The 72,089-nt window shown below is 36.1% G+C and overlaps 5 protein-coding genes across 7 annotated transcripts in view; 2 read left to right on the top strand and 3 right to left on the bottom strand.

Annotated features, from left to right (window-relative positions):
* Positions 1-26,172: 26,172 nt before the first annotated feature.
* On the top strand, positions 26,173-29,719 carry LOC104212940 (protein DETOXIFICATION 40-like). Its single transcript, XM_009762317.2, has 7 exons — positions 26,173-26,615; positions 27,027-27,658; positions 27,751-27,807; positions 27,975-28,213; positions 28,642-28,760; positions 28,976-29,062; positions 29,278-29,719. Exons 1-7 carry the CDS (start codon positions 26,292-26,294, stop codon positions 29,347-29,349), a joined length of 1,530 nt encoding a protein of 509 aa, XP_009760619.1. The 5' UTR covers positions 26,173-26,291; the 3' UTR covers positions 29,350-29,719.
* A 7,165-nt stretch (positions 29,720-36,884) lies between these two features.
* Positions 36,885-40,743, top strand: LOC104212939 (protein DETOXIFICATION 40). Its single transcript, XM_070167761.1, is given in 8 exon segments — positions 36,885-37,296; positions 37,384-37,761; positions 37,763-38,019; positions 38,311-38,367; positions 38,512-38,738; positions 39,987-40,116; positions 40,245-40,332; positions 40,417-40,743. Coding segments are annotated over 8 exon segments (1,518 nt in total). The 5' UTR covers positions 36,885-36,981; the 3' UTR covers positions 40,483-40,743.
* Positions 40,744-40,989: 246 nt separating this feature from the next.
* Positions 40,990-55,964, bottom strand: LOC104212938 (heat shock 70 kDa protein 16). Of its 2 annotated transcripts, none has more exons than XR_011405256.1 (10): positions 55,730-55,964; positions 54,239-55,543; positions 52,640-52,852; positions 50,405-50,500; positions 50,221-50,289; positions 44,240-44,440; positions 43,531-43,677; positions 43,307-43,435; positions 42,938-43,224; positions 40,990-41,446 (listed from the first exon to the last, which is right to left on the bottom strand). XR_011405256.1 is itself a non-coding variant. In XM_009762313.2 (10 exons), the coding sequence occupies exons 2-10, from the start codon at positions 55,406-55,408 to the stop codon at positions 41,341-41,343; spliced, it is 2,262 nt and encodes a 753-aa protein (XP_009760615.1). In that variant the 5' UTR covers positions 55,409-55,543; positions 55,730-55,962; the 3' UTR covers positions 40,990-41,340. The 2 variants fall into 2 exon arrangements, 1 of the variants encoding a protein (XP_009760615.1); XM_009762313.2 differs by having other exon boundaries at positions 43,094-43,224; positions 55,730-55,962.
* A 5,570-nt stretch (positions 55,965-61,534) lies between these two features.
* Positions 61,535-63,208, bottom strand: LOC104212937 (uncharacterized). 2 transcript variants are annotated; one of them, XM_009762311.2, is made up of 2 exons: positions 62,772-63,208; positions 61,535-61,958 (listed from the first exon to the last, which is right to left on the bottom strand). In XM_009762311.2, exons 1-2 carry the CDS (start codon positions 63,084-63,086, stop codon positions 61,824-61,826), a joined length of 450 nt encoding a protein of 149 aa, XP_009760613.1. In that variant the 5' UTR covers positions 63,087-63,208; the 3' UTR covers positions 61,535-61,823. The 2 variants fall into 2 exon arrangements, with proteins under 2 accessions (XP_009760613.1, XP_009760614.1); XM_009762312.2 differs by having other exon boundaries at positions 61,535-61,931; positions 62,772-63,202.
* Positions 63,209-70,629: 7,421 nt separating this feature from the next.
* LOC104212935 (iron-sulfur cluster assembly SufBD family protein ABCI8, chloroplastic-like) overlaps positions 70,630-72,089 on the bottom strand; it is a 3,253-nt gene continuing 1,793 nt past the window's right edge. The window contains exon 2 of the mRNA XM_009762310.2: positions 70,630-71,012. Within this exon, the coding sequence (XP_009760612.1) occupies positions 70,794-71,012 (219 nt within the window). The 3' untranslated portion in view covers positions 70,630-70,793. The remainder of the gene's footprint in view (positions 71,013-72,089) is intronic.

Here is a 72,089-nt window from a genome sequence, read left to right on the forward strand (position 1 = left end):
TTTAGATTCATTATGGATTTCGAGATATAAGCTTCCAAAGTAGCCTCCTTGCATCAGACATTTCTGGAAAATTTCAAAACATCTTTACCAACCCTTATTCAATCGATAATAACTTTCTGTACAAATATTCAAATGGTTAATGGTTTAGCTTTCTGGAAACGTGGATGCAATGGCTACAACTTTCATGTTTTGAAAATTTTCAGATTCCTTATGTATTTCGAGATATAAGCTTCCACAGTAGCCTCCTCGCATCAAATATTTCTGGAAAATTTCAAAACAACTTTACCAACCCTTATTCCGTCGATCATAACATTCTGTACAAATATTAAAATAATTAATGGTTTAATTTTTTGGAAACTAGGATGTAAGAGATACAACTTTCATATGTTGCAAATTTATAGATTCCTTATGTATTTTGAGATATAAGCTTCCTAAATAGGCTCCACGATTGCACAGTTGCTGTCCAATACAGCTTCTGCAGCAGAAAATTCCAGCAACCTTTTTTGTCCGATTTCCATTCCGTTAACCTTTCGAAATCCACCCAGGCCCTCGGGACCTTAACCAATTATACCAATATGTCCCAAAATACAATACGAACTTAATCAAGGCTTCAAACCACGTCAAACAACACCGAAATTACGAATCGCGCATTGAATTGAATTATGAGTTTTCGAATCTTCCAACTTCTACATTTTGCGCCGAAACAGATCAAATCAATCTGGAATGACTTTAAATTTTGCACACAAGTCATAAATAAAATAACAAAACTATAAAAAAATTTCAGAACTGGATTCTGACCCCGATATCAAAAGTCCCCCCCCCCCCCCGGTCAAACTTCCAAACTTAAATTTCTTATTTTCGCCATTTCAATCCTATTTTAGCTACGGACCTCGTAATAAATATTCGGATACACTCCTAAGCCCGAAATTACCATACGAAGATATTAAAATCATTAAAAATCCATTTCGGGGTCATTTATACATATTCACCTTCTGGTCAATTTATTCAACTTAAGCTTTCTTCTTGAAGACTAAATGTCTCAATTCATTTCAAAACCTCACCGGACCCGAACCAATTACCCTGGCAAGTTATATAACAGTTGTAAAGTATGAATTTAGCAGTAGTGGGGAAAAATAGACTGTAATATTCAAAACAACTGACCGGATCGTTACACTTATGAAGTCTAAGACCCCCCTGGTTCTTTGGTTTCGTGACAATGTCTCACCTAACTAAGTGACATTTTTGTTTTTTCTTAGTAGTTCCCCATAAGAAATTTATTTGGATAGTATCAATATTATTTAGTGTAGTCTTGGGGAGGTTATATATTTGCATGACGTGATTTGGAATGTCATCTAGGGTTAATTTTATAAGGGTTTCTAGGCTAGTACTACTAAGAAATTTAGTTTTCCATCCTTTAAGCCTGCTATTGATTCTGTCTATTATGAATTGGAAATCCCTTTTGGAAGGTCTAGTGCTGACCATTGAGAATCCTAAGTACTTGTCAAGATTGTTAGTTGCCTTCATTGATAGCTTATTACTATAGAGGTTCCTCAGGTCAAGGGTAATATTATTAGAAAATAAGATTCTAGATTTATTGAAATTTATAGATTGCCATGATATTGTGCAAAATTTATCAAGCATATTAATGAGAGAATTACAACTTTTTTATTGACTTCCATCAAAAGGATAAGGTCGTGTGCAAAGAAAAGATGTGATATAGGTGGTCCTTTAGCACTGATTCTAATAGGGTCTCATCTGCAGCAGTCAATTTTGTGGTCAATGAGTCCGGATAATATTTTCATGCAGATAATAAAGAGGTAGGGATAGAAAGTCGCCTTGTGTAATTCCTCTTATTGATTTAAAAAATTCTATTATGGTTCCATTGACAAGAATAGAGTGATTCGTGGTGTAAATGCAAGCCATGATGAGGTCGATGAAGTCCTTAGGGAAATTTAGGGATATTAAGGAAAACCTAATAAAGGACCATTCAATTTTATCAAAGGCTTTCTCTAAATCTATTTTGATCATCATTTTTGACTTTTTCCCTTTAAGGTTTGTAAGGTGAAGATGGCTTCGTGTACTATAATAGCATCGTCAACCGCCTTTCTACCTTTGATGAAGCTAGTTTGGGTGGGGTGGATAATGTTAGCAAGATAGGGTTTTATCCTATTAACTATAATTTTTGTGACAACTTTGTATGCAATGTTACAAAGGCTAATGGGTCTGTATTGACTTATGGTCTCCACATTTTGGCATTTTGGTATTAAACAGATGTAGGTGTTGTTCATATTTTCAGGCATATATTTAGAGATAAAACAATTTCTACAAAAATTAACCAAATGATTACTAGTCTCCTCCCAGTATCTTTGATAATAAAAAAAGGATGTAGACCATCAGGATACGGGGCTTTAAATGGTTTGAAGGAGAAGAGAGCATTCTTAATTTCTTTTCCAAATGGGATGTCAGTTAGTAATTGGTGCTCAATATCATTGATGATGGAATTATAAGACATGTAGATATTCTTCATGTAGGATAAAACATGCTCTGTAGAGTATAAATTGAGGTAGAAATTATTAATGATAACCTTTATATCTTTTTGGTCATGAATCCAATTCCCACCCTTATCTTTTGGACTGAGGATTCTACTCTTTCTTCCTCTTTGTAACGTAGTTATCTAGAAGAACTTGGTATTCGCATCCTCCTCTTGGATCCATTGAACTCTGGACTTGAGCTTCCAAAATTCTTCCTCTAATTTCATTAAGCTATTATATTCCTCAATAAGGTCATTTTCTAAGCTAATAAGGAAATTGCTAGTGGTATATTTTGATGATTTCTGGATACCTTGTAGTCTAGCAATAATGGCGTTCTTTTTTCTAAATATATTCCCAAAAGTATTATTATTCCAATTCCTTAACCCTAGATGTAAAATTCTCGATTGTGTTAAGGATGCGCAATTGGTTATTCCATGCTTCTTTGACTAAACGTTTGAAGCTAGGGTACGACATCCACATAGGCTCAATTATAAAAATATTATTACTGGTGTTAATTGGTTTGTGAATGTCTGACTTAATTGGGCAGTGGTTGGAATGGGTCCTAATAAAGTGTTTGGCACTCGCTTCTTGGAATAAATTAATCCAATCCGCATTTGCTAAACATCTATCCAATCTCTCCATGATTAGTGTTTTGCAATGCTTTCTTTTATTGATCCAAGTATATTTAGGTCCTTTGTACCCTAAATCTATAATATTACCATAGTTTAGGCAATTATTAAAGTGTGTAAGTCTATTATTATTAACAAAAAGCCTCCCAAAATTTTCTGAAGCACGTGTTACCTCGTTAAAATCTCCTACTATTAACCACGAGCCTTTAGAATTGTTTGCTACTGTTATAAGGTTTTCCCACAGAATAAGTCTTTCCTTTAATAGATTGCTAGCATAAATTACTGAAATAAGCCAAGAGTTGTTCAAGTTATTTACCTTTACCATGGCATGAATCTCCTGGTCCGTGCCTCCAATTTGGTCTACTAGTGTGTCTTTGTTGTTCCACATGAGTGTCATGCCACTTGAGTTTCCATGTAATGGAATCTGGATTAAGTTGGAGAAATCAAAATCGTGTACTAGGTTGTGATGATCTTCGATCTTGGTTTCCAATAAAGCTATGAAATTAGGTCGATGGTAATCCACCATCGAATGGAAAGCTCTTCTAAAATCAATATTATTTGCACCCTACAATTCCAGATGATGATATTCATACTAGTATTCTGGGCTGAGGACATCCTCCTTTTTCCCATTGGAGGACTGCGTTGACTCATGTTGCCTTCTTGGTTCATCCAATAATGCGTGAACATTGTTGGAACCATCACTACTACATATTGGTAGATTCCTAGTGGGTTTAGCTTCCTTATAGTGATTGAACATTTCCTCAAATTCACTGGGCAGCTTAATATGAATCTTTTTTCTCTTCTTGCCTTGAACACCATTGTTTTTTAGTAGCTCAGCGCTCCATGCTCCACTACTCTTTCTGTTGGCACTTCTTCCTCGTCTTCCTCCATTTCCATCCTTTCTTGATTCTGATCCTGCTGGGGAGCTGGTATAAGCATTGGAATAGTCTGTATCTTTGTTGTTGGTTGAACATTGTTGTTGGCATCGTGTGGTAGAGGCGTGTGTATGGATTGTGCATGGTTCAATGGGTGTGCATGGTTTGTTGTATGGATTGTGTGTGTGTTCGTTAGGTGTTATGGGCTGCTTTGATATATTAGGGCTGGGGCTGGTGGGTTCTGAGGATTGGGGAAGAGTGGCAGCTGCCGGTTGAATAGGTTGGAGAGAGCTTGGGTATCTCCATGTCAGTTGACTCCATGGAGACGAGTGAATCCCTAGGGTTGGGTATATGGGGAAGTACTGTGGGTGATGGTGAAGGATCTAGAAATATGGCAGGTTCATGAAGTTGTTCATGCCTAGCTAGAAACCCTCTGAAACTATTTGTGCTAGGTAGCTTGGGTCTTCTATCTGAACCACAACGTTTTGCACATTGAGTTGTAGACTTATGCCCATAGCATGCCTCATTAACACGTGCTTCAGCCATGATAATGGAATATGATTTCGTTGGATGGGCATCGTTGAGTAGATTAGAGGAGGTTGGGTTGCATTCAATGGAGGAACCTCCCCCGTGTTGTTTTGTACATGCCGATTCTCCCTTATCCACACGTTTCTTCTTGCTCTGTGCATTCTCCTGTTCTGCTATATGGTGGAAGTCTTGGCATTTTGTCCTGCTAGTGTAATGTGTTGGTCTTGATTAGTTAGTTCCTTTGCATGGTCTAGCCCAAGTGAGCAGGTGTTTAGGTCATTTTTGTTGAAGGTGCTATGTTTATAGTGTGTCCGTTGATCTAGTGGTCTTTGTTTTGGTGGCTGAATTTCTTGAGAATTTTTTTGATGATGACTATTATTTGAATCCTTGTCTCCATGTTTTATAATAAGGTGACTGGCCAGTGTACTAAAATGATTATTTAGGGAAGGATTGTTCAATTTGTGGGGCGAGGTCTTATCTCCCATAAATGCAATGATGGATTCCTCAAAGTAGGGGTGTTCCTAAAACCCGAAAAATCGAACCAAACCGACAAAAAAACCCGACTCTTTTTAGGTTTGGTTTGCTTTTGTTTTTGAATTTTAAAACCGATCAAATTTGGTTTGGTTTTGGTCAAAAAATAACCGAAAAAACTGACTATAAAAGTAGCTATTTAAATTTATTATTACACCTATATATATGTATATTTTTATATAAATTTTCTAAAATTTTATGGTACATATTAGTCATTTATATTTGTAGTCTAGTTCTTTGCAATTTAATAATATAATTCTTTGCCTTTACATTCTAATTTGATTGGTAGTTTTATTTTGCTATGTACAAAAAGAATTTATTTCATGTTTAAAATAATCGATTTTTAATTGAGTACTTAAATTATTCATCACTATTTGATTCAATTATCATCAATATATCTTGGTAAATGATAGATTTCTCAAAGAGCAATTGATTTGATAGTGTTATGTTGAAAATGTAGTAGCCAGAATATCTGTTTTGTAGTGTATGTCTCATATTTAAGAAAAAAACTGATAAATAACCAAAAAAATTGAAAAACGGACAAAAACCAAAAAAATTGAATCGAGATAAAAAATCGACTTAATTAGTTTTGTTTGATTCCAATATTTGAAAAAATTACTTACTTGATTTGGTTTCTTTTTGGAGAAAAATCGACCCAAACTGAACCATGAACATCCCTACCTCAAAGCTTGAGGTTGTTTCAATGTCCATAGAGGCTATGAGGTCTTATTTTTGATTGCTTTTGAGGCTAGGTTTGATCATAAGAGAGTTTATGCAAGAGAGGACATTAATTGGTCTTATGATTGACTCTTTAAGGCTAGCTTGATTTCTAGGTTATAAGGAATTTACTATATCCAATTGTGTAAAGGTGTTTTTTGGCTTATTGATGAGCAGGATTTGCTTGTCGTCTGGGCAATGGTCAGTTCTTTGGATCTTAGGATTGTTTGGGTCACTTCTTGTTGGGAATATGAAAAGATTTTCTAGGTTGGTAATTATGTTTTGACTAGAATGGTTAGAGCCTAATGTCTGAGGTTTCTTAGTATCCCCTGGATATTTGTGTTGCGCTTGGGTAGTGTGAGGCTTTGGCTTGTATCCTTGCCTTGTGTTGGACGAGCTTATCGAGCCCTTTTCCATTTGGTAGGTCGTGCCCGCCATTGTTGTATTTTGGATCCTCTTACCCCTCATGGTTAGTGTTGTTGTTGCTGAAGGTTGTGCTCCCCAAGTTTGGTTTTAGCTTTCTTTTGTGCAAAACTATTATCCACTGATCTAGTTTATTCGTTAGGTCTTTCATATCGTTAGCGTTATTAGCTGGCTCTTCGTTGCTCGAATACACTACCTGGATTTTTTGAATTGGGCTTGAATTTTAGTTATGTACTAAGCGTCCACAACTTGTACACAAGATGTAGAAACCTTCATATATAACTGCTGGGATAAAAATAATATCCCGTCCAGGAATAATATCCACGGTAAATAATAATAACACAAGGGAGTAACAACAACACCAAATATTTTAACAGGATAAAATACAATATCCCATCGGAGCAATATTACCACTATAATAGTATAACTTAGTAGTGTCAAGAGACTACTACAACTTCGAAAGAAATAACACTTTTTATTTTATTTTAAATACCTCACTACAATATTACTCACACTCACTATTTATCTCATAGACTATAATCTGTGGATTACTCTCTCTACGCTCTATTGCTCTCTCTCTGATTTGGTGTACTAAATGAGAAGCCGAAGGGTGCTATTTATAGGAGTTCTTGCAGCAATTCAAACCAATCACAATGGTTGGTTTTGCAACTAGCAAATTGCAACTTTCAAATCTGCTTGCAAGTCCATCGATTTGCAAATTGAAGGCGCCCACCATTTCCAATTTGCCAATAGTCTTATTTAGTTATTTTTTATTTTAATAAGGACCCCATAAATCTCTCCCTTAATTTTGATTTGTCTTCTTCATTCCAAGTCTTAATCTCAATCTCTGAAAATCTTCAAACTTGAGAGGCTTTGTGAAGATATTTGCAACTTGATCATGAGACTTCACATATTTGAGCTCGACTTCCTTCTTGGCAATGCTTTCTCTGATGAAGTGATACCTTGTATCTATATGCTTGCTTCGATCATGATACACTGGATTCTTTGTGAGTGCCTGTGCGGATTTGTTATCAATACAAATCTTCGTAGCTTCAATTTGTGGCAAATTGAGCTCCTTTAATAGTCTTCTCAACCAAATAGCATGACAGGTACAAGATGTTTCTGCTATATATTCAGCTTCACAAGTTGAGAGAGTAACAATTGGTTATTTCTTTGAACTCCAAAAAATAACAGAATTACCCAGGAAAAATACAAAACTAGTTATACTTTTTCTATCATCAATATCTCCCGCATAATCACTATCACAAAATCCCATAAGGTTGAAATCATTAGAAGAAGAATAAAATAATCCAAAGTCAATAGTGTCTTTTAGGTAATGAAGAATTCTTCTAGTGACTTTCAAATGAGTGTAGGAGCTTCCATGAAGTGGCTTACTACTCCAACTGCAAAGAGTATATCTGGCCTGGTACAAGTCAAGTACCTCAAACTTCCCACAAGACTTTTGAAAAATGTGGGATCCACCTTTTCTCCTTCATCAAACTTGGACAATTTTGTCCCACTCTCCATCGGTGTGTTTACAGGGTTGCAATCGAGCATGTTGAACTTCTTCAATATCTCTTTTGTATAGCTTTCTTGAGAGATAAAAATTCCATCCTCCATTTGCTTCACTTCTAGGCCTAGGTAGTATGACATGATCCCTACGCCTGTCATCTCAAACTCACGGGACATATCTTTCTTAAAAGCTTCAAACAAACTTGAGTTATTACCGGTGAAAATAAGATCATCAACATAAAGATAAACAAGTAAGATATCTCCATTAGTATGAACTTTAAGGTAAAGAGCATATTCATGAAGACAACGAGTAAACCCGTTGTCTTGAAAATATTTGTCGATGCAACTATTCCATGCTCGTGGGGCTTGCTTTAATCCATATAAAGCTTTCTTCAACCGCAACACTTAATCTTCATGGTTTTTTACCACGAATCCCAATGGTTGTTCAACATAGACTTCTTCTTCAAGATAGTCATTCAAGAAGGCTGACTTGACATCTAGTTGATGGATCTTCCACTTCATTTACGCCGCCAAAGAGATCAACAAACGAATCGTCTCCATGTGGGCAACAGGTGTATTGACTTCTTCATAGTCAATGCCTTGCCTTTGCTTGTAACCTTTAGCCACAAGTCTTGCCTTGTATTTCTCCACATCTCCATCAGCATTCTTCTTTATTTTGTATACCCATTTCACTTCAACTGCTCGATGACCCTTGGGAAGAGTTGTTAACTCCCAAGTGTTGTTCTTCTCTATTGACTCAATCTCCTCCTCCATGGCTTGTCTCCACCTTTTGTTTGTAACAGCTTTATCAAAGTTCATTGGTTCACTGTCGGCAAAGAGACAACATAAAAAATCAAAATTAGTAACTTCTTCTATGTCCTCATAGAGCTCTTGAATACTCCTTGTCCTTTCCGACTATTCATTTGAAATTTCTTGAGAAGAGGGAGACGCAACATTGGTTGGAGAAGGAGGTGGAGTTGTATCATGCACAGGTTTAACCATCTCTGGTTCTTCTTCATCACCAAAGTATGGAAGAAAATCATATGAAGTTTCTTCCCAAGCTTCCCAGTTCCATGCCAATTCTTCATCAAATTCAACATACCATCTTGTCGCTGCTTGGGTTGTATAACTTGTAGCCTTTTGAAATCGTATCATAGCCAACAAACACATGCTTGACACTTCGATTGTCAAGCTTTGCTTTCCCTTGATGTGGCACATGAGCATAGGCTATGCTACCAAAGATTCTCAAGTGCTTGACACTTGGTTTTCTTCCACTCCATGCTTCTTGAGGGGTTTGATCTCTAACATTTCTTGTTGAAGACCTGTTGTTCAAATAAACTGCATAAGAAACAGCTTCAGCCCAAAATTCCTTGGGTATACTTTTAGATTTCAACAAACATCTATACATATTAAGAATCGTTCGATTCTTTCTCTCTGCAACTCCATTTTGTTGGGGTGAATAAGGTACCGTTAGAGGGCGACGAATTCCATGAGACTGACAAAAGTCGTTAAATTCTTTTGAAGTGAATTCGTCTCCTCTATCGGACCTTAAAGCTTTTATTTTATAGTCACTTTCTTTTTCCATAAGTATTTTGAAATTTTTAAAAGCAACAAAAACTTCAGATTTTTGGTTCAAGAAATAAACCCAAGTCTTTCTACTAAATTCATCAATGAAGAGCATAAAGTATTTACTTTTACCAAAGGAAGGTGGATTGATTGGTCCACACACATCAGTATGGACAAGCTGAAGCGGTTTGGTTGATCTTGACATGGCCTCCTTTGGAAAACTCCTCTTTGCATGTTTTCCAAGAAGACAAGCTTCACAGAATTGATTGGGATGGCTGATTGATGGCATTCAATGCACCATGTTCTTTTCTCCCATTGTTTTGAGCACTTCAAAATTCAAGTGCCCAAATCATATGTTCCAATACCATGATTCATCTTGCACATTAGCCTTCAAACACTTTGCATCAATTGTTTTAAGATTCAGAGAAGATAATCTATTCTTTGACATATGCACTTTAGCAATTAGAATTCCACTTAAATCTCTAAGCCAAAGATGCATATTATTCATGTGGATGTCATATTCCTTTTCAAGAAGTTGGCCCAAACTCAAAATATTACTTTTTAATTTTGGCACATAATAAGCATCTTGATTTATCTTTTGACTACCATCTTTACAGGAGATCAGAAACGTAGCTATCCCTTCGATTTGAATCTTTGAGGTATCTCCAAAGGACACATTATCTCTCACCATTTTATTGATCTCCACAAACTTTTCTTTGCATCCACACATGTGATTGCTTGCTCCATTGTCCAAATACCACGAGCTGCAATCATCCTTGTCTTTTTTCCTTGAGTGTCATCAATAACGTTGACTCAACTTCTTCTTTCTTATCGTCAACAAGGTTAGCTTTTTATTCAACATTGCTACGATATTTCCAAGAGTAATGGTCAAATTTATGTCAATTACAACACTCAATTTTTGATTTGTCATACTTTTTTCCATTATTTTCTTGATAGTAGCCACGTCCTCTTCCTCCTCTTTGTCCATGACCATGACCTCTGAATGTTTGGTGCATTTTAACTTCATTGTTGAAGTTATTACCATTATTTATTCCTTTTACATGACCACCACGGCCTCGGCCTTGTGTGTTTCCTCAATAGATCTTTTCACCTCCATAATCCTTGAAGGCTGCCTGAGTTTTAAGAGGTTGCTCCAATGGAACTTCTTGTCTCATTTTGATCTTTTCTTCATGGGCATGTAAAGAACCCTCCGATTGCTCCACCGTCATAGAGTCTAAATCTTTAGACTCCTCAATAGCACACACCATAAAATCAAATTTAGGTGTTAAAGTGAGAAGTATTTTTTTCTACCACACGGACATCTTCTATGTCCTCCCCGTATCTTCTTAGTTGATTTACAACAACCTTCACTTTTGAACAATAATCCGAAATGCATTCGGATTATTTCATTTTTAAAACTTCAAAATCAACCCTTAGAATTTGAAGTTTTACCTTCCTCACCTTGTCAACTCCTTGGAGAGAATTTTGTAAAATCTCCCAAGCTTCCTTTGAGGTGGTAGCATCGGCCACCTTCTCAAACATGGCATCATCCAAACATTGGTGGATGAGCGTGAGGGCTTGTTGATCTTTCTTCCTTGTCTTTGCCAAGACATATTTTTCATTTCGAGGCAAAGCTTCCTCATTATCGAGTTTTGCATATCCTCTGTCTACGATTTCCCACACATCCTGGGAGCCAAGAATGGCTTTCATACTTAGACACCATTTTTTATAATTATCTTTTGTGAGACGGGGATACTGAAAAGACAACGGACCATTATTTTTCATGGCTCTAATACCACGTTATTGGTATAAAAATAATATCCCGCCCGGGAATAATATCCACATTAAATAATAATAACACAACAGAGTAACAACGATACCAAATATTTTAACGGGATAAAATACAATACACTAGCGAAGCAATATTACACTATAATATTACAACTTATTAGTGTCAAGAGACTACTACAACTTCGAAAGAAATAACACTCTTTATTTTAAACACCTCACTACAATATTACTCACACTCACTGTTTATCTCACAGACTACAATCTGTGAATTACTCTCTCTACGCTCTATTGCGCTCTCTCTCTGATTTGGTGTACTAAATGAGAAGCCAAAGGGTGCTATTTATAGGAGTTCTTGAAGCAATTCAAACAATCACAATGGTTGGTTTTGCAACTTGCAAATCTGCTTGCAAGTCCATCGATTTGCAAATTGTAGGCGCCCACTATTTCCAATATGCCAATAGTCTTATTTAGTTATTTTTTATTTTAATAACGACCCCATAGTAACCATTTGGATATGTCTACCAATTATTACATGGGTTTTCAAGGGGATCTCTATGGGTACTAACACACAAAGTCTAGCGTATTTACCCTTTAACACTGAAGATGTGCTAGCGTCAATACGAATTAGGCTCCCTAGTTTGTTTCCTATCCGTTGAAGTATATCATAATAGTAAAATTCCGTGAGTAGTTCAGGTAGTCTTGCCCATATAACTGAGTATGTTAGTGAGGCTATGGGTTCAACAAACTTTGGTTCCTATCTTCTTACCGTCAAGAATTGGTTTCCTACGAACTATGGCCCTTCATGAAGTACCTTGTTATAGTTTTCCTCCTTAATGAACTTGACCATATAATAGTCATACCCAAGGTCGATTAAGGAGAGAGGTTCCAAAGATTTCCATATAGGGTGAAGCTTTTGCTGTAAAAACTGGAAACCTACTATTTATCCAAAGATTTTTATGATTAAAGCATTGGACCAATTTTTATAAATTCTTTCCTTATCTGACGAGGATAAGGGAATGAAGACATCCTTAATAAGAGTATTTTTTAGATTCTTCTTCTGGTACGAGGGTTTCGATGTTACCTTGAACCCAAATTTGGTTCTTATCTTGCGATTAATTAACACTAGATTTTAGTTTTTCCTAGAACGATACCCCTACTTCTTTGGTTTGAGTTAGAGTTTCACTTATTAGAGAGGTGGGGGGAATGTTCGAATCATGATTTTGGTTCGCCTTTGGGTTGTTATTTGCTACAGCTTGTTGTTCCTCTAGTTCCATGTCCAGATCCATTGAGGTCGGTAGGGCAAGGGCGTAGAAGGCATGATTTGCGCATACTTGTATTGCTTGCCTGGAGATTTATTGATATTGATATTTGCTCTCCCCAACTTTAGATAATTGTTAATGAATGGGTTATGAATTCAAAGACTTTTAAATAAAAAGGAACTTTTTCCTGTTTCGTGACTTATTTGAATTTACTATTGTTCTTAATAAAACTGTGATTCATCGCATTAATAATATTACTATTGGACCACTAGCAAGTGTCAAAGTCGATCTCTTGTCTCTACTTCTTCGAGATTAGACGGGATACTCATTGGGTACACGTTGTTTTCGTACTCATAATACACTTGCTGTGCATTTTTGTTGCACAGGTTCATATGTGGCTAGTGGCATAGCGGCATGGTTGATATGGAGATTTAGGTGAGCTGTATTTATCAAGACGACCCGCAGCGAGAAGAGTCCCCTTCAGAGTATTGTACTATATTTTTTTTCATTTCTGTCCACTTTGTATTCGGGACAGTTACCGTATTTTATTTCATTCCCTAGTAAATGCTCATGCACTTGTGACACTGGGTTCTGGGATAATTATGGGGTATCTTTTAGAAACTGCTTAATATTCATATTTGATTTGAAACGATTATATTTTACTGGTAAAATTGAAGGAAAATTATAGTTTTCAAAATTATTAAAACGAGAATTTAATTAAGTATTTTGGTTGGCTTGCCTGATAGTGGTGTCCAGTGCCATCACGACCCTTAATAGAATTTGGATCGTGACACTCCCCACCGAGAGAGAGAGAGAGAGAGAGAGAGAGTGAGGAGGTTCATTGAGGGATTATCCAGCCTATTTGACTTCAGGTGGATAAGGAGAGTGGGAGTGAGATTTCTTTTCACGAGGCGGCCAATGTGGTTAAGAGAGTTGAGATGGTTCTATCGCAGGGGGGTGGTCAAGGGTCCGATAAGAGGCCTCGTCATTCAGGCAGATTTAGTGGTGCCTCGTCTGGAGGCAGGGATTCGTATGGTAGAGGTCATCCTCCTAGGCCTTTTCAGTCAGCACTTTAGGTTTCTCATAGAGCTTCAGGTGGTCGTGGTTCTTATATGCAGTATTCTGATCAGCAACCCTACAGTGCACCACTAGCTCCTATCAGTGTACCGCCGCTTCAGAGTTTTCAGGGTGATCATTTAGGTCGCCAGGGTCAGTCTCAGTTTCCTCAGCTACAGCATTCAGGTGGATGCTTTAAGTGTGGTGAGTATGGTCATATTCGGAGGGCTTGTCTGAGATTAGTGGGTATTCAGTCGCACTAGCAGGGTTCCCATGCTATGGTTCAGGCATCAAGTGTTCCACAACCCACTCAGCCGGCTAGAGGTAGAGGTATAGGTGCTAGAGGTGAAGGTAGAGGTGCTGGAGGTGGAGGTAGAGGTATTAGAGGTGGAGGTCAGGTCACTAGAGGTGGAGGCCATCCAGTAGCAGGCCGTCCCAGAGATGTAGTTCAGGGTGGTGGGGCCCAGCCCTGATATTATGCTCTACCAGCCAGGCCTGAGGCTGGGGCTTCCGATACAGTCATCACAGGTATTGTTCTGGTTTGTTGCAGAAATGCTTCAGTTTTATTTGATCCAGGATCTACATACTCCTATGTGTCATCTTATTTTGCACCGTATCTGGTCATGCCTAGTGATTCTTTGAGTGCTCTTGTATTTGTGTCTACACCGATGGGTGATTCTATTATGGTAGATCGAGTCCATCGTTCGTGTATAGTTGTGATTGGGGCTCTTGAGACTCGTGTAGATTTGTTACTTCTGGACATGGTTGATTTTGATGTCTAGACAAGGACTCCTAGTCATTCTACTCGTAGTGTTATCTCTTATATGAAGGCTCGACGTATGGTCGAGAAGGGGTGTTTGGCCTATTTGGCATATGTTCGTGATTCTACTGTCGAGGTTCCTTCTATTGATTATGTGCCCGTTGTTCGTGAGTTTCCTGAGGTATTTCCTTCAGACCTGCCAAGTATGCCACCCGACAGGGATATTGACTTCTGCATTGATTTGGCTCCGAGCACTCAGCCCATTTCTATTCCGCTATATCGTATGGCCCCGCCTGAGTTGAAAGAGTTGAAGCAGCAGTTGCAAAACTTGCTTGAAAAAGGTTTCATTAGACCTAGTGTTTCGCCTTGGGGTGCGTCGATGTTGTTTGTTAAGAAGAAGGACGGATCGATGAGAATGTGTATAGATTACTAGCAGTTGAACAAGGTTACTATTAAGAATAAGTATCCATTGCCGAGGATTGATGATTTGTTTGATCAACTTCAGGGTGCCAAGTTATTTTCGAAGATTGACTTGAGATCTGGCTACCATCAGTTGAGGATTAGGGCATTCGATGTCCCTAAGATAGCTTTTCGCACTCGGTACGAGCAATATGAGTTCCTGGTGATGTCATTCAGGTTGACAAATGCCCTAGTAGCGTTTTGGATTTGATGAACCGAGTGTTTAGGCCCTGCTTATATTCATTCGTGGCAGTTTTCATTGATGATATTTTGATCTATTCTCGCAGTCGGGAGGAGCATGAGCAGCATCTAAGAGTGGTTCCTCAGACTTTGAGGGATAGTCAGTTGTATGCTAAGTTTTCGAAATGTGAGTTCCGGTTGAGTTCAGTTGCATTCCTGGGTCATGTTGTATCAGCAGAGGATATTCAGGTTAATTCGAAGAATATAGAGGCAGTCAAGAAATGTCCTAGACCAGCATCAGCTATAGAAATCTGGAGTTTCTTGGATCTGGCAGGCTACTATCGTCGGTTCGTGGAGGGGTTTTCGTCTATTGCAGCCCCGATGACCAAGTTGACCCAGAAGGGTGCCCAGTTCAGGTGGTCGGACGAGTGTGAGGTGAGCTTTCAGAGGCTCAAGACAGCTCTGACTACAGCACCGATGTTGGTTTTGCCCACAGATTCAGGGCCTTATACGGTTTATTATGATGCATTTCGTATTGGACTTGGTGCGGTGTTGATGCAGTATGGCAAGGTCATTGCCTATGCTTCGCAATAGTTGAAGATTCATGAGAAGAACTATCCGGTTCATGATTTGGAGTTAGCTGCCATTGTTCATGCATTGAAAATTTTGGAGGCATTATCTGTATGGCGTGGCATGTGAGGTGTTCACGGATCACAAGAGTCTTCAGTATTTGTTCAAGCAAAAGGAGCTAAATTTGAGGCAGAGAAGGTGGTTGGAGCTATTAAAGGACTATGATATCACCATCTTATATCATCCAGGAAAGGCCAATGTGGTGGTCGATGCTTTGAGTAGGAAGTCAGCTAGTATGGGCAGTCTTGCATATATTCCGATCGGTGAGAGGACGCTTGCTTTGGATGTTCATTCTTTGGCCAATCAATTCGTGAGGTTGGATGTTTCTGAGCCCAGCCATGTGTTAGCTTGCACAGTCGCTCGTTCTTCATTATTTGAGCGTATCCGAGATTAGCAGTATAATGATCCTCATTTGTGTGTCCTTAGAGACATAGTGCAGCACGGAGGTGCCAAGCAGGTTACCTTAGGAGATGATGGAGTTTTGAGATTGCAGGGTCGAGTTTGTGTGCCTAATGTGGATGGACTCCGAGAGTTGATTTTAGAGGAGGCCCATAGCTCTCGGTACTCTATTCATCCGGGCGTCGCTAAGATGTATCAGGATTTGCGGCATCATTATTGGTGGAGGAGAATGAAGAAGGACATTGTTGCTTATGGGGCTTGGTGTTTGAATTGTTAGCAGGTTAAGTACGAGCATTAGAGGCCTGGTGGTTTGTTTCAGAGGATTGAGCTTCCCGAGTGGAAGTGGGAGCGGATCACTATGGACTTCGTTGTTGGACTCCCATGGACTTAGAGGAAGTTCGATGCAGTGTGGGTTATTGTTGATAGGCTGACCAAGTCAGCACATTTCATTCCAGTGGTAGTCTCCTATTCTTCCGAGAGGTTAGTTGAGATCTATATCCATGCGATTGTTCGTCTTCATGGTGTGCCCGTGTCTCATTTCGGATCGAGGTACGTAGTTTACCTCACATTCCTGGAGAGCAGTTCAGCGACAATTGGGCACACGGGTTGATTTGAGCACAGCGTTTCATCCTCAGACGGATGGGCAATTCGAGCGGACCATTCAGATTTTGGAGGATATACTCCGAGCTTGTGTCATTGACTTTGGAGGCTCGTGGGATCAGTTTTTGCCTTTAGCAGAGTTTTCCTACAACAACAGCTACCAGTCGAGTATCCAGATGGCTCCTTATGAGGCTTTGTAAGGTAGGCAGTGGCGGTCGCCATTGGACGATTTGAGCTGGGGGAGGCTCGGTTTTTAGGTACATATCTAGTACAAGATGCCTTGGACAAGGTCAGGATTATTCAGGATAGGCTTCGTATAGTTCAGTCCAGGCAAAAGAGTTATGCCGACCGTAAGGTTTGTAATTTGGCTTTCATGGTCGGTGAGCGGGTATTGCTTTGGGTGTCGCCTATGAAGGGCGTGATGAGATTTGGGAAGAAGGGCAAGCTTAGCCATAGGTTCATTGGCCCGTTTGAGATTCTTGATCGAGTGGGAGAGGTGTCTTACAGACTTGCGTTGCCACCGAGCTTATCAATCGTGCATCCAGTGTTTCATGTGTCCGTGCTTCGGAAGTATCACGGCAATCCATCCTACGTGTTAGATTTCAGCACTGTCCAGTGGGACAAGGACTTGTCCTATGAGGAGGAGCCGGTAGCTATTCTAGACCGACAGGTTCGTCAGCTGAGATCGAAGAGTTTTTCTTCTATTTGGGTTCAGTGGAGAGGTCAACATGCTGAGGCATCGACCTGGGAGTCCGAGTCCGATATGCGGAGCCGTTATCCCTATCTTTTTCCTGACTCAGGTACTTCCTTCTTATGTCTGTTCGAGAACGAACGGTTATTTTAGAGGTGGAGAATGTGATGACCCAAAAGCTCATCACTTGTTTTAGAATTAAATCCTGTGTTTCGAGGCCTTAAAACCTCTTTCTGTCTCACCTTGATTTGCGTGCGTAGTCCGGGCGTGTAGCCGGAAAACCATTATGTAAAATCTATGAAAAATGATAAAATTTGCCTTTAAAATGAGTTTAAGCTGACTTTGGTCAACATTTAGGGTAAACGGACTCGGACCCGTGATTTGATGGTCTCGGAAGTCCGTAGGAAAATATGGGACTTGGGCGTATGCCCGGAATAAATTTTTAAAGAAAATTATTTTCTGGAATATTTATAAGTTTTTGGAGATGAAATGTGTTTGAAATTTGATGGTATCAGGCCCATATTTTGGTTTCGTAGCCCGGCACATGTCCTATATGTAATTTAAGTTGAGTTTGTGAAGTTTGGTAAGAAAAAGACTTGAAATGACGTGAATCAGACCTTATTTGAGAAAATTGGAAAATTTGATGTTCTTAGGTGATTTCATGATTTTGATGCTAAATTTATAGTTCTTGATGTTATTACGGTGATTTAAATGCACGATCAAGTCTGTATGATATTTTTAGGTTGGTGTGCATGTTTGGTTTGGAGCCCCGAGGACTCGGGTGAGTTTTGGATAGGCCACGGAGCAAAATTTGCTCTTAGGAAATTGCAAGTTTTTCAGCTGGTATGATCAGGTCTGCAAGCTTCGCAAATGCGAAGCCGGGCTCGTAAATGCGAGCCCGCAAATGCGAGGATGACCTATGCTGCCTTGGGTCGCAAATTGACGACATTATCGCAAATGCGAATATGCCCTGAACTCCCCAGTGGTCGCAAATGCGATGAGTTTGTCGTAAAAGCGAGTTCGCAAATGCAAACTTTTGTCGCAAATGCGAGAATAGCAGACTTCTGGGTTCGCAATTGCGAACCCTGGTCGCAATTGCGATACCTGCAAGCTGTAAATTCATAACTTAGATGCATTTCAACCTTTTTCACTCTTTCAAAACCAAAACACTCTTGGGCGATTTTCAAAGACAACTTCTCTTCCTTATCGATTGTAAGTCATTTCTAACTTGTTTTCTTCAATTTTTAATATCTTTTCACATGATTTCAACTCAAAATCAAAGGTTTTCAAAGGGGAAATTGGGTGTTTTGGGTAGAACCTAGGTTTTTTCAAATTTTGGGGATTTGGACCTCGATTTGAGGTCCGATTTCAAAATAAATTATATATTTGGGTTCGCGGGGGAATGGGAAATCGGGTTTTAGTTCGAACCTTAGTTTTTGACCATGTGAGCCCAGGGGCGATTTTTTACTTTTTGGAAAAAACTTTAGAAAACTTACTTTCATGCATTAGAATTGATTCATTTAGCATTTATTGATGTAATTAAGTAACTTGTGGCTAGATACGAGCGAATTGGTGGTGGAATCAAGAGGTAAAGCAATAGTTGAGACTTGAGTTGTGTTCGTGGCATCGAGGTAAGTGTTTGGTCTAACTTTAGCTTGGGGATTAGGAGTTGTGTCCTATTTGATGTGTGTTATTTGTTGAGTACGACGTATAGGCATGGTGACGAGTATTTATATGTTGGTGTCAAGCATGCCCGTGAGTCTTAAATTGAAATCGTTGTGTTCTTAGTAAATACTATGAATGCCTAAGTTGTTGATTTTCTGTGTTGGGCAAGAATCATTATTGTTCTCGTGGAAGTTGCTTATGGTTGAGTATTGGTGCTAGTTGAGGTTCTTATTTGTTGTGAAGTTAAATGTTGGAACAAGATTGGTTATAGTTGACTCCCTTGTCGGGACGTATTTACTTATATTGTCGATTCCCTTGCCGGGATAGTGTTGTTTCCTTATTGTTCCCTTGCCGGGATTCTTTTTGTGATTGGTGTTGATTTGTATATTGGGATCGGATTACACGCCACAATAATATTATATTTGGATCAGGTTGCACGCCGCAACAATATTATATTTGGATCGGGTTGCATGCCGCAACAATATTATATTTGGATCAGGTCGCACGCTGCAATAATATTATACTTGGATCGGGTTGCACGCCGAAACAACATTATAATTGGATCGGGTTACGCGCCGCAACAATAAATGATAAAAGTGGTTATTGATTGGTTATAGTTTCCTTATTCTTTCTGCCGCAAATTTTAGATTGTTCTTTATGTTTTTCTCCTGAGTTACTGTTGGTAAGTGATATTCTCCCGCAGCATGCCCCCATCCCATCCTTAATTATATATTTCTGTTTTATTTTTCGATGTATATGATATAACTGCGCAGGTTTATTTGGTAGTCTGGTCCTAGCCTCGTCACTACTTCGCCAAGTTAGGCTAGGCACTTACCAACACATGGGGTCGGTTGTGTTGATACTACACTCTGCACTGTGTGCAGATCCTGGAGCAGTAGTATTCGGACCTTAGCTTGGGTGGCAGTCTTCAGTCCAGTCGGAGATTCCGAGGTAGTCCTGCAGGCGTCCGCAGGTCTTGGCGTCTCCTTTTATCCTTTAGTCTGCTTCTTTACATATTTCAGAGACATTATTGTAATAAATCTTTCAAATTTCTATTTGTAGTATTCCTAGACAGTCTGTGGAATTGTGACACCATTCTTGGGTAGTTTGTTTATTTGGATTGGTATTGGCATCTTTCTTAACTTATTACATTTTCGTCATCCGCTTATTAGATTTTTCGTTGTTATCAATTGTTGGCTATTAATTGTAAAAGGACTAAAAATGGGGAAAAGGCAAATATTTCAAATGATTGGCTTGCTTAGCTTTCATTAGTATGCACCATCACGACTCCCGAGGGTAGAAAACCGGATCGTGACAATCCCCCTCTTGGATCCATTGAATTCTGGACTTGAGCTTCCAAAATTCTTCCTCTAATTTCATTAAGTTATTATATTCCTCAATAAGGTCATTTTCTAAACTAATAAGGAAATTGCTAGCGGTATATTTTGATGAGTTCCGGATACCTTGTAGTCTAGCAATAATGGCATTCTTTTTTCTAAATATATTCCCAAAAGTATTATTAATACATTCCTTAACCATAGATGTGAAATTCTCGATTATGTTAAGGATGTCCAATTGGTTATCCCATGCTTCTTTGACTAAACTTTTGAAGCTAGGGTACGACATCCACATAGGCTCAATTATAAAAATATTATTATCGGTATTAATTGATTTGTGAATGTCTAACTTAATTGGGCAGTGGTCGGAATGGGTCCTAATAAAGTGTATGGCACTTGCTTCTTGGAATAATTTAATCCAATCCGCATTTGCTAAACAATTATCCAATCTCTCCATGATTAGTGTTTTGCAATGCTTTCTTTTATTGATCCAAGTATATTTAGGTCCTTTGTACCCTAAATCTATAATATTACCATAGTTTAGGCAATTATTAAAGTGCGTAAGTCTGTTATTATTAACAGGAAGCCCCCCAAACTTTTCTGAAGCACGTGTTACCTCGTTAAAATCTCCTACTACTAACCACGGGCCTTTGGAATTGTTTGCTACTATTTTAAGGTTTTTCCCACAAAATAAGTCTTTCCTCTAATAGATTGCCAGCATAAATTACTGAAATAAGCCAAGAGTTGTTCGAGTTATTTACTTTTACCATGGCATGAATCTCCTGGTCCGTGCCTCCAATTTGGTCTACTAGTATGTCTTCGCTATTCCACACGAGTGCCATGCCACTTGAGTTTCCATGTAATGGAATCTGGATTAAGCTGGAGAAATCAAAATCGTGTACTAGGTTGTGATGATCTTCGATCTTGGTTTCCAATAAAGCTACGAAACTAGGTCGATGGTAATCCACCATCGAACGGAAAGCTCTTCTAAAATCAATATTACTTGCACCCTACAATTCTAGATGATGATATTCATACTAGTATTCTGGGTTGAGGACATCCTCCTTTGGCTCGTTGGAGGACTGTGTTGACTCATGTTGCCTTCTTGGTTCATCCAATAATGCGTGAACATTGTTGAAACCATCACTACTACATATTAGTAGATTCCCGGTGGGTTTAGCTTCCTTATAATGATTGAACATTTCCTCAAATTCACTAGGCAGCTTAAGATGAATCTTTTTTCTCTTCTTTCCTTGAACACCATTGTTTTTTAGTAGCTCAGCACTCCATGCTCCACTACTCTTTCTGTTGGCACTTCTTTCTCGTCTTCCTCCTCTTCCATCCTTGCTTGATTCTGATCTTGCTGGGGAGCTGGTATGAGCATTGGAATAGTCTGTATCTCTGTTGCTGGTTGTACATTGTTGTTGGCATCGTGTGGTAGAGGCATGTGTATGGATTGTGCATGGTTCAATGGGTGTGCATGGTTTGTTGTATGGATTGTGTGTTTGTTCGTTAGGTGTTGTGGGCTGCTTTGATACATTAGGGCTGGGGCTGGTGGTTCTGAGGATTGGGGAAGAGTGGCATTTGCCGGTTGGATAGGTTGGAGGGAGCTTGGGCATGTAAGCTTGGGTATCTCCATGTTTGTTGACTCCATGGAGAAGGGTGAATCCCTAGGGTTGGGTATATAGGGAAGGACTGTGGGTGATGGGGAAGCATCTAGAAACATGGCAGGTTCATGATGTTGTTCATGCCTAGCTAGAAACTCTCTGAAACTATTTGTTCTAGGTAGCTTGGGTCCTCTATCTGAACCATAACGTTTTGCACATTGAATTGTAGACTTATGCTCATAGCATGCCTCATTAACACGTGTTTCAGCCATGATTATGGAACATGATTTTGTTGGATGAGCATCGTTGAGTAGATTAGAGGAGGTTGGGTTGCATTCAGGGGAGGAACCTCCCCTGTGTTGTTTTGTGCATGCTGATTCTCCCTTATCCACATGTTTCTTCTTGCTTTGTGCATTCTCCTGTTCTGCTATATGGTGGAAGTCTTGGCATTTTGGCCTACTAGTGTAATGTGTTGGTCTTGATTAGTTAGTTCCTTTGCATGGTCTAGCCCAAGTGAGCAGGTGTTTAGGCCATTTTCGTTGAAGGTGCTATGTTTATAGTGTGTCCATTGATCTAGTGGTCTTTGTTTTGGTGGCTGAATTTCTTGAGAATTTATTTGATGATGACTATTATTTGAATCCTTGTCTCCATGTTTTATAATAAGGTGACTGGCCAGTGTACTAAAATGGTTGTTTAGGGAAGGATTGTTCAATTTGTGGGGGAGGCCTTATCTCCCATAAATGCAATGATGGATTCCTCAAAGTAAGGGTGTTCATAAAATCCGAAAAATCGAACCAAACTGATAAAAAAACCCGATAATTTTTAGGTTTGGTTTGTTATTAGTTTTAAATTTTAAAAACCAATCAAATTTGGTTTATTTTGGTCAACAAATAACCGAAAAAACCGAACCAAACCGACTATAAAAGTAGCTATTTAAATTTATATATATATATATATATATATATATATATATATATATATATATATATATATATATATATATATATATATATATATATATATATATATATATATAAATTTTCTAATATTTTATGGTACATATTAGTCATTTATATATTTAGTCTAGTTCTTTGCTATTTAATAATATAATTCTTTGCCTTTACATTCTAGTTTGATTGGTAGTTTTATTTTGCTATGTACAAAAAGAATTTATTTCATGTTTAAAATAATCGATTTTTAATTGAGTACTTAAATTATTCATCACTATTTGATTCAATTATCATCGCAATATATCTTGGTAAATGATAGATTTCTCAAAGAGCAATTGATTTGATAGTGTTATGTTGAAAATATAGTAGCCGGAATATTTGTTGTGTAGTGTATGTCTCATATTTAAGAAAAAAAACCGATAAATAACCGAAAAATTTGAAAAACGGACAAAAACCGAAAAAAATTGAATCGAGATAAAAAATCAACTTAATTGGTTTTGTTTGGTTCCAATATTTGAAAAATCGACTTACTTGATTTGATTTCTTTGTGGAAAAAAAACAGACCCAAACCGAACCATGAACATCCCTACCGCAAAGCTTGAGGTTGTTTCAATGCCATAGAGGCTGTGAGGTCTTCTTTTTGATTGCTTTCAAGGCGGGGTTTGATCATTAGAGAGTTAATGCAAGAGAGGTCATTAATTTGTCTTATGATTGACTCTTTAAGGCTAGCTTGATTTCTAGGTTATAAGGTATTTACTATATCCAATTGTTTAAAGGTATTTTTTGGCATATTGATGAGCAGGATTTGTTTGTCGTCTGGGCAATGGTCGGTTCTTTGGATCTTAGGATTGTTAGGGTCACTTCTTGTTGGGGCCATGAGAAAATTTTCTAGGTTGGTAATTATGTTTTGACTAGAATGGTTAGAGCCTAATGTTTGAGGTTTCTTAGTATCCCCTGGATATTTGTGTTGCGCTTGGGTAGTGTGAGGCTTTGGCTTGTATCCTTGCGTTGTGTTGGATGAGCTTATCGAGCCCTTTTTTGTTTGGTAGGTCGTGCCCGCCATTGTTGTGTTTTGGATCCTCTTACCCCCCATGGTTAGTGTTGTTGTTGTTGAAGGTTGTGCTCCCCAAGTTTGGTTTTGGCTTTCTTTTGTGCGAAACTATTGTCCGCTGATCTAGTTTGTTCGTTAGGTCTTTCATATCGTTAGCTTATTAGCTGGCTCTTCGTTGCTCGAATACATTGCCTGGATTTTTTGAATTGGGCTTGAATTTTGGTTATGTCCTAAGCGTCCACAGCTTGTACACAAGATGTTGAAACCTTCATATGTTACCATTTGGATATGTCTACCAATTATTACATGGGTTTTCAAGGGGATCTCTATGGGTACTAACACACAAAGTCTAGCGTATTTACCCTTTAACACTGAAAATGTTCTAGCATCAATTCGAATTAGGCTCCCTAGTTTGTTTCCTATCCGTTGAAGTATATCATAATAGTAAAATTTCGTGGGTAGTTTAGGTAGTCTTACCCATATAACTGAGTATGTTAGTGAGGCTATGGGTGCAAAAAACTTTGGTTTCCATCTTCTTACCGTCAAGAATTGGTTTCCTACGAACTATGTCCCTTCATGAAGTACCTTGTTATAGTTTTCCTCCTTAATGAACTTGACCATGTAATAGTCATACCCAAGGTCGATTAAGGAGAGGGGTTCCAAAGATTTCCATATAGGGTGAAGCTTTTGCTGTAGAAACTGGAAACCTACTTTTCTTCCAAATATTTTTATGATTAAAGCATTGGACCAGTTTTATAAATTCTTTCCTCATCTGACGAGGATAAGGAAATGAAGACATCCGTAATAAGAGTATTTTTTAGATTCTTCTTCTGGTACGAGGGTTTCGATGTTACCTTGAACCCGAATTTGGTTCTTATCTTGCGATTCATTAATACTGGATTTTAGTTTTTCCTAGAAGGATACCCCTACTTCTTTGGTTTGAGTTAGAGTTTCACTTATTAGAGAGGTGGGAGGAATGTTCGAATCCTGGTTTTGGTTTGCCTTTGGGTTATTCTTTGCTACAGCTTGTTGTTCCTCTAGTTCCATATCCAGATCCATTGAGGTCAGTAGGGCAAAGGCGTAGAAGGCAGAAAAAACAGTAAGATGGGGTCGATTAGGATTTCCTAAGGTATACTAACTATCCTAGCGAGAAGGAGGAGGTTCTCTCTCTAACCCATGGCTATTCCTTAATGGTATAAATCAATACAAAATTATTTTTACTTTCTAAACCAATGCAAAATTAAAAAAAATTGATTTTCAACACTATTATAATTCATAGTATTGAATTGAATTTCTTTTGTTAGTATTAGTATTGATCTTATTTTGGCTTGAGTTTTATTCGAGTTACTAACTTTATGGGCTATAAAATAGATTTGACCATTCAAAAATTCTAAGTCCAAACTTGAATAATATATTAAAAAGAAAGAACTACAAAAAAATTTAAGAAATATTTATAAATTATATTATAATAAATATTTTTACGTATAATTTTTTTTAAAACTTGTATGCATATAATGTCGGGTTGTTTTGGTTTCGATTTGACTTTTTTTAGTTAAAACCAAATCAAATCAGTTATGATCGAGGTTTTTTTTTTCAATATCAAACCAAATCAAACCAAACTATAGTCTGGATTTTTTTTTCGATTTGACTCGATTTATTAATTTTGTGCGGTTTGCCGGTCCCTTTGTATACCCTACTCATGTGCACCCTCTATTTTAATTGGATATTTTATTAATATCATATATCTCAGACTATATTACGCATCTTTGGGGTTGCTGATTGATTTGTCAATTTGATTCACTATGGTCGCAAATGATATATAAATGATGACAAAAATCGACACGAGTCGGTGGTGGGGTACAACTTACAAGGGAGGAAACGAAGGAGGAGACAATGATTTTGAAATTAAAAGTGTATGGGGGATAATTAATATACGGAAAAGGTCCAAAAATGGGTTTCGGAGCAGGTGCTGTCCGCTTATGAGGCTGTCATGTCATAGCTTCGTGCATGTCGAGTAAGATTAAAATGGCTTGTGTGGAGGACTGTTAGGTTGAAGGACATTAGTGGCACATTATGCTAACTGTGAGAATATTTTTGGCCCAGTTTACTAACGGAGGATAAAAATGAATTATATACCATAGTTTAGGAATATTTTTGGACTTTTTTCGATTAATATATATATATATATATATATTAAAATAGAAAAGGTGGCTTCAAAGTGGGGTAACTTTTGATAAAGCATGATTGTCGTTATTCTTTTGGTACATTTCCTCTTTTCACATTCCCTTAGCAGCCATCTGTTCACGGTGTAGAAAAACCTGCCCACGATCTGTTCGATATAAAACAAAGTATTTGTAATTGTGATTGGTTACGTCAATGATTTTTCTTTTGACTTTAATATAATGCAAAATTATATTACTGTCGGTATGGTTATTATTCAGTAGCTTCTGTTCTTTCAAGATTAAAAGTGATGTCCAGGCAAAAGCTCTAATTTCTGCAAAAACAAATCTGAGGTTGGGGCTAAGAGTCTACTGAAGAGAAACCATGGATGAATATTTTCAAGAAAAAGGGTCAAAGGAACCTTTATTAGAACCCAAAGAACCAGTGGTGGCTGTAGAGCATATAAACTCTGAGCTTGAAGACATATTGTCTGACACAAGCTTGTCCAATTTCCAGATGCTTGGGCGAGCCTCTGTTATAGAATTGAAAAATCTATTCCGGCTAGCAGCCCCATCAGTTATTGTTTATTTGCTCAACAATATCACTTCAATGTCTACCCAACTATTCTGTGGTCATCTCGGTAATCTTGAACTCGCTGCTGCTTCCCTTGGCAATGAAGGTATTCAACTCTTGGCCTATGGCGTCATGGTAATTTTCTATCACCTACCCTATTAGTTAACATATTTGTATCATGGCACTAGTATAACTAATTTGCTACAAACTGAATCAATTACTATTAATATTCTTTTTGGAGCAGTATTATTTAATAACTTGATTGACTAATTAAGGTTATATACAAGTGTTGTAGACTTGCCATTCCTTCTTGTTAATCGTCCTACCATATAAGCAGATCTTCTTTTTCCCCGGCAATGGCACTTTCTTTGTTGCCACGTGACCAGGAGGTAACGGGTTCGAGTTGTGGAAACAGACTCTTGCAGAAACGGCTGCATACAACAGACCCTTGTGGTCCGGCCCTTCCCTAGACCCTGCACATAGCGGAAGCTTAGTGCTCGGGCTACCCTTTTTTGTTTTATTGAAGAAACAATTTTATTGGAGCAGTTAGGGATGGGGAGTGCAGTGGAGACACTATGTGGGCAGGCATATGGAGCTCACAAGTATGGAAGTCTTGGAATATATCTTCAAAGATCAACTATCCTCTTGATGTTATCCGGAATACCGATAATGGTGGCTTACTTATTCTCAAAGCCAATTTTAATTTTTTTAGGAGAATCAGAGAAAGTTGCATCAGCAGCTGCACTATTTGTTTATGGTTTAATTCCTCAAATATTTGCTTATGCTGCCAATTTTCCTATCCAAAAGTTCTTGCAAGCCCAAAGTATTGTAAATCCCAGCGCATATATAGCAGCAGCGACATTAGTCCTCCATCTTTTCCTAACATGGATTGTGCTTTATGTATTTGAGTGGGGATTGTTTGGAGGAGCCTTGGTTCTAAGTATTTCGTGGTGGATAGTAGTCATTGCACAATTTATGTACATATTGTGGAGTGATACATGCAAGAAAACATGGAGTGGATTTAGTCTGCAAGCGTTTTCTGGGCTGTGGGATTTCTTTAAGTTGTCAGCTGCTTCATCTGTGATGTTGTGTTTGGAGGCGTGGTACTTTCAGATTTTGGTTTTAGTTGCTGGTTTGCTACCAAATCCTGAAGTGGCATTGGATTCTCTAGCTGTTTGGTGAGTGGGATATCTTGTTGTAAATTAGTTACCTCTGCATTGTGTTCCATTTGGGTTAATGTGTAGTTGATGATCATAGAATTTGCTTGCAGTAACACAATTCTTGGATGTGTGTTCATGTTATCTGTTGGTTTCAACGCTGCTGCAAGGTTAGCGATGGATTACTGGAATACTAAACTCTCTAGAAACACTTTCAATTTGTAAAATATAGTTGGTAAAGGCCTCCTCTGTTCAGAATGAATACAAAAATGATAGGCTAAACTAGATTTTTGAAAGTCAGACAAGATTACACAGCTCTGATTTTTGAAAATGTCAGTGTAAGGGTGAGCAATGAATTGGGAGCTGGACATCCAAAATCAGCTGCATTTTCAGTTGTGGTGGTAACATTAAGCTCGTTCGTGATTGCTGTAGCCATTGCCATAGTAGTGATGTTGCTTCGCGATGTGATGAGTTATGCATTCACAGGCGGGGAAACCATTGCTAAAGCATCCTCAGAACTTGCACCACTCTTGGCTGCCTCAGTAGTTCTCAATGGTATTCAACCTGTTTTATCTGGTGAGTCTTCTGTCAACTTTGTATCTTAAGATTCTGCTGAAAATCAAGATAATTAATATAATTATATGGTAGAATGTACATATCTAGATTCACTTCATATGTTGAGGTTAATTGAATAGACTATTAATTGGAATATCTTTGACATTAGGAATTAGCCCTCGTGTCTTGAATTTCAGAATTCCAGTTCAATTGTTTGGGACATAAATGCCTTGCATTGTCCTAAAATTAGATTTTTAGTTCAATATTTTATGACAAAATAAGTACTAGCTAATCCGTAAATAGCAGCCCTAAGAATAGTTGTTTGTGCACTTCCTCATGATGTGGTCAACTATGAATTTCACTATCAGGGATAATGCATCTAGAAATCGGCATAAATGCATGAGTTCTCCTTAATTAATGATATGAACATATATTATGTTTGATTGAAGGGGTGGCCGTTGGGTGTGGATGGCAAGGTTTTGTAGCTTACGTTAACGTCGGATGTTACTACGTTGTTGGCATTCCATTGGGTGTTCTTCTTGGTTTCAAATTCAAACTCGGAGCTAAGGTAAGCAGGTTATTATGGCAGTTATTAGTCCTTTCTATCCTTTTATTTTCCTTAATAAGCAGGTTTTGTTTCTTCAATTTTGGTATAATCGCCAGCAAAAAGCTCGTCTAATAGAATCATTTGAAATACTAGAATGGAGAAAGACTAATTGAGTTTTAGCAATTTCTTTTGTGATTAAACCAAGTTTATTTACTTAATTTTGGGTAAATGTGTAGGGATTATGGCTGGGCATGTTTGGAGGAACAGCCATACAAACTCTAATCTTACTATGGGCCACTTTTCGAACCAATTGGGACGACGAGGTACGTTTTCTCCGCCACTAAATGTAGAATACTTTATGTCTATTATATACTCCTACATCATTTTGATTTCTGAAATATATGAAAAAGGTTGATTTTTAAATTTAAAGAATTAAATGAGTCGATCCTCATACTTGAAATATACTACTCCTTTATTGAACTGAGATAGACCGATTAAAAATCGGTTCTAACCACTCTAGCTCGCTTTCTTTTTTCAGGTGGAGAAAACGAAAAATCGATTAAATAAGTGGCGAGATAGCAGTAAAACCCCATTGTTGAACGAATCATGAGAACGACCATTTTTGCATTAGAATGCAAGCATGTCCGATTGGTTAACATCAGTCCATTCTCTAACCTATTGTTGTGTGAGACCCAGAGCTTTTATGATAGCTTAAGATTTCATACTCTCACAAACTCCGATCAGATACTTGAGACTTAGTGTATCTTAGTGTTTCCAAAAGACCATGTACACAGATTCGGTCTAGCGGAGCATATCTAGAAAAGCAGTCAAACTAATATTAAGGGGATCGTGAGAAGAGGAAGATCATTGATGTAATTTCATTTATTTGTGTTCACTGGTGCACTTATGAGTTATGATTGTGAATACAAGAAACAATGATATATGAGATTTTAAGATTATATCAAATGTGATTCATATGATCTAGGATACCGTATACTTTATGATCTATTTGCAGGTTTGCACTTTGACGAGAAGCTATATACTCCTAATAGATGTAGAACACTTAGCTCTCGCAGTACTTAAACTATTGATTTTATTTTACAAGTGTATCTGTAGGTTAAGTAGAATTAAGGATTGACCAAAGTATTCTATTAGCATTCAACAGTGATTTATAACAGATTCCTTATGCTCCAGACGTCGCATAGCACGCACTCCCTCAGCCCATTCTGTTAGCCTGGCCCCACCACAAAATCAATTAATCTTCTACATGGCATTTTCACACGACTACTCTTTCTAGGCTGAGTAGGATTATTCTTATCCAACGTGTCATCCCTGCTGTCCTCTATGTCACTATTATCATTCATAACAGCTACTTTCTCGTTTCTTTCTTCTTTCACTTAATCTTATGAGAAAAAGAAAGAAAGCAATGGAGTGACCCCTGTGAGGGGTGAAGTGCACCGGTAGTCACTTTTAAGCCCAGTATTTAAAATATATTCATAATCTATAATGTATTTAAAAATTAGTCAATTCATCCGAACTTAAGGACTAAATATCCTGAATTTTTGAGTTGCTAATTGAAAATTCAGAACTTAGTGTCCTAAGTTTTTGAGTTGCTAATTTGAAATACAAAACACTTCTGAACTGTTAATTTAAAATTCAGCACATAAAATTTGAGTTCCTGGATACAATTTCAAAGTTTAGTGATGTCCTAAAGTTTGAACTTTGATATTTAAACTGTGTCCTGAAGTTTGAGTGAATTAGTTAATCTTTCAATACATTGTAAACTCTAGATGGAGTATAATTCAAATAGTATACTTAAAAGTGGCTACATGCGGCCATTTCCGCCCCTTGCGGTTGTGAGCCCGTTTTACTTAAAAGTAATTTTCCAATTGTCAAGGTGAGTGTCGAAGTAGAAATAGCGTGGGATAGCCACTTTTTAATATGGTATTTAGTTTTTATCCAGTATTTTTAATGTTGAGCAAAAATAGCTACTACTCTATTAAAATTAATACGAAAAGATGTTTTTACCCTTTCTTCATGAGTCCTGTGTAAATATTAAGGATATGGTGTCCTTAACATTTACACTGCACACATGAAGTTAAGGACGCCATGTCCTTAATATTTACACTGCACATATGAAGTTAAGGATTTGACAGGACACTTTGTCCTTAATATTTACACAACATTCATGAAGCTACAGACACTATGTCCTTAATATTTACACAACACTCATAAAGTTAAGGAAACTATGTATGCATATATGATGTTAAGGACATGAGGTCCTAAAGTTTAGCAACAAAAGGTGCAAATACATGTTATGTCCTTAACATTTATACTGCACACATGAAGTTAAGGACGCCATGTCCTTAATATTTACACTGCATATATGAAGTTAAGGACATGACAAGACACTTTATCCTTAATATTTACACAGCATTCATGAAGCTAAGGACACCATGTCCTTAATATTTACACAGCCCCCATGTCTAGCACAGAGGTATTTTCGTCCGGGCGGATAACAATTTATTAAGCACTGGCTAAAGAGTAAATACATTTTAAACAGTGGCTAAAGAGTAAAGACATCTTTAATTAGTGGCTAACTGTGCACTTCCCCAGTGTCAAAAGTGAATTGGACCTCCACTTAAAATGGGCCAAGCGCACGAATCCGAAGAGTCGAGCCCAATCCAAGTCGTACAAAGTTTTTGGGATTTTTTTTCCTTTCCTATACCATATATGAAACTTATTTACCAAAAATATTCAAATAATTGTATATTACCCGCCCTAAACAAGTTTTTGTTACCAATTATATACAATCCATAATTAATGCCTTAAATTGGGGGATTCAGTTACACCCTTTTTCTTTTTTCCTCCTTCCTCTTTCCTTGTTTTCCTGTTGCCTTAAATGCTTGTAAAACAATCAAATTTCCAGCGTATTTTTGTACCAATCCCAAACTACACATCATTTCTCTCTGCTAAAGACACAAAATGTGAAAGCAAAATTTTGTACCATTCATCAAGTTTGCACTCTTCTTTTTGTTATTAATTACGAATATTATATTATTATTATCCAGCAATTTGCTCTGATCAAATAGATACAATTTACAATATCTGTACGCTTTTATTATCTGAGAACACAAACAATTATTTCTCTAGCTTTAAATATTTAAAATATTTTCTTTAATAGTTCACTGTAAATTTTTTATAAATATATACATTTTACTAAAGGAAGATGGAGGAATTGATGTCTTAATTTTTTTTATTTACACTAGAACATAATTGATCGGAAAGTTTCAGATGAAAAGAAAAGCTCATGGAGCAAGAAAAAACAAATGGAGAAACACCGAAGTTCCAACAACACCAAGAAGAAAAATTTACTCAATGTATCAAGTCACAAGTAATATGTGTTTTCTATATAAAATTTACCATTTATATTAAATAAATCTACAATATCATAAACTTTAATATAATTTTCATAATACAACCCTCTATATGGGATGATTTACAATGGAATAGAACCCTCTATTTATAGGGAGAGGGTGACTTAGCCACCAAGTAATAAACTCTAGAATCTCTCTAAATATAGACATTCACCATAAATAAAATTCTATTTATAACACTCCCCCTTGAATGTCTATTCAACAGATAATGTGTCTCGTTAAAACCTTAACTAAAATAAAACACAGTGGAAAAAAAATTCTAGAGAAGGAAAAAGATTACGCATATCTAACAATACGCCTTTTGGTTGCCTCGTTAAAAACCTTGCAAGGAAAACCCAGTGGGACAAAACTTTGTAAAGGAAAAAGAGTACAACGCGTATTAACTCCCCCTGATTAGAGCATTAATTCACATCTTTAAGCATTTGCATTCCAATTTTGTGCACCATCTTCAAAACGATCTTTGGTAGAGACTTGATAAACAAATCAGCCATATTAACTTGAATGAATATATTGCACCTTGAAATCATCAATCTTGATAGAGATGTAATGTCTTCATAAACTACCGTAGAATGGCCTTTTCAATATCTCCATAGAGGTATTCTCGCTATCACATTATCATGCTTATAGTTATAGCAAAATACATATGTGCACAAATTACACTTATCATACGGTACTTCGGGACCAAGAAATGTATATGCTTCAAGCGATTTAAATCCTTCAAGGATTGTCATATAGGTTAAGTCATATAAGCCATATAATAGACTTTGGATGCATATCAAGTTTTTATGTCATGCTAGACATATAAGATATCGAAAACTGATTGCACATACCATTGACTTTATACTTTCAAGTATTTGAACAACATAGACAAAATTATGTGTCTTTCATATGGAATCAATTCTACTTGAATTGTGTCTCTTCCATTTGGCCAATACTTTTGTGTCTATATTCGATAGACTTAAGATCCCCATCTATACTTGGCGCTATGATAGATGTCGTCGACAAACATTTTATATCGGTTCCAATATTTTTTTCATAAAGACATAACATAGGGATCTCTTCATTCATATATTCATCTCTCATGAGATTTTATGAAGTGTTATGTCATGTGATCTTCTAGATCACTTGCCTCCTTTATTATGATCATTTAATCATTTGCTCATCTTCTTTATCAAGAAGTTTATTTGAAACCGATTTGTCTATACGCTTTAAGCGTACCATAGACTTTGTCCTTATAGGACTTAATATGAGCATTTGCAATGAGAATATAGTTACTTTCTTTGGGTAAGCAAATGCGTCTGGCATGCTTTGCAATATATTGCAGATGAATTATCTTTTTATGAACTTCAAGTTCATATTATCGTATTTGAGGATCTAGATATACAAATGATAATCAATTCCAAGTAACTTTTTTTCAACTGTTTATCATGTCTCCCCCTCATGTTAGAAAAACTAACTTGCTTCCTCAATTTTGAGAACCCATCTTTGTGCATTATGGTCTTAATCAATATATACACCGCACATCAATAATAACAAGATGAAATTATTTGGTTCCTGACCCCGAACCACTTGTGAGGGGAGAATGTAATATACATTCGTATATGACCTATATCAAACTGATATAGATAACTTTGTTCTCATCAGCAACAATTTAGCTATTAAGTGGAGGCACTCAATAAATTATTTTGCTAAACCAGCTGTGATGTAAACCAACTTATCAAGATGAACTTCTTGAATAGAAAATCTGGAAATTATGCTCGAAATTAAACTATTGAGCAAGTTACCTCGCAAAACACCATGTTGCGAGTTAATAATAATTGCACGTGTAACCATCTCATAAATGCATCTTATGTGGTATACATGGCAGGTGAATGGGCCCATATTCACCTTTGATATTTCCAGAATTCATGGGATTCAATCCCAACTTTAGTTGGTCAATTAATTAATGAGAATAAGCAATATAAGAGAATTCGTAAAGAACTTTCTAATTCTTTAATATTTACCCATGTGAATTCTCTATTATTTTTGCACATCATACTTAAATTGATATGGCTAAACCAATTATACCAACTGAATAAATTATCAATATTGATAAACTTCAGGTTTACACCATGACGCGTGCAATTATCAATAAACTTCAAGTTTATTATGATATGAGTTTTCATATCAATAAACTTCTACTTTATTGTTGCATTCTTTTATTTATGTAGTACAAATTGAAGAATAAAGCGGATAGCTCTTCACATATATATTACTCCGCTACAAGTTATAGTAATAGAAGATATTAAATCTTTCCTTTATTTATAGTCTCAATATAACCAACCGTTTTCGCGAATACTTTAGAAACTGAATAAGTTTCTTTGAGACTTACTACAACACAATACCTTATTGGTAATCAATTGTGTTTCTCCAAAATAGTATAATTGGCTCTTCCAGAGCTCTCAATTAATTTTGTACTACCACATATTTATCAACATTCATATGGTGAATATCTCTTTTAAAGAGAAAGTTATACCATTATGGTTATGGTCAAAATTATATGCAAGATATGTTTCTTGCATTAATGTTATTCTTTAATAATCGCATTACCAAAATATTTTGGTGTGCAATAGGTACGTGACCAATGACTATTCATGCCATAATAATGACATTATTTTCTTATATCATCTCAAACCTCCTTCTAGAGGTGGGTGTGGTATATTCACTACCACTAGCACGTTCATATTCTTCCAAGAATGAATATGTATTCATAAATTAGATGTTGTCATATTCACATCATGAATGGACTATAATCATCTATATGTGCTTTATAAAATCTCATGTCAAATCTATGACAAATATTACTTTCATAAAGTGAATGATTATTTTGAGAATCCTTATTGTTCTCATTACCACAATGATGACGATTATAATTTCGTCTATTGTCACGTCCACATCCATTGATACATTCATAGTAATAATTTTGTCTTCTTTCAGACTTATTACATACTGTTATCACTTTCTCTAAAGGGAGTGAGAATGGAGCAAATTCAATGGGACAGGTTTTCAATTCTTTGCCCACAATCATACATGAATTTGATCATGGCAAGACATAGAAATTTTACCACTTTGGGTGGTTATAATATCTTTCAAACTCCATTAGAGTTGCAATCAAAATTTATCGTCTTTGCTTGTATTTAAAATCAAATTATAGAATGTCAAGAATTTGAAAGAGAAAAGTAAAATACTTACCTTAAATCCAGAATTTAATCATGAAGGAAGTTCATAGAATAATTGACAATCATTATGCTCAATCCCAAATCTTCTACTCAATTGGTTAGAGTCTCGTGCTGATAACGTGTTATGAAACAATAAAAGAAGAAGAAGAGTATTACAGAGCAAAGTAGAGAGGAGAAAATTCTTATTGATATGGGATGATTTACAATGGAATAGAACCCTCTATTTATAGGGAGAGGGTGACTTAGCCACCAAGTAATAAACCCTAGAATCTCTCTAAATATAGACATTCACAATAAATAAAATTCTATTTATAACAAATACAAATTTTATACAACTGCTCATGCATTATACAACTATTTTTCAACTTTCATACAACATTCAAATAAAAAAAATATATAACTACAACATAATACAATTTAAATACAATTTGCATACAACTTTAATACAATTTCGTAACTATTGTATGTCATGTGTTCTTCTTCTCCTCCTCCTCTTCTCCTCCTTCCTCCTTCTTCCTCCTTCTCCTTCTCCTCCTCCTCCTCCTCCTCCTCCTCCTCCTCCTCCTTCCTCCTCCTTCTTTCAATCTTAAATTCAGCCAAAACCAAGTCTAATTTTCACCAAACGCCCTAAAAAGTGAGATATAAGTTCCAAAGAATATTCCTAATTGTTTGCAATACCCAATCCAAACAAATAATAATTTTTGAAAATCCAAATTCGAATTCAAAGTTTCGAAACTTTTTAATGGTTGTCAACGGGAGAGAGTCAAACACCTTCAAAATTTATTGATTGATAATTTCAATTCGAACACGAATTGTGCAACATGAAATAAAATTACTAAGTTAAGACTCTATAGTAACACAATTGAAATTCATTGATGAATTCCCTGGGGAAAAAGAGAGAGAGGATAAAAGGCGTAGAAAATGAAGGAAGAAAAATTGGGAAAAGAACAGACGAGGAGGAGGAGGAGAGAGAGAGAGAGAGAGAGAGAGAGAGAGAGATGGGAAATAACTAATTCCCTATTCAATTCCTAATATAAAGGGATACTCATTAATACTAATTTGTATATAATTGGTAAATTGTATATGCCCATGTAATTAAGTTAAACCTTGATTAGGGATAGTAATAAAGTTTCATACGTAGTATAGGAAGGTAAAAATTCAAAAAATATTTTGGGAGGGGTGAATTTTCTACCGCACGGGCATTATGATATTTATTTTTTTCATTGTGGAATTCATATGGCGAAGTTTGATGAGAGATGTGGGAATAAAGAGTTCATATAGTTGAAAACTGTTTTTAAAAAAAATCTATCACAATGACGTAGTGAGTGTAGTTACGTACGTTGTATTCCAGACGTAGTGAGTGTAGTTGAATTAACACGTAGATTCACACCTTTATTTTTACGTAAGATTATATCAACTTAAGCCTAATGATATATATTTGATTTCGCAAATGACCGTATGAGATGTTATTGTAAACCATGTGATTGAATTCAGATTGGATTAATTGCGCAATTCACTATCTCACATAAAAACCTCAAGATGACAACCTCATCTATTATTTATTAAGTTGCTTTACTCTCATTCTACATGCTCATTAGCATGGGCAAAATCATGGAGTCTGAAGCTGAGCAGCCCCTGTTGGCTGCTCATGGAGCAAGCTCCGAGCTTGAGGAGGTGCTCTCCGACTCCCAATTACCTTACTTTCAACGCCTTAGGTCCGCCTCTTGGATCAAATTCCAGCTGCTTTTTCGACTTGCAGCCCCTGCAGTAGCTGTATACATGATCAACAATGCTATGTCCATATCCACTCGGATATTTTCAGGACAACTTGGGAACCTTCAACTTGCAGCAGCCTCTCTTGGCGATCAAGGCATCCAATTATTTGCTTATGGCCTTATGGCGGTGTACTTTTATTATCTCTGAATTTCTTTCTTAATTGATCACATGTATAAAATTTCTAAACAATTTCTTTTACCTTATTGATTGCAGCTAGGAATGGGGAGTGCAGTGGAAACACTTTGTGGACAAGCATATGGAGCTCATAGATATGAAATGCTAGGAGTTTATCTGCAAAGATCAACCATTGTACTTTCTTTAACAGGGATTCCACTAGCAGTTGTGTATTTGTTTTCCAAGAATTTACTGCTCGCTCTTGGCGAAGCAAAACCAGTGGCATCAGCAACATCAGTATTTGTGTATGGCCTAATTCCTCAAATATTTGCTTATGCCGTCAACTTCCCTATACAGAAATTCTTGCAATCTCAGAGTATTGTAGCCCCTAGTGCCTTTATTGCCTTAGGGACCTTGTTTGTGCACTTATTGCTCAGTTGGATTTTTGTATACAAAATTGGACTTGGATTAATAGGAGTGAGCATCACTTGTGCTGAGTTTTTCTTGGTGGATTGTTGTGGTGGCTCAATTTATATACATATTGAGAAGTGAAAGGTGTAAAGCTACTTGGACAGGTTTTCGACGGGAGGCCTTTAGTGGATTATGGCAATTTGTGAAGTTATCGGCTGCTTCAGCTGTTATGTTGTGTTTGGAGAATTGGTATTTTCAGATTCTAGTGTTGCTTGCTGGTTTACTCAAGAATCCTGAGCTTGCCTTAGATTCTATCTCTGTTTGGTGAGATTCAATTGTACCTTCTATTTATTTGTATGCTACCAAAAACTGCATGTCTGTTCATGATCCCATAAGACTAGTTAGTTATCATAGTGGCAAGATCAAGAACTTCCACTCCAGTAAAAGGTTAATTAGTTGTTAATCAATTGTGACTTTTCTTTGCCAACATTTAGTAGTGGTACTCTAAATGTGTATTGTTGTTAAAATTTTGGATCCGCTTCTGTTATCTTGCATTGTTTAAGTGACCTGCGTGTTGCTAATGAGCTAAAGACTATATTTGTTTTATTTTTGTAGCATGTCAGTGAATGGGCTGATGTTCATGGTTTCAATGGTGTTCAATGCTGCTGCTAGGTAAGTTTTTGGCTATTTTTCTTTTTCTTGATTAATATTTGAACCAATCTTTTTGTGTAATATTGCTTTTCTAGGTTAAAAATAGGTGGTATTTTAGCAAATGACTTCCATCTTTATTGTTGTTAAAATTGGCAAACTGATCAGTGTAAGGGTGAGCAATGAATTAGGAGCAGCACATCCAAAGTCAGCAGCATTCTCAGTGTTTGTGGTGACATTCATATCATTTCTCATAGCTGTGGTGGAAGCCATAATTGTGCTGTGTTTGCGCAATGTTATCAGCTATGCATTCACTGAGGGTGAAACTGTGGCCAATGCAGTATCTGATTTATGTCCATTTTTAGCTGTCACCCTCATTCTCAGTGGTGTTCAGCACAGTGTTATCTGGTAAAATACTTGTCTTGTCCTTAATCTCATTAATTATAAGATTTATTTATATACACTGACATTGTAAAAAAAATTCTCGTTATCAGTATAATTTAACCCATTATAGCATATTACATGTCTTGCTCTTTAGGTTACTAATCTCAATATTCATGAGTAGTTATCTATCGTTAAATATTCTGTTACACAATAATTTAAACTCTCTAAGTCACTGGTTCTTCTTGTTTTATACCAGATATGCCATGTCAATATTAATTACATGTTGCATGGGAGGGTAGAGCAATGCTTGGATCTCAATTGGTGCTATGGTAATGAATGCATCTTTTTGAATAGAGTAACTAAAGTTTGGTAGAAAACAGTAAGTAATTAGGTGCAAAATGTAAGAACACATAAAATTAAAGTGATAAGTTTTAAATCTTATTTTAAACGTTTACTAAGTTGCGTGACCTAATTAAGAATTTAGTATTCAAGTTGGTAAAAGTTTTAGTTCTCATAAGTGTTATCTTTTACCCAATTTGGTCTTAAATGGTCCAATGAACTTTTTTGTTTTTTGTTCTTAAGTGCTCAATAAGCTTGTCATCACTTTCTGGGAGAGTGACAAATAGGAGAAAAAGACACTATAAGCACAACAAATAAGGTAGACAACTTGACTTGACAAAAAAGTGATATCACAGACCTTGTTGAATCCATGTTTCAGTACAGCGACTCATGTACTCCCTTTGAGATAAGAATGTGAAAGGTGCCATCTAAGTTGTCTTAATATATTCTTAAGTTGAGGTCCATAATATGGACTTAGTGCGATGAGATAGTCTAGTAGACGTGCACTACTAAATGACTTTCAAATTTTCTTCTCGCCCTCTATCCACCCATCTCCTTGTCATAATAATGCAGTGGGGTGAAAGATTATCAATTTATCATGCCCCTCTAATACAAACCTTTTTAATCCTAGTTTGTTTTCATTTGGAAATTTGCAGTTTGTTTGGCTTGCATAACGAACATAGTCACCATCTTGCGTATAGAAAATATTTCATCTACGTCCTCACTGTTTCATAGGCAGATCGAATTGTTAGGTGTACCGTGTACCTCAATATTTTGCACCTGTCCTTGATCCCCTACCAACTAATGTTTTCCTTTGACAAGTCCGTGGACTTGAGCATATTTTAGTAGCGTACAAAAGTTACTATATTAAACTAGTAATAAAAACCGTATCGTCCAACTTCATTAAAAGGTTGAATTTTCTATATTTTCAGGTGTTGCTGTTGGCTGTGGATGGCAGGCGTTTGTTGCCTACGTGAATGTAGGGTGTAATTATGCTGTAGGAATTCCAGTGGGATGTCTTCTCGGATTCAGGTTTGACCTTGGTGCTAAGGTTTTCCAATACACACAATTCATAATTGTAGAAGCCTTCCATTATTATACAAATTTTAAAACAAACACACATGAATATATGTATGTCCATAGCCTGGCTTGCGTGACATATTAACTGGATTAATGGCGGGAATATGGACTGGGATGATTGGAGGGACTGTGATGCAAACCATCATTTTGCTTTGGTTCACATACCGTACAGATTGGAATAAAGAGGTAACTTACAGTCAATAGTTACAAAATTGCACAAGAAAGTGGTAAGTTTGTAACTGAATTTGGGGTTCTTTTTTTCTTTTCCAGGTTGAGAAAGCTAGAACACGTCTAGACAAATGGGGAAACGTAAAAGAACCTCTAAACAAGGAATGAAGGTGGTGAAGAACATTAGGACTAAGAATAAAACGAGGAGATGAGGTGCCAAGTAATTCTTGCAGTAACCTGCCAGGCCAAAGAAGTGGTCTACAGTTCAGATTACCAATGATTCTGGCACATCTGCCAAAAGAAAGTTTCATTCATCATTACCTTCGGTCAATTTCCATCAATTAATCATATCAAATATGTCAAAACCATTGTCTGTATCTGCCAATTTCTTGTTTGATTGTGTTACAAAAATGAACTCCAATTCTGCAATTAGGCCAACAACGTGCAATCAAATTGATTCCATGAGCGTCTAACCAGGAAAAAAATGAAAACACTGAAAGCAGTAACGGGCTATGCTTACAGTTTTGCTCTAACACTCATGTAAGAAACCTAGATAGAATAAGAAAGGCAACTACATTGCATATGAAGAGTATTGCACTACTCACGACAGAGAACAATCACAACCATTTACAAAAAAATCTTTGCAGTACTCACGACAGAGAACAATCACAACCATTTACAAAAAAATCTTTAGTTTGTTTCTTAATGTCCAAGTACAAAATATTTCTCATATCCAGCGTGTGTTCCCTCATATGAGCGGTTAAAAACAACAAAAGCAGCAGAAACTCTGCATATAATCAATTTATATTTTGAGGCGACTAAGGTAACACGGTGATTTGGGGATCCGTATTATGAAGAACACAAAATTTGCATAGACAACAAAATAATGCTCCCCAAAATAGAGAATGACTTGATTTTAAGTACCAGAGATAACTCTCAATAAGCCTCTGGTGGGTGAGACGTACTCAGCCTCAATCACAATTAATCATTTGCCATGCCTGCTCCCACATTTGTTACTCGTGCAGCTTAATCAACATCCATGACATCCTCCCTTTTACTTCTGGGATCCGAGCCTGAACCATCTTCAGTTTTTTGGGGCGATGACTTGTGCCTCATTACATGCTTGCACATCCTGAAATGTGTTTCACAATATTATTGCACAATAGGCAAGGAAAAAAAGAAAGATGCTGGAAAACACAAAAGATGCAGCAGAAATCAATAAGCTGCAGATCTCTCAAGAGTACTTGCTAGGCTCTTCCTAATTGGGTCTTAACCATAACTCCTAACCAATCAATCATAAATTCTAACAATTAGTTAAGGAGTAAGAGTAGAGTGGCTTTGCTTTCAGGGAAACGACTCTTTTATGTAGGTGGTAAGTGTAGGCAGAATGATGACGCCTTCTCAAAGTCTGAAAAAGAGTGATGGCGTACATGTGTGCCTGTGGGTGTGTGGTATACCTAGATACATACTAGATAATTAGTATGTATCTAATTGTTCCTTCACTGCCAATTAAATAGCATAAAAGAATTTTCCCTGGATTTTCAAAACGAACACAACTAGGGTACAACTCCAACCAAAGAGCATGAAACAGGTGCTAATGCAAAATTATATCTTCTCTTCAAATATCATCATCTTTATAAAACAATCTAACTGCCTGTCCACCCAAATTTCAAAAATTAATATTTTGCTTACCCAGTAAAAGAATATCACACAAATATGAGTACACAGGGACAACAGCTTGGCAGGAAAGAATTGCACCAAGAAACAGCTGTGGTTTTTTCTTATCAAAAGAAACAGATTTATTTTAAATAACTAATTGCAGTTTTAAGAAAAAGGATAACTTTCAAATCTGCTCCATTTCAGGAACGGAAATAATGTAAAATTACTCATACAATATTTCCTTATCTTCTGCAAGTATACAGAATGTACTAAATAACAATTTGCTGTTTCCCGAGTTGATTCACTACAATATTTAAGATGAGTAATCATAAAAAGAAGAATTTTCAAGATTGAATAAAATAGGTAACTTTGGCCGAGTCATTCTTAAAACTTGAAAATTGGACAAAAGAAAAAAACAGATAGATGGAATAACTTTAGGCAAATTAACTTTAATGAGATGGTTACTGATCATGTCAAGAATGCAACCTAGTAATTTATACCCCTAAACTATGAAGAAACAGACGTTTCTTTAAAATAATTAATTGCAGATATAAGAAAAAGGATAACTTTCAACTCTGCTCCATTTCAGGAAATGAAATAAATGTAAATTTACTCAGAATTTTTTCCTCATCTTCTTGTAAGCATACAGAATGTATTAAATAACAATATACTTTTTAAGATGAATAACAATATAAAGAAGAATTTTCAAGATTGAACAAAGTAGGTGACTTTGGCCGATACTTAAAATTTGAAAACTGATCACGTCAAGAATACAACCTAGTTATTTAAACCCCTAAATCTATGAAGACTGGTCAATCAAAACTTTCCACCACTGTGATGACCAGCAAACTAAAACATCACACACAATGCACAGCCAAGAATGCAATTTGAAACATCATAACCATGTGAATGTGTCAGTTAAGCATGGACTAGCTGAAGGCAGAAAAAAGAGCAAATCACTCACTGAAGGGCGGAAAAAAGAGTAAATCAAGTTTTCAGAACAATCTTGCGGGTACCGACCACATGCAACCATAAGATGTCTAACAACCGTGATGTGAAAAACAAGATTGTTGATGTATCATATGTTCATTAGCCATGTTTGGTAATACAAAGAACATACGCTTCAAAAGCCTCTGTCTTTCTTTTGATTTCACTAGACCACAGTACTGGATCAGCATTTCTCGGCAATGCCTCCTGCTGATGGGATTTCTCTCGGAGCCATTGCTCTGCTTTATGGCATTCGTTAATGACCTGCAAAGAAAAAGTTCAGTTAAATCACGGTGTCACAAGGAGGTTCCGGTGACCTGTACATGTTATATAAACAAGGTCATACGGCGTCTTTCTCACTGGCTGGAAGTGATCCTGCAGCCATCCGGTATTCCACAATGCTATTTAATAGATTTCGTGTTGCTTGTGCCCGCGTCTCTTCTTCCTTATATCGATTCTCCACGGGATCCACCATCTAATAAGAAATGGTTGATTGCGTCACTTCCAAACAGTTAATAAGCATCGGAAAAGCAAAACTAAACTCTACAACTAATACCAAATGACGAGAACCTTTTTAAGATCATCTAGCTTCTCCGCATAGACATGTTCAGACTCATCATCTCCATCTTCATAGAGCCATTCTTCAGTCTGTTGTAGATTACAAGAGATACCCTCCCTCTCTGAATCCGTAGCAAAGCTCCGGTATGTATTCAAAAGCTATTAAAAAGAAATTCAAGTAGATGCATAAAGTAAAGGAAGTGGACCAAGATACTGATAACAATTAACTAAACAAAAACCAAATTAGCAAATGGCGTATATCAAAATTGACATTTGGACACAAACGTCCATAACAAAATGACAAGGTAATAAATATTAAATAGCGACAAAAAACTATTATGCATCAAGTCCAACATACGTTTTGAAAGTTGATTAGTGTCACATACTGGTATTGGCAAAACAACCTTAGAAGGAAGAATTAAAAATGCTAGTAGTACTGCAAATTCAACAGTCCATCAAAAATTGAAAAACGGCGACTTGTCAAGGTAAGGATAATGAGAAAGTAAAATTTTACATTTATGTATTGACGCATTATCACTCCTCAACCTTCCACTTCAGTGTGAAACTTTAATTTAAATATGAAAATGTTACATACTTTCAAGGTGCATTCTTAACTTAAAAGTGTGAAACAAATCAGTTGAAACGTTAGCACAACTTAGCCTACTTCCCTGGCAGTCTTTGAAGAAAAGATCATTACGACACTTAAAATTTGATGTTATACCTTATTACGAGTTTCATAGACGTATGCCTCCAGGGTGTTTTTCTTATCTTTAGTTCGCTCCACCTTTATGTCTTGCTCAGCTAAATGGCATTCCTTTTCCTGAGCTTGGGATAGCTCCGCCAGTGTCATTCCCCCATTGACACTTTCACTGACAGGTATATCCTGCCTCTTAACGGCCATACTTTTTCTTGTATCATCTCCCTGCATAAAGAATCACATGGTTCCATTTACAAGTAGCCAACTACACATTTACACAGCCAAAATGTTTCCAACCAAAGAATAATAAATGGCACACAAATGGAATAACATCTCAGAGGTTAACAAACAAGACCACCACAAAAGCTCATGGAAACTTTTTTCACTTCATTCAGTCTGGCCTAGTTGTTCAAACTCCAAGAGAATTAATTACTATAGATTAGAAGAAGCAAAATGAATCACAATGATCCCTTAGTTCTAAATAATTTGAAAAAAGAATGTGGCATGCAATATGACTAAAATTAAACACAAAGTGTTTTATATAAATATATATATATGTGTGTGTGTGTGTGTGTCAAGAAATGCAATATCTTGAATCCTTTTGTTTTCATATTTTAAAATCAGTATCTTCATAAAAATCATATTGTATTCTTTATACAATATCCAACCTGGATATTGTACTCCCATATCCAGAAGATGAACGCAACTGAAATGAGGATGTTCCGATGGATGTGCGGGCACACTAGGTTGGATAGGATTACGAATGAGGATATTCGGAAGAAGGTGGGCGTGGTCCCATGGAGGATAATATGTGAGAAGCGAAGCTTAGATGGTTTGGGCATGTGAGAAGGAGAAGCTTAGATGCCCCAGTAAGGAGGTGTGAACGGTTGGCTCTGGCGGGCATGAGAAGAGGTAGAGGGCGGCCTAAGAAATATTCGGGAGAGCTGATCAGGGAAGACATGGCACGACTTCAGCTTACCAAGAACATGACCCTTGATAGGAGGGTATGGAGGTCGAGGATTAGAATAGAGGGGTAATAGGTCGTAGTGTGTTTCTCTGGACCGTTCCGAGTTTATTAGGGCTAGTCTGCTAGTACCTTGTCGTTGTTCCTAGATTGCTAGTATTATGGCTATTTCTTCCTATCTTCTGCTTTGGTTTTCTAGTATTTGTCGTGGTTACTGTTTGTTGCTATTGCTAGTGTTATTGCTTTCTTCCATCTATTTTTTTTCTAGCTCTTACATTGTTTTATCATTTTTCTGGCTATTGTTATTGGTATTTGATAGTTTTCTATTCATCATCTCGAGCCGAGGGACTTTCGGAAACAGCCTCTCTACCTCCCAGGGTAAAGATAAGGTTTACGTACACATTACCCTCCGCAGACCCCATTTATGGGATCCCACTGGGTTTTTTGCTGTTGTTGTATTCTTTATCCAAAAAAAAAATCATATTGTATTGCCCCAAAGAAGATAAAAATGTCAAATATACCATTTAAATGGATCAGCATTTTTAACTAGTTGTAGGAAGCATAAAAACATATTTGCACTAACGACTGTAAATTGATAAACATGCGACCATTGGGGATCTCTGTCCTCGGTCAAAATGATTGTAAATGGAACCATGTGCATATCAATCTCGGAGTTAGGAATGTTTCAATTTTAGGCCTGGTTGTATTCTGACAAAATATGCTTAAAACAAATTGAATTCTGGTATTCATTAAATATTTTTTTTGAGAAAAAAACAATAAATGAAGTTATGCCACGTTGTTGAATACGCCCTTCCTACCTCTATTTCGTTCCAAATCTAAATTTAGCCCATTATTTTGAGGACTCATTCTTTTAACAAAAAATCTACGAGCTATAAAGAGGTAACTAACACCATTATAATAGTTCATATTATTTTGAGTTTTAAGTACGATTCTTTGAATTATGCGACAAAGTCATCTAAAAGTTTAAATGGATAAAGAAAAAATTTATTTGTTTAACTATTTATTTATTTAGGTCTATAACACACTTCCTCAATGTAACACCCCATAAAATTCGGCTTAGGTATGAATGAGTTAAAGGAGTAGTAAGGATATATTTTGAACATGTGAAGTCCCATCGGGATGATTATGGGTGAAAATAGTTGTTTCAAAATCAAGATGGAAAGCGAGGTGCATAAGATTTGACAAAATCAACTAAGTTTTCAGAAGGTCTGTCTTCACTAGCTCAAAACATGAAAGTTGTAGGCCTTTGAAATAGCTTTCCAACGATATATTATGGAGCCCAAACGGATCTCTGTGCAAAAAGTTATGCCCGTTTTACAGAATGGTGTGTAACCACCGCGGACCTGCCACGTTTTTACCGCGACCGCGGTGGTGAGGCAGTGTCCGAGCGATTTACCGCGGTCGGGACCACGGTCGCGCCAACAGGGACGCGGTGGACGACTTGGGAAGTCGTTTTTTTAGCCCTATTTCGTCCCCCACAGCCCCAAAACATAAAAACTTGCTCTAGAAAGTAAGGCTCTCAAAAACCTAACTCCTCAAGGGTCCCTCCACCACCCAAGGTAAGTTTTAATGGTGATTCTAAGTTAATTGCAATTTCCCAACATCTTACTAACATGGGTAAACCCTCCATATCATTAGATATTCGATTGGGACATCATTGTTGATAGAAGGAAGCCTAGAACTCGAATTCAAAGGGTTTGAACTTCAAAAAGGTAATGTCTTCACCCTTTAATTGATTCTAGCATTGGTTTAATGATTATAAACCCTTGTTCATGAGATATGAGTTGTTGGGTTTGATAGAAAAGCATGAACAATTATAGGGTTGGGGTGTTGATTGTTGATTTTTGGTTACGAGTGTTGTTTACCTTATGGGTAATGAAGAATAATGTTGATTATAATCGTTTGAGACTTTAGAATTTATCTAGGAACAAGAGAATGGGTTGTTGGGTGTAGAGACACCATTAATAAGGACTATGAAGCTTTATTTTCACCAAGTGTTTGATAAAATGCTTAAGTGACCAAAATATGAGCACCATAGCTAATATAGAATCCCTTTGACTTGTATTGCTATAGATTAAAGTTGAAAAGGTTGACAAACGTTGCATTACGCTCAAGGGCAGGAAGTTAAGGTATGTAAGGCTAACTCTTTACGTTTGAGAATGTCTATGATTCTCCCTACGCCCCAATCATTATGACCATTACCAGTTCCCTCAGAAAGTAACTATGCCTTAGTTCCCTGAATATTAGTAGAACTTCTATTCTCCAGATGGCATAGTTTCATAATTATTCGATATTCTATGAGTTTCAATTATGACAAATCAACTTATTATGAGTACCCATCTCAGTCTAATCCTATTCACTATTCCAGTATCATGTAACCCAGTATGGCTCATTATTTCAGTATCATGTACTGCAGTATGATCCTCAATTCCTAATTTTTATATTCTTGAAAGTTGAACACCTGTATTTGGGCCTGAGGCCGCAGTTATGTATATGTATACTTGGGCCCGAGGCCGCAGTTGTGCATATATATATATATTGGGCCTGAGGCCACAGATTAATATTCAGTTAAATAGGTTGTTCATCATTCAGTATTCATATCCTTACTTCCTTGTTCAGTTATCAGTTTATCAGCTAGCAGTTCAGTTTCATTTTCAGTATTTACAGTTCTTTCTTCAGCTGTTTTACATACCAGTGCAATTCAAATGTACTGACGTCCCTTGTTGCCCGGGGTCTGCATCTCGCGATGCAGGTGACAATTTTTAGGTTGACGATTCTGCTTGCTAGGACATCTCATATCAGCTATTAGTGAGCCCCAGTCTTTTGGGGCCTTATCTCTCTTTTGTTTTAGTCATAATAGTATTTCAGTTAATAAGGTATATCAGGGACCTTGTCCTGGTAAACAGTTAGCATTTTCAGTATTCTTTAGAGGCTTCGTAGACTATAACCCAGTCAGTCAGATATTAGCAGGCTTTCATGTGTAAGCCTTGTCGGCTACTTGTTTATACTTGCAGACCTTTTAGTATTTTCCGCATCTATGATATTACAGTCAAACTCTTTAGTAGATTATCATGTTTTACACTTACCTCTAGCTCATAGTTATACCACATATTGATTCAGCCATACAGTTGGTTCGCTCGGTCACATGCAGTCAGGCACCGAGTGCCGTGTTACGCTCAGACCATGGTTCGGGGCGTGACACTCACGTGCAGATCTAATTCTTCTAAGTGGTCAAGCACATGGAAATATCTTCCTTGATGGATGCCGGTGAGACTCCAACTTGTGATTTAAGCCAAAGTTGTGCGGGGAACTAGTGAAATTGTGCCTGCCTTCCAATTCTTGATGTATGGCGAGATAACCTACCACTCTATAACTAATGGCAAGTAGAATTATGTGAACCGCCCCATTTAAAAGCTTGAACTATTAGAGAGGCGACGCATTATTTGTTTATCTATTTAGGTCCACAGCATATATAGTTTCTTTACATTTAACTGGCTATCTAAGCAAATCTTCAGCAAATTCAAGCATTAAAATATAATCAATCTTTGGGATAGACAAGAGTTTCATTTGTAAAGAAATGGAATATTTGCAACTTGAACATTGAGTAATTAAAATTTATCAATTGAAAAGTAAATCAAAACTCTAATCATTTCTCAAAGTGTTGATTTACTGTAAGTCTGTAACTCGGTTATTTCGCTGCCATTTACATTCATCATTAAGCAAGTCTTTTGCATAATTCATTCTACTACTTTTGAAATTTACTCGCTAGGAGTTATGACTATAGAGTTAAAACTTCACTTGATAGCAGCAAAAGCTAGGATTTCAACATGAACTTTGATATATCAATTTGGAGACCGTGTCGAATTATTCATGGAATATCACATATATCATCTGTTTTTTTTTTTTTTTGAGAAGGTAACATTTGTGTGTATTAATAGATAACAGTACATAGGTAGTACTGAAACCATATTTACAAGAGAATCATCTGTTTGTTTATCATATTGACCATGATTGCTACTGTCTTATTCGTTTTGACCTGATCTCTATTCACGGAGTCAAACAATCAAGACCATAGAATATGATTTTAACTTCCCAAATATATTTGGCAAAATATAACGAGTCACTTTGTATGTAGTTCTCAAATTTGTAAGTATAACTAAAAGAATGTAAAGTCAGGTACTAGATAGAAAATTGATTGAGCCACTTGTTTTCTTTTCACCATGTAAAGCTCTGGCTGCTTTCAGAAATAATAGGGCACTTATGTTAGGGATCAAATCTCCTAATGTTTTTATCTTATGAAGAATCGTGCCCTCTCAGGTCCCAACTGTTGTCGACCATTTGAAATCACACAAGGCTAAGGTCCTAGAGGAGGACTACTTCGCTTGACTAGGAAAAGCAAAGAACGAGATGAATATCTCTTGTATACACTATTCTAACTTAAATGGGAGGGGTGCCCAGACCAGCTTCATAGCTCAACTGATCCACTGAACAACCTACGACAGCCTATAAGTATTGAGTAATCATGGTCAGTGGTCACTCGGGCTAGAATAGATGGGCTCATGCGAGTGTTACAGCTAGAATCTTCAGGTTCTTACTTATGCCTCAACAACTCAACCAACCATCTCTATGGGACAAGGTACAAGGTAAATCTCTCTTAATTTTCTCTTTTCAATAAAATTACATATTTAAAAAGCTACATAAAAAGGTATTATCATTTTCAATTTTTATAGTCATAAATATAAAAATTGCTTGACAAAAATGTAATAAAAGAAAGAAATGCTTGAACCACGATATAGTAATTCTGTCATTCTTTTTGGAGAGAGGGGACTAGTAACTTTGAATGCCCTCCGAACCACTAGTTCTCTTAACACAGTGGTCCAAACAGAACCAGAAAAGGAAGCAAATTTAAGCAGTGATTTCAAGAAGTACCAGATGATAATTTAACTAATCTTAAAGCAGAATGTGCAGAGTAACTATGATCAGTACCATGTATAACACCAGAAGTTTCACAATTACTTACCTCCATATCTTCTGCATGAGTATCAGTATTATTTTCCGAAGTAGAATGACTTGTTTGATCTTTGATCAGCTGAAGAGATGACAAAATGCAGTAACAACTCGGGGTTACATCTTCAAGTAGTTTGATCAGGTGAAGGGATGACAAATGCAGTAATGAATTTCCATATTATGAAATTGATACATACCCAGGCCGATTCTACTGTAACAATTCCATGGAGGTTCAATTGAATTTTGACTTTAATCTTTGCTTTTTCAGAATTAGGAACCTGGAATGGGCCAATCTGACATAAGAAAAAGATACAGTGTAAGCTTAACTGACAAATTGGGGAGTCAACCTAACATTAAGAATGAGTGCATCAATATCAAATTCTTAGGCACTTAGCAAAGGCATGTCTCTGGCATCAATTTTAATCACTTGAACTGCCCAAACAAGATTAATTTTATAGGTAAGTATTCTCCTCAAAAGTCAAAATGATGCATATCAAGATTCAGCAAGGAAGCAGAAGATGGATAACCTGCCTTCTTAAGCAATGAAAGAAAAGACTTAATGCTACAAATTTCCTCAGCTTCTAGATTCACCAACCACAGAGATTTGAAAAGACACGGGTGTTTGATAATTCCTTTTACAGCATATGATTAGATCCCGATAGATGCATGACCGCATAAAAGACATAATTAAAAGGTGTCCTTTGTTCATATTCAACATGAGAATTAACATTAAACACGCAACATGTTGGTGAGCTCTTAGGGAAATAGGCTAGCAGAAAGTCATCTTCCTATCCTCTAACTGGAATTTTGAAATCTTTATCAAATTATCGTCTCTGTGTTCAGAAATAATGTAATTAAGTAAAAGTATGCTCTCTAACAAATTAAGCTTTCAGATAGGTGGTCACAGAATTCAGCCTAGTAGCAGAGCCAGATGAATCTTTATTCTTGGTTTACCGAATATTAGAACCCTATGTTATGTTATCCATGCTTGATATGTCTAGGCCTGGCTGTGGAAGGGTGTGAAAGTGTCCCGCGTTGGTTGAGAGAAAAGGCTGTCTTCTCATTATATGGTTTTGGGCAATCTTCACTTCATGAGCTACCTTTCGGGGATTGAGTTAGACCCAAGGTCCATTTCTTAACATGCTTAAAAAACTAGCACAAACATCGACCATAACTTTTCAATAGTGACAACAAAAAATCGTTGTAACCTCCAAATTAGTCTCAGATGTCCAGAAACTTTTCCTAGAGACTTAAGCCCCAAATGACCTTAGAAAAAACAAAAAGATGTAGGTCCTGAAAGACACTTCCCTTCTCTTATTTTATACCTTGAAGCTCTATCCAAGTTAGCCAGCGAGAATTTAACTGATATTTGAAAAGGTAAATGAGGGCAATTTACCTTATCAAAAAAAAAGGGTAAATGAGGGCAACTAAACTCCTAAAGGAATAGGTCATTGGAGAAACTGAAATCCTACAAATTGTAGTTGACTCCTAGCTCAGCTTCAATGCCATAACTGAATTTGCAGTACAAATTGCGAAATGGACCAGGGGTTTATGTAGTGGCTCACCAGCAATGACTAGCTTTTAAATCTTGAATCTCAAAAGTTGGCTGATGTACATTAGCTATGAACACGGGCAGTCCTTTATTATTATTTGTGTATAGCCGAGAAAGTCCAGATAGCCAATGGCACACGGTTCGAAACTCAGTGGATAATGGGCCCGCCCTCTACCCTAGACTGTTCAAATTTAGCAGACAGATTAAGTTCGATTTTATGTCTTACTTTTCTGGGAGCACATTGCCGAGCAAAACTGCTTCTGGGACTGGTACAGAGAGGACGTTTTTAAAGCGGGCTCCTCATTCATTAGATAGAGAAGATCACCAAGATTTTGCCATATAAAGATGCTAAGATACTGGGTAGTGCATGTAGATTTTAAACTCACAATGAAACGTATATAATCTAATAATCCGTGTGGACACAAAGTTGACTTATTGAATTCTACCTTTTCTTTTGCAATCTACTTACCTTTTCAGAAATATGATATTACATATATATAGAAAAATCCATCAGGAGAAGACTCCTCTTTCAAGGGATCCATTATTGGGTGAAAACCAAGAAAGAAAGTGAACAACTAATTTGGGTTAGAAGAACCCGTAACAAACAATGCTCTGCTGTATATAAGTTCTCAAAGGTGGTTTGATGGGCTGTACCAAACTCGGATTCTGAGAGATCTTTACGTTATAACCTCAGCAACTAGAACTAACTAGTTTAGAATAATCCAACTATCCAAAATCATTCCTAACATAATCAAGAAAATTAGAACAAATGTGATTTTTCTTAATGACGAAATCAAATGTGATATAATACATCTTGAACTCCCAAATAAAGATTGGGAAATAAAAGTGTTTCTATTAGTATGGACAAAGTAAACTGTACCGTAGATTTGCTTATTTTATCAGATACACCTGGTGGCAACTCATTCTGGTTAGTGTAGAAAGCTTCCAAGTAGAAACTGCTGCTCCTTTGCAATGTGAGCACTTTCATGCTTGGAAAACTATGGCCCTTTGGAAACAATATGCCATTTGATAGGGTGCAAACTGGACCCTCATCAGATGCAAATCCAATGGAGAAAGGAAATGAATCCTGAACCTGCAAATGAAAGATTTTTGAACTTACAATGTGATGAAACCAATAATCAGACGATAAAATTTCATGCACTTCACAATTGTTTGTGCCAAATCTAGGCCTCGGTACACTTATGTTCTGTTACTATAATTCTCTGGACATCTTCTTTTATTGTTGCTTTGCAAAAGTAGTGGTTGTGAGATGAATTTCAGGTTTTAGGAACCTATTCATGATGGGCCATAAGCATTAAAAGGTATCATTATGATGCAGATGTAATAAGCTATCCCTAATGCATAATAACTTTTTTCTCTTTTTAGTACTTATCAAAAAAAATCCTCCTTTTAGTTATTTCAAATGTACTTCTGATTTATTACCAAAAAAAAAAAAAATACTAGAATTAGCAACAAAATGCTTGTAGTAAAGTAAAAGAGTTTTTTTCACATAATAAGGAGTGTATTCTAAAAATTCAATATCAACAAGTTTCATTCATATGCTTGATCTAGCTATTCATCTTTCCCTACTCAAAGCCTAAGGTGGTCACTCTGCCGTTCCAACTTCCAAAGAAGACTAAGTCAAAAAATGTGCTAGGTCACGATCTCTTAAAATTTTAATCTCCCTAAAATGCTCTCTGCCACGATGAGTATTACAAACTCTGACTTATCAATTCTTAACAGGTATGGTTCTCATAACTCAATAAATTATTTCTTTTGGTTTTATGTGTCTTTTAACAGCTAACTATATTGCTCCCCGGCGTAATATTTTGGCTTTCTGTATTAGAGCAGGTATTTCGAAAGTCGTTTAATTTCTCCATGGTCTTTGTAGTCTAATGAATTTTTCATTCCTTCGTGTCTTCTGGAGTAATGAATTAGCAACATGATCTGCTGGAGTGGCCATTGCGATACTAAATTCGCTTAATTTATCCATGGTCTTCATCGTCTAATGAATTTTTCATTTTCTTCATGTCTTCATTCATTACTCAAGTATGTTTTTCTGATATTTGTTCTATTAACTGCTGGAATACTATTTCAGTGATGAATCTTCTAGAATGGTCTATAGCCACGAAAGAGGTTGTTTATACAAATAGAGGTTTTTACACCATAGAACTTCAAACACCCGCAGAAAAAGAGAATTGAATTAAAAAACAAAGAGAGAAAGAAAGAAAAAAAACTTGAGACATCTAACTTCATTACCATATTCATCACATTAATTGAGAAACTTAAGTAAAACCAGCTCATGAGAGTATAGAAATTTTTGTTTCTTGGGCCATTAAAACCAAACACCCCCTTTTGACGAAGGAACAATCTTATTCATATAGAGCTTCTAATCTAATTTGGGCAAATCAAATGCTAACAGGAAACAGAAAGCAATTCACAGCCATACTGATCATAAATATTAGATTACATCACAAACCTCGTATTCTCTAACACGAAATATAGGGCTGAGCATTGCACATTGAAGAGCACATCCACGTGCAACACACTCACTAGCATTTATTGTCCGCCCAGGTTCTTTTCTGAATAGCGAATTTAAAATTCTTCCTACAGCTGGAATTCTAGAGCCTGATCCTACAAGCTCAAGAGTATGAATCCTGTCAGCAGTCAAACCAGAATCAAGCAAAGCTTTACAACAAGGAATGCTTATCTTCTCCAACAAATCTGATGAAAGCTTCTCAAAGTCTTCTCTTTTGATGAAACCTTTTACATCTTTCTCATCCATCAAGCACTCAATATTAAGCGGAGCCTCTGCATTTGCACTTAAAACTTTCTTCAGTTTCTCACATGCAGCCCTCAATCTTATAGAAGCTCGAGCATTTGAATAAACATCAATATTATAATGTTCCTTGAAATTTGCAGCAAAATGTCTAAATAAAACCTCATCAAAGTCTCTCCCTCCCAAGTCACTATCAAAAGCATGAGACAATATCTTCATATGACCAGGTTCAAAAGATGCTACAACAACTTGTGTATCACAATGACCAACGTCAACAAACACAACATTTGTTGGACCCCCAGCTGAAAAATCAGTCTTGTATATTCCGTAACCCAGTGCAGTGGCAGTGCCGTCATGCATCAATCTCAACGGCTTCAACCCTGCGATTTCCGCTGCATACAGATAAGCACGTCTCTGTAAATCCGTGAAGTACGAAGGTATGCCAATAACGCAATCCGAAACATCCATTTCAAGATTCTTCTCAGCAATCTGCTTCAAATGTGCAAATAGCATTGCCATAATCTGAACAGGAGTGAAACTCTGCTTCTCATTCATGTACTGCAAATGAATCAAAATGCCACCATCTGGTCCCTCAGAGGTCGTGAATGGAAGCAATTTCAGGTCCTTCTGAACAGCAGGCTCCCTATATTTCCTACCAATCAACCTCTTAACCTGCGAAATAGTTGATTTCGGGTTCATAGTGGCCGATGCAGCTCCAGCCGAGCCAATGAACCTTTGCTTCTCACCAAATGACACCACTGCCGGCGTCTCTCGTTTCGATTCATCATTTAATATTACATCAATGCCACGCTGCTTTGCAAATGCTATAACACAGTTTTCATTTCCAACATCAAACCCAACTACACTCATTTTCAGCCAAACTTAGCTATATATCCTTCCAAAAAACAAAGCTCTATACACAAATCGAACCAGACCTAATACCTAATGTCAAATCATCACATCACATAGCAGAACACAAAAAATTTCAAATTGAACCAATCAAACCTGGAAAAAAAATTGACAAAAAAAAATAAACACCAAAATTCAACGTGAAATTCATCAAAATTACGTTGATGCCAAGAAAATCAATAAACATAATACGTATTACTTGTTAGAATACGTACATTCGAATTTATACGAAATACATTGATACGGAAGCTAAGAATGAGGAAGTATATGAATTGAAGGTACCTGATTTGAGAGAGAAACAGAGGAAACCCTAACAAGGAAGAAGCTGGTGGTCGTCTATGGATGCAAAAAAGCGAAAGTTTCCGAATTGTTTGTCAGATGAAAGAAAGCAGAACTTTTTTGATTCGGTGCCTACACCATTACATTATTATTTTCCTCTACGATAACTCCGAAAATAACCTTGGGAGAAAAAAGAAAAGAAGAAAAACTTTGAAAATTGTACAACTTGTATTTTATTTTGCATTTGAGTTCGAAGTATTATTATTCTCGTTTTCCTTTTTCTTTTTACCCTTTACTTTAATTTCTCTCTTCTTCTTTTGTTTTCCATTCTTTTCCCCTTTTCTTAAGTGGGAAGCTGAAGGTGAAAAAAAAAAAGATTTAAGAAGGCAAGAAAATATAATTGAATTGTGTAAATTGTCCCATCTGAAGTGGTGTGATTCTTTTGATTAAATTTACTTCTGGTCTACTTTTTTAATTTAGTAAGAATATAAATATCTTATTGGTCTATAGTAACTGTTATTATAAACATTATTTAGAATGACAAGTTACCATTCTTTAAAAATTTGACTTCAAAATAACTAAATCTGGATATTATTATTGTGAGAATTAATTAGTTCAAACTATCAAATCTTATTATTTGAGGCATCCGTCAATCTTAGTGCTATTTCTACATCATGACCCTCTTACTCTCAAACGTATCTTACATACTTTAAGCTTCTTATTTTCATCGTTCTTTACACTAGTTATCCATTATCGTGACAAAAAGAACGGAAAAAACATTGGAAAAGGAAACGTCATTGAAATTTTAACGCAAATTGCAGTCCATATAATCTTTTAAATTAAAAATAGCCAACAAAATTTATCTATAATATATGTATAACTATTCTTAATTCATGTATAATATATGTATACCAACTAAAATAAATAAATATTGAATCTGGCCAACTATTTCTAAGGAGAAATTTTCAGAAATCACTATGTTTTAGTGATTATTAACTTGCTATAACTATCATTTACTAAATTCTTCTTATAGCTATATTTTCAGTTGTTATAGACTGTATTCGATGTATTTTTGCTACTGTATTCATGAATACAGTAGCAAAACTCGGCGAAAAACAGGAGAATTCAGCTAAGCAGAGAATGTATTTGATTGTATTCGCGGGCTGTATTCGAGAATACAATAATGAAATTTGTGGAAAAAAGGTCTCCAGCTGTTTAAAAATGGTAAGTGAATCAATTAACGCGATAGAATTCTAGTATAACTCAACAAACTCAATTGTAACACACAAAATTTGTATTTTCAGTTATAGAAAAGATTCTCAATCGAAAAATACCCCAAAAACAGAGCAATCTTCAGAGATTCAATCCATCATTTCTTTTTTTAGTGGTATCTTTACTAAAATATTTTTTAGTGGTATCTTTACAAATATTAAAATTATATAATTATATTGAATACAGATAAATACATACAAATACATTGAATACATGAAGTATAACAGGTCATCTATAGTGCAAAAAACATATGAATACATAATGCAGATACATTTGAATACACATATACATCTGAATACATAAATTATATTAATTAAAAATATATATAAATACATTCATGGAATACAGCGATATACATTGAAATACAATGAAAAAATACAAGGAATACAATGAAATACATGAAATGCAACGAGACATATTGAAATACAATGAAAAAAAAGGTAAAAAACTCTTCAAGTTCCTCAGCCCCAAACTCCGTCCTCAATCCACCGATATCCAGGCCACCGCCATGTGGGGCGTCGTCGCCAGTTAAATGAATACAGTTGTTGAAGAAGCACCAATTTAGAGGATCAAACAGAAACTAGAGACAAAACTTCTTCACATCTCACAAGGCAAACATGAAAAATCAATGCAAAATCTAAGAAAAAATTAAAATGTATAACACAACTATGTGAAAAAAATCGCTGGCCGAAGGAGGGGGTTAGGGGTGACACAATAAGGAAGGGGGGAAGTGATCGCCGACCGAATCTGTCGTTGGCGGACATAACCCCTGCTAGGGTTTCTAAAAGTAGGGAAGGGGAAAAACGTGAGAAAAAGAGAAGAAAAGGAAAGAGAAAGGGAGAGAGAATAATAATAATAATAATACACAGCGTATTTAATGGCTTAAAGGTAAGAAGTGATCATAAATAGATATTTTGCTATAAAAATTAAAAGGTAGCTATAAGAGATAATTTTTTTAAAAAATATTTATTTATAATAAATAAGGTATCAACCTTTGTTGGAGGTAAAATTTCTATTTCTAAACTAAAGCCCATTTGTAGATTGTATTACGAATCCTTTAGGCCCAATGAAAGTTGTCTGGGCTGAAAGCAGCCAGCTACATGATGTACCCAGGGGCGTACGCAGAAATTTTTGAAAAAGGTGTCGAAATTTATAAAAAAATTAAAATATAACTTTAATTATCATACCTTTAGACAAGAAATAATTTTAGTTTATTCATTTTGTTGAGTCTTAAGTTACAAAAGGTCCTGAGTATTTGCAAAAGAAAAATTTGCTAATTGGGGTTTGAATCTTTGACCTCTTAGAGAAAAATCAAGCACATTACCAACACACCAAGATACAATTTATGTCAAGTAATATCATTTTTTTCTACTTATCTGTTTTCGTACAATATTAATACATATATTTAATAAAATTCTCCGACGAAGCGGTGTCGCGTGACACCACTTCGGTAAGCATAAATCCACCCTTGGAGGTACCTAATGTATTTTAATAATACTCATTCAATTTAATAAAAAAAATGATTTTTTTGTTGTTGTTTCGGATAGTTAATTGGATAATATTAGTAGTATTTATGAATTGGTCAATTTTATAATAAACTACTTATAAATGGACATAACTGGTAGTTTTCCGAGTAGAAATGGCATGGGCTGGCCACTTTTGTAACCTTGTTATTTAAAGTATAGCCAATTTTTTAAATCACGAGCAAGAATATCCAGTTTGTTATTACATGAGACTTCAAACGAATTTGTAAAATATAATTTATTGTAATCGTATTTTTAGCAGCTACATTGTGTAGCCACAAAACAATGAAAAAGAAAACATTGAAAAGGTAGTTTCGAGTTTAATTAATTGGGTTATGACCGCTACTTATAACTCAATCTGTTTTGATCCTGGTAAATTTTGGGAAGTTGGTCATGACCAATATATTAACTCAGCACTAGTCTCAAACTTGGCCAAGAAGTCCATTTAATACTCCTAGTCATTAGAATTTTTTATTTTAAAAAATATTGTTAGTGTGAAGTGCCTCTTTTTTCTGTTTTCTGGAGCTGTATTTACTCAATTTTGGTAATAAAAGTGTTTATTTACCAACAACAACAAAAAATCCTCATCGTCTTCTCACTTCTTATTAACCTCACCAAAATTTCTCCACATACTTTCACTTGTTATCTTTTACCATAAAATTTTGGTTTAACGCAACACATGTTCTTGGTAATCTTCAGAAAATTACGTATACATATAAAGCTAATTGCCGTGCCCACGTTTGCATTTCATCACTAATTGAACTAAACGAGTAAATTGATGAAGTAGCTTTACACGGTCACAACTCACAAACAAGGCTGCCCAATTCAATTGAAATAATCCTACAAGCACGTACCCCTGGGAAGCTGTTTCTGTTCAAAAAGAGAGAAACGAGTAAATAATTTAAAGATAGATTTTCTCCGAGTAAGACTGCAATAATTCAACATATTAAAGAAAAAATACAGAATTTATTAGACAATGAAAATTAAGGATATTAATCATAGATGGTTGGGAGAATCCCGGTTTAGTGTCAGTTTTAACGTTCACATTGAAACCACACCGAACCCATGTGGCACATGATTTTAATTAAGAAGAAAACAAGTTGTATTTATTGCACATGAGTGAGGATTTTAGAACATGGATTATGGATAGTATTGGCAAAGGGTCTTTTTATTAAAAACTAAAAAAGAGTATTAATAGGTTGGATAATAAATGGGTAAGGGTAGGTGATGTTATAAATCTGTACCCAGTAGGGCAAAATTAATGTAAGGGGACAGCCCCAGCCCCAATTGTGTTGGAAGAGGAAGACTGATATGAATGGCCAAAACCTAGCTGGAATTGTTGAAGTTGCAGCTTTTGCTGCTACTGGTTGTGTGAACTTGATCCATCAACTCTTCTTGCAAGGCCACGTTGTTGATCTAATTATGCAAAGGAAAGAGGTCTTGAAAGCCACCTCCGACAGGGCACCCCCACCGTCATTGTTAAGCTAATTAAGGTGTTCACCCAATGGATGATTTCTGACGCCATGATCACTTGAACTATAAGTGCCTCACGATAAAAACATATTAAGTGATTTTATTTCATAATTTAACGCTTGATACGTAAAATTACTCGATACTTGTGTGGATGGAAAAGTTTAAGCATTCGGTAAAATAGTTGCATACATTGTTTAATACTCATACTGACAAAAAGATGAGGATTATAATTGTGTACAGACAAAATCGGTGATAAAATTACCCTCGATTTCCCGGTAAAGAAACGAGAGGGAAGCCCAATATGACATGACCTCGAGTAAAGCCGAGGGGTTCCATGTCTCAGAAGCCGAGAAGGACAAAGGGTGCACCCGGGACCGAACACTGCCGAACATCGGGTCCGAGCAGAGCAAAAGTTCGAGACTAGGAGAAAAGACGATTAGGCACGCCGTAATATCCGCTCTCAGCCGGATGTTATGACGTAAATCTCGCCATACATCAACTGCATAACAATGTTACTGGAATGAGAAGATTTTTTACCTTATTTAGACTTGTACTAGGATTGAAATTACCCTATTATATAAAGGGGAACCTTTTCCTTTAAAAGTCATTGTTGGCACGCATATCAAAGCAATAAAGTTTTTATTTTTATTTTTTAGCTACTGTTCAAAGTGTTTTTCAGTTGCCTACTCATTGAGTTGTAACCGAGCTCGTTTTGAGGGTTAAATCGGAATCAATTTCCAAACGTCCATTGCAAAGCTAAACTTGTTCATCTGTTACATTTGATCGATCGCTCTAATTTCTTTTTATCCAATTATTTATTATTCATGGTTCATTCGTGTTATATTCAATCAATCGCGTATAAATTTAATTGTTACTCATTTTAAGGGTAATCAATAGTAGTATTTTGGAAATATGAGCAGAATAGGTTGCTACACGTCTTCACCAACTCCAGACATATGTACGTTTTGTGGACAAACATGCTAAGCATTTGCTAATGCTTTTGCTTCTGTTTCTCTTGCAATAAAGTCTTGCTATACATGTTTAGCATGTTGCATTTTCTTTTTCCTTTTTTTTTTGGGTACAAACATGTTACGTCATAATTAGATGACACTAGGATTATGTTAACGATTGTCAAGCAATTTCGCTCTAATTTTTCTTACATAGTCTTTAACAAGATCTTATGAGAACTCAAATACTCGTACACTCTCAAAACTAGGGAAAATGAACATATTTAACAGAAATAGTTAATTAGTTGACCGCGCTAATTTGGGAAAGCTTTTTCCTTTTCTTTTCTTGCATTTTAGGTCCAAATTTTTGTTTTGAGAAAACAAAATAATGAGGAAAATAATGTACATTTTAGGTACATGTGTATTCACAAGTTGGAATTAATCATGCAAGCCATGTTCTTGTTTTTCTTTTAGTTATACTGTCACGGCACGAAATAGCTGGAAATTTTCACCATATTCTTTTCATAAGCTGATAATATACCGGGTGCAGATTAACTTGAGGGTTTATGATCAATAGATGGAAAATCCAACGATACCAAACAAAAATTAATTAAACCAAAAAATTCCATACTAGTCTAGCTAAAAAGCAAGAGCTAAACAACTAAAAATTGAGTGGTAGTTCACTGGTACACTTATATCTTACAGATATAAAATCTGATTCTCACCACACTTTTCTTTACCTTCTCCTCCTCCTTCTTCTTCTTCTTCTTTTTTTTTTTTTTTTTTTTTTCTTGTTTCCCACTGGTATCCGATATTGACATTAGGGCCGACTAAATCTGAATCGCATTGGGAAGTCTCATATTAGGGTAAAGGGTTCCCTAACTAAGGCAACTCCATACCCAGAGACCAAAACCCGAGATCTCTGATTAATGATGAATGAATACTTAACAATCCACCGCAACCCTTGTTGTTCTTTACCTTCTCCTTCACCTGCACCGAAGTAACAGAGTCTCCAACCTGAAATAAATAAAAGAAAAAGGAACAAACCAATGGTCCATTTTCCTACCATGTACAACAAACAGGAAAAGAAAAACCGAGGCAAAAGCTTATGGTACAATTTAATAAACAAAAAGCACCAACAAGAAGTTATATATTCCCACTAACATATATTCTTTTTCTTACCAACATAGTCAGAAACTCAACTTGCCCAGAATTTATTTATCTAATTAAAGATATCAAATTCGAAAGCACCAAAAATTGACTCGGCAACCCATTTTTGGGGTAAAAAAAAAGAAATAGACCACTGCTGTTTCATTTGCTGCTGTTTCTTTTCTTGGTATGAAAAACTATGAAATACTCTGAATTATGGCCATTCATCTGTTTTCCCCATCAAAAAGAGGAGGGTGGGGGCGAGAAGAAAGAACAAGTTTGACTTATTAAACTTCAATTTGAACTTCAATCAATAGAACAGATTAATGGAATTAGATTTCCGAAATTAAAGAACATCAGGAAATTGATTATATTGAAAATCTATAGCTTCAGAAAGGGTGAAAACCTGTATTTGTATATATGTATAATCATGTCTCACCATTCACTAGTGAACAAACATAAACCAAAATTATATAGCTAAGAAATAAAAAAAAAAAAAAAAATGAAAGAAAAAAAACTCTTTTTCCGTTTCTTTTTTCTTTTTTCTTTTTTTGTAATAACGTCGACATTTGAATTCATATAGCCGACCTCAATTTGTTTCAGATTGAGTTGTATTTGTTGTTGTCCTCGTGAAATCAGAATGGAACTTCAAGTACTGAATATTGGTGGAAGAGTACTAACCATAGCATCTCTACCCTTAAGCAAACGTTTCCAAGATTTCAATTGGGACATAAATTGCTTGTAAACACCACCTCTAGCAACAGAGAATGTCAACAATATGCTCTTCCTAAACCTCTTTAATCTCCGTCCAATCTTGATCTTCAACTTACACACTTTCACTTTTAGCCATGGCTGCTGCTTTCTCTGTGACACAGCAGAATCTGCTTTCTGTAATGCCTTGTAAATCAAGAACTGTGCTCTTCTATGTTGAATCTCCTCAGGGTCCTCCATTTCCATCTTTGAGTAAGCATGTTGTTTACTCAAAAGACTGTTCATGGTTTATCTATAAGGATGTGGGGAAAAGGTGGGAAGAAAATGAGAAATTATTGGAGAGGTGAAGTGAAACTGAAATGAGGAAATATTTATATAGTGGAAATATTGGTTTTTCTGGTAGGGTCAAGAGAGAAATAATGTGAGGTGATGAAATAGTTGCATGTGCCATGGAAGGTTTCTTTGAAATTTAACTAATGAGGATTTAGAAAACATGGACTGAGCTGGCCTAGGAATAGCATCATGAAGGTGCAGGAAATTAGTATTTGCCCCTTTTGTCAACCCAATAAGACTCAGTAAAAATAAATAAGATCCTTTTCCCTATGCAGATATTGCAGAGGGTGGTAATACCCTCGAAACAACAACAATAACCCGGTAAAATCCCACGAGTGAGATTTGAAAAGGATAATATGTACGTAGACTTTACCCCTATCGGAGGGCAGTGGCGGAGCCACATTGAACTATTGAAGCAAGGGTGTCAAGCGACACCCCTTCGCGGTAAATTATGCTATTTTGCTAGATAATTTTTTTTATTTTTATGTATATTTACTTACGTTGACTTCCCTTGATTTTTCGATGTATCTAATTATAATTTATATTTTGACACCCCTTGATGAAAATTCTAGATCCGTCACTTCCCGAGGGAGTAGAGATGTTGTTTTTGATAGACCATCGGCTCAAAAAAAAGACAATATATCAGTACCCGCAAAAGAAACCATAAAAATTATAACAACATCATAAGGACCGGAAAATAGATAAAAACAATAACAATAACTAGTAAATAAGGTCCGGAACTATGAAAAGGGTGGTAATACCCCCATTATCTTTATTTTTATTACCTCCCGTCAATATATTCATAAGGTAAAATTGTCCATCAAAAATTAAACAAATGAAAATAAATTACTTAATAGATGATGGAGATGTATACTACTGGCCTTGGATGAAAGCTTGTGTTACAATGCTTTCTGGAACGTGGTTGAATTAGACGTTTTTTTTTTGTCAGAAACGTTCAAGAATTGTGAAGTTTTTTTAAAGTACTGATTTGGTATATTAGAAACTGTAATTTTTAAAGATTATTTTTACAAAGTTGCGTGTGTAATTTTGTAAAAATTTAGCATACAAGTAGTAAAAATTGTTTCTCAACAAGATACTAATTTTGCGAAAATTAGCAGTTAAGTTATACTCTATTTACTAGGAGTATTTGGCTTCTTTCCATTACCTTCCTCTTCTGGCATGAAATTTCTGCACTTGGAAAATGGTTCAAAAATAAAAGTTCCTTGACATAAGTAGTGTTCCATGCTTTTGTGGTATTTGCTGTCTAATGGCAAAATCATATTCTAAACGAAATCAAAGTTTATAGAAATATAAACTTGGCTGTATTATTTTTTTGTTCCAAAGTTTTGTCGCTTTTTTAGATTATGCCAAAGCATATACTTCTCTATAACACTATTTCTTGTTCCAGAATATTACCCTCCGATTATAGGAAATTCATGATAATCATGATTCCTGCATAAACGCTTCTACGGAAGGGCAACATATATATAGTAGAATAAACACAAAAAGTTTCCATTTTGCTCAAATGAAATAGTACTAATATATAACTTAGTACTATTTAAGTTTAAGGTTATTATCTGAAAGCAACACCTAGCTAGCTAGCACCCTTTAAGAATTTGTTTCTTGAGCATGAATATTGTTTTTAGGACACCATGAACCATGAGAAACACAATAAGTTAATTAAATGGTTAACAAAAATAATTGTAAACTACAAAAAGTGCAGCGTGGTTTAGAAAATTAAAGTGGTAGAAAGAAGTCATTACTTATAATTATAGTGGTAGTCTGATAGACTTATTTAGGAAAATAAAGAATTCATTATATATATATATATATAAGTCCCATTGTTTACCTAGTTAATTAAATAAGAAAATATATAGTAATTGTTTTTTTCAATAATTCTTTTAAACCAAACTGAGAAATGCCACTAGTGCTTGCAAGGGGCAGGCCTACATATATAATTTTAAAATGGGTTCAGCTGAAACAGACACATTTTTTACTTATACGATATGCTTTGGGTCATACTAATTTATGTGACGTGTTTAACTTAGAAGTCGAATTTAGGAAAGAAAAAAAGATTTATGAAAAATTGTGGTCTAAGACATGCCAATTATTTCTAAATATAAAAATTTTATAATTTTATTTGGCATAAACTAAAAAAATGTATCATATAAAATGAGACAGAAAGAATATATATATGCATGGTGAGTGTGTGTCGGGAAAGGTATTAAATAGTAAGTCATAATAGTAACTCATAACAGTAAGTGTTTATCATAAATTTATCATGATTAATTAAGTAATTCAATGAGGTGAATATATATATATATATAATTATAATTAGGTGAAAGAAGTTTATGTGCAAACACATCTCATGCATCTATTGTTTTGATATAAACCATAAATAAATTAAAATTCTGAATCCCCTTCAATTTTTGGTACATAAAATCAACACCTTTAGTCTAGATATATAATATCCTGAACATTGTAAATCAGGGCTTGTCAATGAGCTCGACGTCAAAGGGTGAAACATGGAACACTCGTCTTTCTGTGATTTAAAAAAAACAAAAAACATAGATGTCCTTATGAACTATAGAGTAGTGGGAAAGTGTCACAGGAAATAATATTCCACCGGCGAGGTTCAATAATTGGATCAGAAAAGTATATACTATACAGTTAGCATCAGCAAATGTAGAGGGGGCAAGTCCAAGGCCAACTTTTTAATTTTCCCACGAGTCAACAACTATGTCTGCTGGCTTTTTCTTCCAATTTTCTCCAATGTCTGTGTTTCTTGAAGTTATTCAAGAGTTAGCCCCTTTCATTTTTTTAAAAAGGCAAGTCAACCAATTGTGTCGGAGAGCTTTATGGTATGGTAAAAATATTTATTATTCCAAATTGTTAATTTTGTAGAGGTATTATCACAATGGTGTCTCGTTTTTTTATGGATTTAATATTTATATATTAATAGTTTAGAATTTGTATTAATATTATTAATTAATGTAATCTCATTAATTGTTGTAACAAATTGATTGTATGTTCCATTCTGGGCTCGCTCATAGGCGCTCGGCCATAGTAGGCTCGGTATATAACTCACCATTTGATCAGAGGTTGCCCAATAGGGGCCTACCCATCGATTATAGCTCGATGGTGGTGAAAATACTGTAATACTGTATATATATAGACTCTCTACTCTCATGGTTGACAGAAGACAGAACTAAACTGAATATGAAGTCCCGATAAGGGAGAATGCTGTAACTTATGAGATTAGGAAAATGTACATAAAGTCAGAAATATAAACTTTTTTTTATATCTCGTTATCAAACATATGGACTAGTTATTCTTTATCTGATATGATAATTAAATATTCTCTTATACTATCCGTGTATTTTAGTTATACTCTTTCTTTATGATGAACCATGTATACTTCCAATGATAATTAATTAAAGGTTTTACAAATCTTATTTAAAATGAGTAAGTGAACGGTTTTCTTATTATGATATCGCCCCTGACATACTGTTAAGTCAAAAAGGCATTTAAAGAAAAAGGCAATTCAAAATGAACGAACTCAAAATTGTTTTGACTTGTATAGTTATATTGTGGTTACTACCCCTGGTAAGTGACACAAAGTGACTAAACTATTATTCTTATTTTATCAAGTTAATTATTTTCATTTTCAGTTTAATGAGAACATGTTTGAATATGTCGGTCAGCTATATATATATAAAGGAGGGCAATGAAAGAGTGATGTGACAACTTTTATATGCAAGGAAACCTATTTATCTTTTTTCTCAATTTTTTACTTTTTATCCTCATTTTTCACCTTTAAAAACAGTAAAAATTTAAAGCTACCCGATTATCTCTTTCCTTATTAATACTATTTGTTATTACTTCCCTGGAATCTCTCTATTTTTCTTGTATCCGTTTTTTCTTTTTGGAATGAATTAAATATACAATAGTTATGACTATTAATGCATGGCCCTTTTCCTTCCAATTCTAGCTTAAAATGCAAATCAGTTGCTGTTTCCCTTTCATAGGCATTTCCTCTTCTCTTTTATTGCAACAACCCAATTGGTATGAATCTTAAAATTCCTTAGGATGAAGATGCTTTTGAATCTCTAACATTAATGATACGGTAAAAAGATAAAATAGTGAAAGAAAAGAAGTTCAACAATCTGATGCTCTGTCGCGTGTGTGTACTAAAAAGTTTTAATTTCTGAACGAGCAACATTAGCATATCATTCAATTTTAGATAAATGGCAAACAGTGCCATCATCAAGTATATCATTCAACTTTATGTATTGGAAAACAGTACCATCATCAATTTTAGGCTTTATATTTTCATAACTGAAACACCATCATATTTTCTTACATAATCACCCAATTTTCATTAGATAGATCAAAAAAGGCTTCATTCTGCAATTCAAGCCTTCAAACTCATCGATAAGGTGTACTAATATAAATTGTTGCAAAAGAAGTTATAATATTATATTTTTGTTAACTTGAAATAACATTTGTTGATACAAAGACATGCTACTTACATGTGTATTTTATGATTCTGAAGGCATTGTACTTGCTATGTATCGAAAATAAATACTTCAATAAACAATTTGCTTAAATATTTCCAGAAAAATATAATATATGCCTACATTTATTGGGAGGTTGCACCAAGGGTCTGCGCTCAGCCCATTCCTATTTGCCCTGGTGATGGATGCACTGACTCATCATATTCAAGGGGAGGTGCCATGGTGCATGCTATTTGCTGATGACATTATTCTAATTGACGAGACACGAGGCGGCGTCAACGAGAGGCTAGAGATTTGGAGACATGCTCTTGAGTCTAAAGGTTTCAAGTTGAGCAGGACGAAGACGGAATACCTCGAGTGCAAATTTGGAGTTGAGCCGACGGAAGCGGGAGTTGAAGTGAGGCTTGACTCTCAAGTCATTCCCAAGAGGGGTAGTTTCAAGTACCTTGGATCGGTTATTCAGGGGATCGGGGAGATTGACGAGGATGTCACACACCGTATAGGGGTGGGGTGGATGAAGTGGAGGTTAGCGTCGGGAGTCTTGTGTGACAAGAAAGTGCCACCGTTACTAAAAGGTAAGTTTTATAGAGCAGTGGTTAGGCCTGCCATGTTATATGGAACTGAATGTTGGCCGGTAAAGAACTCACACATCCAGAAGATGAAAGTAGCAGAGATGAGGATGTTGAGGCGGATGTGCGGGCATACAAGGATGGATAAGATTAGGAATGAAGATATTCGAGAGAAGGTAGGCGTGGCCCCCATGGAGGACAAAATGCGAGAAGTAAGACTCAGATGGTTCGGGCACATTCAGAGGAGGAGCACGGATGCACCGGTGAGGAGGTGTGAGCGACTGGCTGTAGTGGGCACGCGGAGAGGTAGAGGGCGACCTAAGAAGTATTGGGGAGAGGTGATCAGACAGGACATGACGCGACTTAGGATTACTGAGGACATGACCCTTGACAGGGAATTATGGATGTCGAGCATTAAGGTTGTAGGTTAGTGGAAAGTTGTGAATATTTCTACAGCACAATAGAGTGAGACTAGCCAGTTAGGAGTTAGACTAAGAATGTCATTGGTCGTCTATTGATTCAGGGCTTTACTTGCTAGTTTTACTATACCAGCCATCTATGTCGTATTTCGTATTCTATATTTCATATCTCTTATATTGCTGTTATTTTATTATGCACTTTTATGGTACTAATATATCGGCTCCTGTTGCTTTTTTGAGCCGAGGGTCTCCGGGAAACAGCCTCTCTACCCTTTGGGGTAGGGGTAAGGTCTGCGTACATATTATCCTCCCCAGACCCCATTTGTGGGATTATACTGGACCGTTGTTGTTGATGTAAGAAAATTTGTTTGTAATAAAGTCGTAGTTTAATAGTTTTACTAATCGACGGCGCGACGCGGGTAAGTTTTCTAGTTTGATAACATTAGCAATGCATAACTGTCTAATTTGTCGGTCAAATGATATATTATACAGTATAATTTTAAAATAGAATGATTGAGAGTTGGTGATCAAGTGACATGGTAATAATTACATATAAAAGTATTTCACCACATTAGTATTTTGCATTATGTACAATAATTTTCAGATAAGATATCATAGTTTAAAATTGGAAAAACTAAAGCAAATAATTACTTATAAAAGTACTATTCTCCATTAGGCAAGCACTGGTGAAGGCACTGGGTAGACTGTAGAGGAATGGGGCAGATAAAATAAAAGAATAATATTCTATTTGACCCTTTTTAAATTTAGAGCAAGAGAATTGATTACTACACAAACTAATTAGAATAAGAGGACTAATGGCTTGTGAAGATTCTTGCAAAATTTCATAGGAACACTGAAACAAGCAACGTCTAGAACATTTTTTCATCGAGGGCAATCCGGTACACTAAGCTTTCGCTATGCGCCGGATTCGAGGAAGGATCAAACCACAAGGGTCTATTGCACGCAGCCAGTATTTTAAAAAACGTGAGCGTAAAGCGAGGCATTTTACATATGCCTCAGCGAGGCGTAAGCACCGAGGCACGGGGCGTAAGCCCTATGGGCATTTAATTTTTAATATTTTATAAAATAATATAATTACAGTAAATATTTATAAACAGGTAAAAATACATTGAAGAAAATTATAAATACGTGATGTGCTCCATCCCCACAAAAAACTAGTCAAAACAGTCTATTATACGCTACTTACAAGTACAAATAACTTGAGTCGAAAAGAATAAAGTTTTATACATGGAGGAACAAAAAGGATGACTAACCTGCAATTTAAACTTTGAACTTGCTACTACGAAGGAGAATGAAGTTCTCTTTGTATTTGTAATATTTTTTTTGATTATTTGTTGCTTTTGGGAGATATTAGCAGACTACCGGACAAGATAAAGAATTGAAAAAGACCATAAATTAGGGCTTCAATCAATAAAAAAGGTCTTGACTTTTTAATTTAATACATTTTAGTTGCTTTTTAAAACTTTTGAGTAATTACAAACTGACTTTTGAGAATTTGGGTATTATATGAAGGACTTGTTCAACAAATTTTGTTTTAATTTGAAGAAGTGTCTTGGGCTTATGCCGCACTACAAAAACGCACCTCAAACGCCCGGGTGTACGCCCCAAATTGTCAGGCGTACGCCTCTTGAAACTTTCGCCCCACATCATGGCCTTGAAGAAATTTTGGTGCACCTCGCCCCAGGGCTTGCCCCCGAAAACGCCTTTTTAAACACTACATGCAATCTTACCCTGCATTTCTGCAAGAGGCTGTCATGGCTTGTACCCATGATTTCCTGATCACATGACAGTAACTTTACCAGTTATACCAAGGCTCCACTTTCTAGGACATTATCCCTTGCTTGATATAATTACGAAAACAATAGTCAAGAATAAATATTCTAAAGCATATTCTCCCTTCTATCTATTTTTAATTGAATCAAGGAACTTTCTCGAGCACCATAAATTTGAAGCCATGGAACTCTTAAGATGGATAAAAATGGGATCAGAAGCCAATACACTATTTACATAAGCGTATATAACAATAAGTTTGTATGATACTGTTACAACTTTTACAGATGACAAATTAATTGGCTACAAAGTGCAAAATTTTCACACCAGCAATCAACTTTATTGACCAAATAAAAAGTGTGCTTAACCTACAGATCCTTCAAGCTTCAAGCTCATTAGTTGGTTCACCTCAGCACCAAATTCATCAGGAAGTTCATTGAAAACATCTCGGCAAAATCCAGAAATCATTGCAGCCATTGCTTTCTCATAGTCGATTCCTCTCTGCTGGAAGTAAAACAACTGATCTTCACCAATCTTTGAAGTGGTAGCTTCATGTTCTATCCGAGCAGAGGGGTTTTTGGCCTGTCAAAGTAATGACATATGTAAATACAGAGATGGAAAATTCAAAATACAACAGGGATATTGACCAAAATGATCCGAGTTCTCAATCAAACTGATCTGTGTTCCAACTAGTGCCGGAGTATCATATAGACATGTAGCAAGAGCATCCACGACAAGGCATGATCAAAATGACAATTCATAACAATGTGTTTAATTTAATCTTACCAATTCCAGTTACCAGCGATTACTATCAAATTCATGTAGCATCACACTTGGAGCTTAAAAGCCACACCAAACAGAAACAAAATGTTCGTTTCTTTTGATCCCTATGTACTAATCTATTTCTACATAGAAACCACAGAAGCTTTCTGAGAGATCCTAAAAGAGTAGAAAGACGGATAGGGTAATCCAATCAAGAATATAAGAGCATATAGACTGCTTTGGAATATTAGTTTGTATTAGTTTCCCCAACAAATCGCAGGGGATGGGAGCGCGTTTCCTGTGGCATTTTACTAGAAAACTATCACATTCAGAATTTAATGCAGGTGAAGATTCTTAGAGTTAACAAAATTTAAGATGGTTATCGAAGGCCACCGAGTTAGACTACATTCATTACTAATGTACTTCATATGGACGAAATACAAAGATTAGTGATTCAAACAGATGAGCATGCAGTTTGACGCTTGTTAAAACATACATCACATCCATTACAATTTCTATTAGTATCGTCTCTGTGCAGAAGTAAACATTAATCTTCGGCAACTGAGGCTTAATACAATTCCAGCCAACGCTTAATTCAGTTCCAGAAAAATCAGAACACACCCACAGTAATCATGCACAGGGATACCATGGTAGCTGCTTTTCATCCAACACAGATTTTATGGACATATTAAAAGTTAAAACAACACATCTTCTCATGGCAATCAACGTCAAATGAATGCAAGCAGGAACCCCCCCCCCCACACACACACACACATAAAACCATCCCTCTTTTCATTTTGACCTCGACAAGTAGCGTACGACTCAACAAGGAAAGAGAGACTGTGACCTGCCGGACAGCTCAAAGATTTCCAAGCCGACTTCCCAGCATAGACCTTA

Source organism: Nicotiana sylvestris, chromosome 2 (genome assembly GCF_000393655.2).
Source record: "Nicotiana sylvestris chromosome 2, ASM39365v2, whole genome shotgun sequence".
Lineage (NCBI taxonomy): Eukaryota > Viridiplantae > Streptophyta > Magnoliopsida > Solanales > Solanaceae > Nicotiana > Nicotiana sylvestris.

Coding starts and splice junctions, on each gene's coding strand:
- LOC104212937 (XM_009762311.2), bottom strand. CDS start 63,086: ATGAACAGTCTTTTGAGTAAACAACATGCTTACTCAAAGATGGAAATG. Junction 61,959..62,771: donor TTAAGGGTAGAGATGCTATG/GTTAGTACTCTT, acceptor TATTTATTTCAG/GTTGGAGACTCTGTTACTTC.
- LOC104212940 (XM_009762317.2), top strand. CDS start 26,292: ATGGATGAATATTTTCAAGAAAAAGGGTCAAAGGAACCTTTATTAGAA. Junction 26,616..27,026: donor TCTTGGCCTATGGCGTCATG/GTAATTTTCTAT, acceptor TTATTGGAGCAG/TTAGGGATGGGGAGTGCAGT. Junction 29,063..29,277: donor GAACCAATTGGGACGACGAG/GTACGTTTTCTC, acceptor TTCTTTTTTCAG/GTGGAGAAAACGAAAAATCG.
- LOC104212938 (XM_009762313.2), bottom strand. CDS start 55,408: ATGAGTGTAGTTGGGTTTGATGTTGGAAATGAAAACTGTGTTATAGCA. Junction 43,436..43,530: donor AGCTAGATGATCTTAAAAAG/GTTCTCGTCATT, acceptor ATTTCTTATTAG/ATGGTGGATCCCGTGGAGAA. Junction 41,447..43,093: donor AAGACAGAGGCTTTTGAAGC/GTATGTTCTTTG, acceptor AACACATTTCAG/GATGTGCAAGCATGTAATGA.